The sequence below is a fragment of the Trichosurus vulpecula genome, chromosome 2, assembly GCF_011100635.1.
Source record: "Trichosurus vulpecula isolate mTriVul1 chromosome 2, mTriVul1.pri, whole genome shotgun sequence".
NCBI lineage: Eukaryota > Metazoa > Chordata > Mammalia > Diprotodontia > Phalangeridae > Trichosurus > Trichosurus vulpecula.
Genome location: NC_050574.1, coordinates 400,513,795 through 400,582,290, shown reverse-complemented (window position 1 = coordinate 400,582,290; position 68,496 = coordinate 400,513,795). Strand labels below are relative to the sequence as shown.

General features: G+C 36.4%; 1 protein-coding gene and 1 pseudogene across 1 annotated transcript; one reads left to right on the top strand and one right to left on the bottom strand.

The window, feature by feature from the left end:
* Positions 1–11,878: 11,878 nt before the first annotated feature.
* LOC118838583 (arylsulfatase H-like) lies at positions 11,879–52,944 on the bottom strand. Its single transcript, XM_036745927.1, has 10 exons — positions 52,922–52,944; positions 48,149–48,298; positions 40,355–40,476; positions 32,294–32,419; positions 30,423–30,846; positions 27,280–27,416; positions 24,797–24,931; positions 18,249–18,411; positions 17,176–17,297; positions 11,879–12,246 (listed from the first exon to the last, which is right to left on the bottom strand). Exons 1-10 carry the CDS (start codon positions 52,942–52,944, stop codon positions 11,879–11,881), a joined length of 1,770 nt encoding a protein of 589 aa, XP_036601822.1.
* LOC118838584 lies at positions 14,040–14,500 on the top strand (annotated as a pseudogene).
* Positions 52,945–68,496: the final 15,552 nt, after the last annotated feature.

The window sequence follows — 68,496 nt, the reverse complement described above, 5'->3', positions numbered from 1 at the left end:
ATCTCCACCATTCCTGTGGTAATCACCCTTCACCTTAAATCTCATCTGAACATGTATGCTTGATGGGTTAAAGCTTTTCCTAGAAATTAAAACTCCTATTAGCAAGCTGTATTCTGAAGCTCACCTAAAGTGGCCAGATATTCTTCCCTTTCTTCTATCCTACCTACAAGACAGACCAATGGGTGAGTTGCATTTCTAAATATTAAAACCTATCATATGTTTCTTTAGAGTGAATTTTGTCTCCAACAAATCAACTGAATATATGAAAACTCTGTTAATGAATACTATATAAATTTGAACCAATACTGTTAATGATCATTGTCACAAAAATACAATAATTATATCCTGCCTTCACATACTTTTGATGAAGTTTTGCTATTTAAGGTAAAACTTGTGAGACTTTAATGTTTTGAACAACATTTTATTTCCCCCTAATTAGATGTAAAAACAATTTTTAACATTCATTTTTTTAAGTTTTGGGCTTCAAATTCTCTCTTCCCTTCGCTTCCCTCTTACCCCCGGATGGTAAGCAATCAGACATAGCTTATGCATGTGCAATCATGTATAACATTTCTATATTAGTCATTTTGTGCAAAAAGACTGGAAGAGAAAGGAGAGAGAGAGAGAGAGAGAGAGAGAGAGAGAGAGAGAGAGAGAGAGAGAGAGAGAGAGAGAGAGAGAAATGAAGAGAGGGAGGGAGAAAGGGAGGAAGAAGATGAAAATAGTATGCTTCAGTCTATATTCAGACAACATCAGTTCTTTTTATGGAGGTTGGATAGCAATTTTCATCACAAGTCCTTTGGGATTGTCTTGGATGATTGTGTTCCTGAGAATAGCCTAGTCATTCATAGTTCTTCATTGTACAATACTGCTGTTACTGCTTCTGCTCACTTCATTGTATCAGTTCATGTCTTTCCAGGTTTTTCTATAATCACACTACTTGTCATTTCTTATAGCACAAAAAAATATTCCATTACAATCATATACAACAACTTGTTTAACCATTCCCTCAACTTATGGGCACCCTCTCCATTTCTAATTCTCAGCTACCACAAAAAAGAGCTGCTATAAATATTTTTGTACAAATAGATCCTTTTCCCTTTTTTGATCTCTTTCAGATATAGACCTAGCAGTTGTATTGCTACATCAAAGAATCAGTTTTAAAGCCCTTTGGGTATAGTTCCAAATTGTGTCCCAGAATGGTTGGATCAGCTCGCAACTCCACCAAGAGTGCATTAGGGTACCAGATTTCCCACATCCCCTCCAACATTTATCATTTTCCTTTATTGTCACATTAACCAATTTGATAGGTATGAGGTAGTACTTCAGAGTTGTCTTAATTTGTATTTGAGACTTTAATTTTTGTAGTTTTGATTTTATTTAAATTTCATGTATACTTACATGATCTCAAAGACAATAATCAATCATTCCAGGGCCTATCATTAAAAAGGTGGATGTGTACCCTTGGGAGGAAGTTGAGAAGGTAACCTTGCAAAGATGCAGGTAGGATCCTCCTAACTTGGTTTTTCATTGAGCTACTTCCTTTCTCAACAGGAAATTTTCACATCTAAATAGTGTAGAGTCTGGCTTTTAAAACTTTTGGAGTTTTGGCTAATTATCTCTTTTGCCTGGAATAAAAACAGAGCTAAGGGAGTTTTTCCTTTGCTATGGCTTCTCCATATCATTATAACCAAGTCCCTCCTTTTCCTTTCAAGGAAAATTTCTTTAATTTATTTAGAAAATTGGAATTGTGTGCAAATTAAAGCACTTCAGCTTATAAAATGGAACAAAATTCTACAAGTTTAGGCACACAGTCAGTCACTGGTACCAGAATATTGAGTTGCCTTTATAGGATATAAATAAGAAATATCTTCCACGATTTTCCTCAGGGTTGTAGTTTTATTCATGTATATGATATATGAATAGTATTATCGCTGGGGAGGAATTAGAGGGAGATATGACATAGTTTTCAAATCAGATTAAGGATTTTATATATAAAATTGCATTTATAATTGTGTAGGCGGTGAAATTGTTTTCCTATTTAGCATTCATCTGATATTTTTTAAGAGAAAGAAAGATTCATTTTCCAATTCAGGTCCTTGTGATATAACAATTGAAATTCTCTGAGGTTTCAAGTGCGTTATGTGTTCTTAATCTGGTATTCTTCCTATAGCTCTACTAATAAAATTAAAAACATCAGGCTTGGGGGCAGCTAGGTGGCGCAGTGAGTAGAGCACCAGCCCTGGAGTCAGGAGGACCTGAGTTCAAATCCAGCCTCAGATGCTTGACACATGTACTAGCTGTGTGACCTTGGGCAAGTCACTTAACCCCAATTGCCCCGCCCAACCCCCCCCAAATAAATAAATACATTTCATTAAAAAAAAGATACAACTTTAAAAAAAACATCAGGCTTGAGCTAGAAAGTTGTATTCAATTATATTGAGTTTGTGTTGTCTTCCTACATACTTTTGGAACCTAAGGAGCAGATCTGGAAGGAAGAGCCTCTTCGAAGATGTCTTGAGAATGCAGCTTGTTCCAGAAATGTACATCTGTTGCCTTCTATATCTGAGAATCTTAAAGCAGGCTGAAAGAACTCCAAAGAGCATAGAGTGTAGTACAAACCAGACTTCCTAACTTTTATATTAAAGAATTTTCAACAGATCAGTGGAACTCAAACCACCTGAGAATACCTGCTTAATTGCTGAGCCCTTCAACCAGCATTGGAGAAGGATTTTGGGACTGTTCATGTACAATTGTAATATGTGTTTTTTCTTAAACATCTTTTGTCTTACGCTATAGGCCTCTATGAGTGTTAGGCTTGTCACTATATTTCAAATGAATCAGGACCATGATTCCAGGTCCCCAATATTGCTTTATCACTTTTTACAGGTTATTAGGATCCTAAGGACACTATTAATATTAACAACCCTTATAACTGTCTTTTGGCTTTTGACTATATTGATAGCAAGCATTAGAGGGTTGCTTTGAAAAAGATGTATCAAGTTTCTTTTAATTAGCTATTTTTCTTCAGTAATTATTGCTTTTGTTATATTAGGGTGAATTAAATGAATGCTTGACTATTCACATGAGTGATCCACTGAGGAAAATTCCTCAAAGGATCAAAGGGGGGAATTTTAGGATTTAAAATAGATTGCTCATTAGTGCATGGTGAGCTGATTGAGTCTTAATAAGTTTCCACTCTATTTCAATGGACTTGATCAATCTACTCTGTATTGCTTTGACCCCTCATTGCATGAGCTTGAGCCCCCTTAAGCCTGTAACTTCATTTGTGTACTCTGCCCTTGAAGCTTGCCATCCATTTCTTGTAAGCTGCTTGGCAAGATAGGAACACAATTCCAGATGCCTTGTTCTCAGTTCTCCTTTTCTCAGTGCTTTCCAACCACAAATGTTACAAACCCATCCCTAAGTACTAGCATGTTGACCACAAGCCTCCTGTTCCCACCCTTCCCCTCAGAAACTACCAACTGTAGGACTTTCCAAGTGTTGGGAGTCAGTCTGCTCGTAGCATGTTTGCCCACCCTGGGATTTTCCAGAGGATAATGGTCAGGTGGTGTTAGAACACCTAGTGAGGAACTGATGTAAGAGGGCACCAACCAATCAGAAGTTAAATATGTCTAAGTAGAAAGATAGTAACTGTGCAAGAAAAGATTTGCTATAAAAGATTTGCCCTGCCTGTTAGTTTTGTCTTCAGTTGCTGAGGAGCCTTGAATTCCTTTTATTGACAGTTGCTAACCTTGCTAATAAACTGATTGTGCTTGAAACTCTCTGCCTCAGTTTATCCTTATTGGATTTTTTTATTGCCTCAATGGGTTTATTTCATTTGACCATACTTTTATTACAAAGGAGGAATTTTTTTGGAAGGGGAAAGTATTGTTTGAGATAGTGGATATTTATTGATAGAAATACAAAGGAAAGGGGAAAAGAAATAAAAGCATGTCACTGAAATATAAAACACACAAAAGGAATCAAAAAGAAGTTCAGAAAGGAAAGGGGAAAAGAAATAAAAGCATGCCACTGAAATATAAAACACACAAAATGAATCAAAAAGAAGTTCAGAAAGAGACACCAACAAGTAGGACAGTGTTGATACTTTAGCCTTAAATTTAATATATTCCTTTAAAATAGGCTGTTTATAATACAGATGTACTTTTATATATCATCCTTTTCCTGTTTTTTATTGAATCAGATATTTTTGTAAATGGTACTTAATTTAAGCAAGATATGTGTTGTTATCAGTATTAGTGTGAATAAGCCAGACCATCTTTTGTAAGGATTGTTATGCAATGGACAAGAGAATATGGAAGTAAATGGCCAAGTAAGGCTCCAAAGAGCTTGCAGGGATTTGGGCTATAGTTGTAGTCTAGAATTCCTTCCTTCTGCTTTCACTGTTCAGTCGATTGGCTACTGACTCTCTGAGAAAGGGAACCAAGAGTTTATATGGCATAGTTATATTCACCACAGTGTCCTCATATGTGTTTGTAGCTAGATTCCTTCTAGCTCTGAAGCCTGGACACAATTGCAGAAAAGAGGGGATTTGAGGCAAGATGATGACATATCTTACCTATTTGGCCTAGAATTAAAATGTGATATATCTCATCCTCCCTGGTGGACCTCAATCTTCTCTATTCCCTTTGTCTTATCCATGACTAGACTAGAGAGGCAATGACCTCTGGAATGTGACATTCTAGGGGGAAGAAAGAACAAAGACTTAAATTCTATGCCAGAAAGGTTACAGCATTTTGTATATTTCTTATATACTTGTCATATCAATTTGTAATACATTTATTTGTTAACATGTTTCTATATCTCTTATTAATTTATAAAGACCTTGAAGGTAGGGGTCATTTTTATTTATCTTTTTTTTCCAGAGTCTAGAATTGATGAGAACATTTCATACAGAGAGTACTTGACAAATATTTAACAAGTAAACTAAAAGGAAAACTTACAAATGCTTAGCAAATGAATCTGTGTATCATCCTGATGCTTGGGTTTTACAAAGGGAGTGCACAAGGCATGGGCTTCAGCCAAGTACCATGAGCAATTCACTTTGCATTGAAAGTATAAAGCTTGAAGGACAAATGATGGATTTGTTGAAAGGGTATGTTGATCATACCTTCTTGGATACATGTTTCCTTGTTTAAAGAGTTGATGTGGTTTTTCTACAACCCTGTAATCACCTATGTGAACTTGGATAAATGTCAAAGTTCATGCCAAAGTATGCTTACCTAGTGCCTTTTGTTTCTATAACACCGTCAAATCACTGCTTGGATGACTGAGCGGGTAATAAAAAAAAAATTCTACACTATCCCTTGAAGCTCTAAATACAAAATTAAAATAAAGAAAAGAAAAGAAAGGGAATAATTGAAGCAAGAAGTTTTATGAGACCCCATAGAAGTATTGCCCAATTCATCTTTATAATAAGAGCTGCTTATTATACACATCTCTGAAAAGAACTCCTTCAAATGACTTTCCAGAGATATCATCTTTTCTTTACCTTGTTCTGGAGCAAGGGTAGAGCAGGTTTTGTATCCTGTTCACAGCTTCATGTAATTAAGAAATTAGTGTTTCTGCCTATTGCCTAAGAAGTATGCTTCTAGGAGAGATATTAACTATTTTCTCTCTCCCTCCTTCCCCCTCCTTCCCCCCCCCCATCTCTCTCTTTCTCTCTGTCTCTCTCTGTCTCTCTCTCTCTCTCTCTCCTTCTCTATCACTCTATCTCTGTCTCTCTCTGTCGGTCTCTGTGTGTGTGTCTCTCTGTCTCTCTCTCATCTTTCTCTCTCTCTCTCTATCTCTCCCTCTCCCTCTCTCTGTCTTTCTTCTGTAGAAAGCTCACTAACCTGGCAGCTTGTTCATGCTAATAATACTGAAATTCTTCTAGTTTCATATCTGTCTCAAAGTCAATTCCTTCAGGTCACAGTGATTCAAACTCAATACCATGCAGAGAATTTCTGAAGCTACACCTTGAGAAACACCAACTAAGCTTTAATTCTACCTTGAACTTTACTTTCTAACCACAATGGGAATTGATCTACATCATCTCTATATTTTACTATTTTCATAAATCTCATATCAATTCTTTTATCATTGTTAAAAATGACAGCATATGCTGGGCCCACCCTGGGCAGAATTGTAATTAGAAATGTCTTTCCTGTCCTTCCCAATGCATCTTTCTAAACCTGTATAAGAAAACTCTCACGACTGTCTTCTAAACCTAATGAGTGCTGAGTTTGGCATGAAAAGAATAATCTAGAAATCCACAAAAAAGCAAATATATGCTCTACCATGATCCGATTACTATAGAGATACAAACACTAGGAAGTTCAAGAGACAGAACTAACAGTGACATGAATAATAACTCATTTTGCCAAAGATATGTCCCTCAAGTTTTCAAGTAAAACATAAGCAGCTTTATAAAATGCATACAAGTCACTAAAATAATGACTTTCTATATTGTTGAAACACTAGGTGATATAGTGGATAGAATACTGAGTCTAGAGTCAGGAAGAGGAGTTAAAGTCAGCCTCAGATACTTAGTATTTGTGTAACCTCAGGCAAGTTATGAAACCTCTTTTACCTCAGTTTTTTCAACTGTAAAATGGGCATACTAATAGTGCCTACCTGTCAGGGTTATTGTGAGGCTCAAATAAGATAATATTTGTAAAGTGTTTAATACAGTGCCTGGCATATACATAGCAGGCACTACTATTGATGATTATTAATGCTAGCTAGGAGGAGGAAAAAAGGGGAGTTTTTGCTATCCAGTTGGGTCTTTTGCATTCCATATGTAATTTTAGAAAGATTTCTTTTCTTTATTTTCTTTATTTATTTAATATTTTTAGTTTTTAGCATTGATCTTCAGAAGAGTTTGAATTACAAATTTTATCCCCATTTCTACCCACTCCCCCACTCCAAGATGGCATATATTCTGATTGCCCCGTTCCCCAGTCAGCCCTCCCTTCTTTCACCCCACTTCTCCCCCAACCCCTTTTCACTTACTTTCTTGTAGGGCAAGATAAATGTTTATGCCCCACTGCCTGTATATCTCATTTCCTAGTTACATGCAAAAACTTTTTTTTGAACATCTGCTTTTGAAACTTCGAGTTCTAAATTCTCTCCCCTCTTCCCTCCTCACCCACCCTCCCTAAGAAGGCAAGCAATTCAGCATAGGCCACATGCGTATCATTACGTAAAACCCTTCCACAAACTCGTGTTGTGAAAGACTAATTATATTTTGCTCCTTCCTAGACTATCCCCCTTTATTCAGATTTCTCCCTTGTCCCTGTCCCTTTTCAAAAGTGTTTGCTTTTGATTACCTCCTCCCCTATCTGCCCTCCCTTCTATCATCCCCCGTTTTTTGTCTCCTTCCTCTTTCTTTCCTGTGGGGTAAGATACCCAATTGAGTGTGTATGTTATTCCCTCCTCAGGTCAAATCTGATGAGAGCAAAATTCACTCACTCCCCCTCACCTGTCCGCTCTTCCCTTCCTACAGAACTGCTTTTCCTTGCCACTTTTATGTGAGATAATTTACCGCATTCTATCTCTCCCTTTCTCCCTCTCTAAATATATTCCTTTCTCATCCCTTCATTTGATTTGATTTTTTTAGATATCACCCCTTCATATTCAACTCACCCTGTGCCCTCTGTCTACATATATATGTATATTCCCTTCAGCTACCCTAATACTGAGGTCTCATGAATTATACACATCACCTTTCCATGTAGGAATGTAAACAAAACAGCTCAACTTTAGTAAGTCCCTTACAATTTCTCTTTCTTGTTTACCTTTTCATGCTTCTCTTGATTCTTGTGTTTGAAAGTCAACATTTCTATTCAGCTCTGGTCTTTTCACTGAGAAAGCTTGAAAGTCCTCTATTTTATGGAAAATCCATATTTTGCCTTGGTGCATGATATCAGTTTTCCTGGGCAGGTGATGCTTGGTTTTAGTCCTAGCTCCTTTGAAAATATGATATTCCAAGCCCTTTGATCCCTTAATGTAGAAGCTGCTAGATCTTGTGTTATCCTGAGTGTGTTTCCACAATACTCAATTTCTTTCTTTCTGGCTGCTTGCAGTATTTTCTCCTTGATCTGGGAGCTCTGGAATTTGGTGACAATATTGCTAGGAGTTTTCTTTTTGGGATCTTTTTCAGGAGGTGATTGGTGGATTCTTTCAATTTCTATTTTACCCTCTGGCTCTAGAATAGGGCAGTTCTCCTTGATAATTTTGAAAGATGATATCTAGGCTCTTTTTTGATCATGGCTTTCAGGTAGTCCAACAATTTTTAAATTATCTCTCCTGGATCTATTCTCCAGGTCAGTGGTTTTTCCAATGTGTTATTTCACGTTGTCTTTCATTTTTTCATTCCTTTGGTTCTGTTTTATATCTTGATTTCTCATAAAATCACTAGCTTTCACTTGCTCCAATCTAATTTTTAAGGTAATATTTTCTTCAGTGGTCTTTTGGACCTCCTTTTCCATTGGGCTAATTCTGCTTTTCAAGGCATTCTTCTCCTCATTGGTTTTTTGGAGCTTTTTTGCCATTTGAGTTAGTCTATTTTTTAAGGTGTTATTTTCTTCAGTATTTTTTGGGTCTCCTTTAGCAAGTCATTGACTCGTTCTTCATGGTTTTCTTGCATCACTCTCATTTCTCTTCCCAATTTTTCCTCTAGTTCTCTAGTTTGCTTTTCCAAATCCTTTTTGAGCTCTTCCATGGCCTGAGACCAGTTCATGTTTTTCTTGGAGGCTTTTAATGTAGGCTCTTTGACTTTGTTGACTTCTTCTGGCTGTATGTTTTCATCTTTTTTGTCACCAAAGAAAGATTCCAAAGTCTGAGTCTGAATCTGAGTCCATTTTCACTGCCTGGCCATGTTTCCAGCCAACTGTTTGACCCTTGAGTTTTTCACTGGGGTATGACTGCTCATAGAGTATAGAGTACTTTGTCCCAAGCTTCAGGGGATGCACTGTTGTTTTCAGAGCTATTTCTACACAGCAAGCTCTGCCACACCAGTGCTCCTCCTCCCCCAAGAACCACCAGCTTGGACTGCGACTCAGATCTGAGCAGGCTAGAAAGATTTCTTTTCAACCTAGCTTAAGAAGTATTTTCAATTATTAGGATCTTAAAAAAAAAACAGAAAAAACAATATAGTTTGATGGGAAAGTGCTGATTTTAGAACCAGTGTGGTTCTAATGCTTTGGTACTTACTATCTATGTGACTTTGGGCATGTAATGGCAAACAAGGAGGGATTTTTTGTTGTTGTTTTATTGTTTCAGAGTGCTTTTCAGCACTAAGGCAGTCAAGTGTCTTTGAGTCATGCCTTTGTTTGAATCAAGAGTCATTTATTGGAAACAATATATATGATGTGGTGCTAGTGATTAAAGATCTTTCCCTCACCCTGTTGCTAAGTAGGCACTAAGTCCCAGGGCCCTAAACAGGGTATATATGTTCTGAGGTTGGCATTTTGCTTTGGGGGCACACTCATTGGATAAGTGTTGTTGACTTGGCCAGACAAGACTCTGGGTAGCTGTTAAAGCCACCCCACACTCTGCCCCCTCACTTTGAAAACCCAGATGTTGGTGCTTCTCTCTCTGGTAACTTTTTATGCCTTGCTATGGTCATACAGAAAGAAGCCTGTCTACTGATTGGTGTTTATTTGCTCTGTTTATATAATTTCTGCTTGTAATTTCTGTTTGTGTTTTCTCTGAAGTTCAGGGTGCAGACTTTTTCCCCTGAACTAAGTGAATGATATATGTATGTTTAAGTAAAGTAAGATTGTTAGCCCCTTAAAGTCGCTTTCTTTAGAAAAGTATATCAAAGAACCTGTGCTAGTAGCCCTCCTTTGTGCTGGTGTTATTGGCCTTACGTAGCCACAGTAGCTGCAAGTAACATTGTTCTTGCAGGACAACTCACTGAACTTCTGTTGGACTCATTCTTCTCATCTATTAAATAAAGATTTAGACAAGCCCCCAACATTTGTAAACTGGTCATACCCTGTGATCTAGCTATATCATTACTAGTCCTATACCCAAAGAGATCAAAGAAAGAGCAAAGGACGCATATGTATAAAAATATTTATAGCTGTTCTTTGTGGCAGCAAAAAACTGAAAACTAAAAGGATGCCCATTAAAATTGAGGAGTGGCTCAACAAATTTTGGTACATGAATTAAAAGAATATTATTATGCTATAATAAATAGAAAAAGTGGGATTGTTTCAGAGAACTCTGGGAAGACGAGCGTGAAGAGTGACATGAACATGACCAGGAGGACAACTTATACAATAGTAACATTTTGAAAACAATTTTGAAAGACTTAAAAAACACTGGTCAACACAATGACAAAATATTAGTCCAGGTTACTATAACTAAAAATTTTGCCCATCTCCTAACAAAGAGGTAATGGACACAAATTCATCTTGCACAAATATGAACATTTGTTAGAAAGTTTCTGCTTTTTTTTTTCAGTAGGGGGAGAAATATGGAAGGAAGAGAAAAAAAAATTGTTTAATTAATTAAATGAGATCTACTCTAGCCCTAAACTCTATGATCCTTAATGAATTGACTCATATAATGTCTCCAACTTCATTAGATTTACAAGTATTTAGTTTTACTAATACTTCTTGGACAATATCAAAAGGAAGATAGAAAAAAAATCCTCAATAATTTTAATTTGTTATATAATCCAACTATGAGGGGCAAACTCCTTGAAATCAGGGATTTTCTTTTTCATTTTATATCCCCATAATAAGCTATTAATAATTTTGCATTCTTTCCTTAATTCATTCATTCATGCTGCTATTAATTCTAGAAGACAACATGACACTGAAAACATTTTTACAATGAATTTTTATTGTCTTCTGGAAGTGTTCCAGGATATGTTGTAAATCTCTACAGAAAACAACAGAGCATGGGTGATAAACAGAAGAGATAAATAAAGGTATGCTGTGGTTTTTCCCCCTCTTCCTCCTTCCTTCTGTCTAGAATTTCCCTTCCTTCTCCACCCTACTACAAACGTCCTAATTGCATTTTCTTTAAGCTGTAGAAGAGACATGAAGACAGAGACAGAGACAGAGAGAGACAAAGACAGAGAGAGAGACAGAGAAAGAGAGGGACAGAGAAAGAAATAAAGAAAGAGGCACAGAGACATAGAGACAGAGAGAGAGAGTAAAAAAGCAAAAGAAGAGACATCAAAGACAGGAAGAAGGGAGAAAGGTGATAAAACCATGAAAAGGTAGACTAATGGAAAGGAATCTGGTGGAATAGCCTAGTGTGGTTTTCATATGCTGAGACTGGAGTAGCAGAGTTTTGACTTCCCAAGGAATACTAGTGTCACTCCCTGCCTTTCCTTTATGTCAGTCACTGGAATGGTAAATATCTCGAGTTTCAAATGGAAATTGAATCCTAATTATATATTATTATTTACTACCAACTTGATCAGATCATATAAAACTGAACAGGTTATAAATTGCAAGCAAAAGTTTCCAGAGAAAATATTTTTACATTTTAAAATTGAGATGTTACAAGTATGAGCAATTTTGATAGAATTAGAGGATTTTTCAAAGTGTCATCTTGAACCAATAACTCTCCCCAGTCCTGATATGCAATGCCCTGTTGATAGTTTTCGGTTAAAACTTTAAAAAATGTTTTAAATCAGGCTTAGTAATTATGCTGAAAAAATATTTAATTTATTAAGCTCCTTCTCTGGAGGAAAAAAAAAGGAAAAAAACTCATACCCAAAGAAAAGGGCTCCTGAAGCCATTCTTTCAGACTCCAATCGAAAATAAGCTGTTAATTTGTTTCATACATGCTTATTTTTACTTTCAGATAATATGTACAGCAGATCCCAGTAACCAGCAGCTTGTTTTCCTCATAGGCCAGGAGGTAGAGTGTCATCTTCCTTATCACAACCACAAAACGGGAAAGTCCCACAGCAAGGTTGGAGCCATGGTTTCCAGATGGTGTTGAATACAGAGAACTGCTGTGGGACTGGCATCAATGTTCTCCGGTGCTCTTTCACTGCCTCTTCCATTTTCTTTATCACGGCATCAAAGAGCCCCTCATTTTCAGGAGTAAGAATATGCTCTTCAGAAGGGTCTCTTGAAATATCAAACAGCAAAGGAGGATCATGGTAGTTGACACCCCCAGAACATGGACAAAGTCCACTCCAATAGCAGGCTCCACTTTCCTCTGGCTGAAATTTTGGAGTCACATAATGAGCCTTCCATACAGTACCACCTGGAAAAAGGCAACTCAATTATCAAGACATAGGAATTAATATATTAACTACAATATTCCAAAATTTTCTCAAATCAAAGTTATCATCTGGTATCACCGCTTAAAACTGTTTCCCTGTCTCTCACCTCAGTTAATGGGAAAAGAAACTTTAAAATATGCTAGATGCATACCAACCAATAAAAGAATTCTCCAAATCACTGATAATAAGGAAAAAGTCAAAACAACACTAAGATTTTATATGACACTCCAGAAAATTGGCAGAGATGATGTTAGACGGGAAGAGTCAATGTTGGAGGAGTTTTAAAGCCCTTTTGTCACTGCCCAGGAAGGATTAGTAAAACTAAACACTTGCAAATCTAGTGAAGCTGTTGTTGTCATATTGTTGAATTCATTAAAGATCACAGGTTTTAAGGCTAGAGGGGAACCTTTGAAATCATCTAGTCTCCATTTTTTATTATTTAATTAGTTGTTAGTGGATCTGTGAATTAGTAAACCATTTTGAAAAGCCATTTATGCAAATAAAATGGCTAAAACATCCATATCTTTTCAATCAAAGATATTACCACCAGGCATAGACTCCCAAGGAAATCACTGGCAAAAAGAATGGTTTCATATATACCAACATACTTACAGCAGCACTTTTCATGGCACCAAAAAAACCAAACAATTAGGTGGCACGATCGATAGTGCTTTAGATCTGGAGACAAGAAAACCTAGGTTCACAGCTAGACTCAGACATTGTGCAATTCTGAGCAAATAACTTAAGCTGTGCCTCAGTATTCTCATCTGTAAAATGGGGATAAAAATAGCACTTAAAAATCCAAGGGTTGTGAAGATAAAAGATCATATTTATAAATCATTTTGCAAACATTATAAGGTAGCTAGATGGCATAGTGGATAGACTGCTGAGTCTTGAGTCTGGAAGACCTGAGTTCAAATCCAACCTCAGACATTTACTAGCTCTGTGACTCTAGGCAAGCCACTTATCCCTGTTTGCCTCCCTTTCCTCATCTGTAAAATGAGTTGGAGAAGAAAATGGCAAACCACTCCATTATCTTTGCCAAGAAAACCCCAAATGGGTCACAAAGAGTCAGACAAAACAAAAAAAAAAAACAGCTGAACAACAAACCCGCAAGCCCTAGACCACTATGTAAAAGCTAGTTGTTTATTGTTATTGCTAGTAGCCATAGTAGGAGTAGAAGTAGGAATAGGAGTAGTAGTTATCCCTCAAAAGGTAAATGCCAAATAAATTGTGGTGCATAAATAAAATGGAATATTATCATGCTGTAAGAAGCGACAGATGTGAAGAATAGAGCAAAGTACAGAAAGACTTACACGAACTGGTGCAAAGTGAAGTAAGCAAAGCCAAGAAAACAATAGATAATGATCTCAACAAAGGAAATAGAAAGAACAACCATCACAAGAAAATCAAATGAATGGTGCAAAATTGCAGAGAATAAGCTTGTCTCCCAAGAAGGTGCATGAAGAGAAAGCTCCCCCTACTCCTTTTCAGTCAGGGGTAGCAGGTGAGGTGGGGATTGCATAGCTTTGGGCCACTGAACATAGTGTCTTTTTTTTTAATTGATCCGTTTTTTTCTTTTTATTTTTTTTTCCTTTACCTCTTTTTCTTTTTTAAAAATTCTTTGTGATCAGTAGGCTTTAGGTAGCAGAGGCGAAGGAGCGACTCCCTCCTCTCCTGGGGTCCTCGTTTCCTCCCTCACCCTTCCTCCCTTGCTTGCTCCCTCCTTTCAGCAACCGTGGCCTCTGGGGTGGCTGCCTCGGTTAGGGTGATCGAGGTGTTCAACTACATGAAATTTCTCAAGTCCTCGACACCCGAGGAGGTGAAGAAACGCAAGAAGGCCGTGTTGTTCTGCCTGAGCGAGGATAAGAACATCGTGCTGGAGGAGGGCAAGGAGATCCTCGTGGGTGACGTGAGGCAGACTGTGGATGACCCCCACACCACCTTTGTCAAGATGCTGCCAGACAAGGACTGCCCCTATGCCCTCTATGAGACTAGCTATGAGACCAAGGAGGGCAAGAAGGAGGACCTGGTGTTCACCTTCTGGGCCTCCGAGTGTGCCCCCTCAACACCAAAATGATCTATGCGAGCTCCAAGGACGCCATCAAGAAGAAACTGACAGGAATCAAACACGAATTACAAGCCAACTGTTATGAGGAAGTGAAGGACCGCAGTATCCTGGCCGAGAAACTGGGGGGCAATGCCATGATTACCCTGGAGGGAAAGCACCTGTGAGTCTCCCACCTCCGCCCCCCCAGGTGGGGCTGCCCAAGCCCAGTGGGGGAGTAGGCTGCTCCCTTCCTGCCAGACCCGAGGGGCTGGGGGGCATCCTAGCAGGGGCAGGACAATCCTTTCACCCATTTGCCAAGCTACCCCAGACCCCTGACCTCCCTCACTTCACCCGGATGGCTCTGGCCTTCCCAAACCACTTTTGATATTTTCATTCCCCTCGATTTGTAGCAGCCCAAGGCTCCCCCTGACTCCCAGATAGCGGGGAGGCCAGTATTTTTTTAACTGACACTCCCAGTTTTCCGCCTTCCCGGGTGCTGCTAACGTCTAACCGCAATAGTGGCTTTGTGCTTGTTGTTTAGTTTTGTGTGTAAATGGAATGTTGTGGAAACCCCTCCCCACTCCCCACCCCTCTCAGCCGGCTCCCCTTCCACCCTCCCCCCAGTTGCTCATGTGGCCAGTAAAAGGAAAGTTCAGTTTTTAAAAACATAAAGAAAAGGTGAGCTGCTAAAAAAAAAATTCTTTGTGAAAAGGGATGAAAAATAGAAAAGGAAAAGGATGAGGAGAAATTTAAGCAATATGAAAACAAAAGTTATCGGTAAGAATCTAGAAAAAGCAAAAAAGAAGCATCCCAGCAATAAAATCTCAAAGTAGCTTAGGAACAAAAAAAAATTACCACTGAATCCCAGTTATACAACACGTGATCATTACGACTCACAATACCTGTCAATGTAAACAGGCTTTGGGACAATGCTTCTTAAGTCGTATTCCTTCTTCATAGGAATTAAAAGATTCTATTAATAACTAGTTTTAATTCAGTCAGGAATAGCAGGAAATGTTATGTATTACTAAATAAGTACTATCCTTCTTATTCCTTTCTATAAAATCACTTTGCAAACTGTCATATTTGAAGAGGATATAAATAGGATATGGAAAGGTTATTCACAGCTCTTTTCTTTTTCACGTGAACTGACTGCTGATTGTCATTCCTGGGCAAAAAAAAAAATATTACAGCTACGTCATAAAGTTTTTCCAGAATGTGCCAATTATGAAACAGGTCTCAAGCGATGCTGTGCACAGAAAGGATGAGCAAAGGTTCAGTCATCACCACCTACTCTTTCTGGAAGGACATTTAAAGGGAAATAGCTTACGTTGGGGAAATTTCACCTCTGTGCCTTGTAAATTAGCCTGGGGATTCCCAGTCAGTGAGGACAGCTATTATCTTTGTGAAATTCATTTAAATGACCATTGTGTAATGTGAAATGTAATAAGTGCCCAAATAATAGCAATCACCAAGGGGCCCTAAGGAGAATCCAGAATCCAATTCTTTATCCCATTTAATTGCTCTAAGATTCCACTATCAGCTCTCACCTTTTCTAATGAGACCCTAGGACTATTTGAGCCAATATAATAATGAAGGGTACCTATTTCACTGTTGAAATATATGCCCCCTTCTCCTTAATAAAAGTAAAAGAAACAGAAAAAGGAAATTCACCCTCACTGAATACAGATTAAAAAAATATTTCTGTCCTTATATGGAGGATACTTTCTGGACATCTTCCCCTCCACAACAGAAAAATTTTATTGATACAGATAAGGTTTTGCTTTGTGAGACCCTTTCTACCCTGATGAGATGGACATGCCACACTATAATAAACTGTGTGAGGGCAAATCACATAATTTTCTGTTAGATTAAAAAAATCCAGATTGGAGAATAAAGTATATTTATACTTCTCCATACCACCAAAGACCCTAAATGGTATTTCTTCTGAAGAAACAGAGTGAAGGCTGGTTACAAAATGGAGCTGGTTTAGTGTGAGAATCAAGAGAACCAATTGGATTAACACTGATTCCAATCATGTGCTGCCACATGTATTATTCATAAAATGCAGATGGATGCGAATAAGCAGCATCTCTCACTTCTGGGAAAAGAAAGACCTCTAAACCCAATCACCTCCCAATTTTACTGAAACTCACTACCACTACCCCCATTTGGAAAATCCATCATCTTTCAACCAATTAGAAATCAAATGACCTAATCTTGTATAGTGGTTTATACCTTGTTCATTGTTTTCTTTTAATGCATAAAAATGTCTCCCCCTGTGTTTGGCGTCCAGTGCCAAGCTGAGGATTGGCCATGATTTGTTACACAGTTGACACGCTTTGTTTGATAAATTGGTACACTCAGAAAGTGAAATATTTGTTGCCTCATTTAGTTCAAATTTCACCTGTTACACCCTACTAGGACAAGGACAACTGTTTCTTTGGCTGAATTCTATTTTTACATGAATCCTAGTGAGTAAAAATGAACAAGAGAGATTAAACACTAAAAAGTTTTTAAGAGAAGGAAACAGGGAATACTACACTAAGAAATTCAAAGAAACTAAGATTTTTTTAATCAATTAACCCAGTTTGAATTATATGCTGACACTTGTTTTGCTCTCTCTCATGAACAAACCAAAATGTTTGTTTGAATATATTTAACTAAAAGAACCAAATCTCTAGCTGTGTGTGTTTGTTTTTTTCCTACTATATGTCACATTGTCTGGTCTCAAGTAGAAAAAAATTAAAATAAGAATTTGTTTCCTTAATTTGTGCTATTGTAATCTGATTGGCAGGCAATCTAGGAAGTACACAGTAAAAAAAATCTTAGGCACGTTCAGTTATATCTTAATACTCACAGTCTTTTTGATGCCACCTTACTGTGTGTAAATATATTCCACAGTAATGGAAAAGGAATTCATGTCCTGATTGAAAAACTCTACCTTGTAGTAAGGGCATCAGGTTCTTGCCATCAATCACTCTGAAATTTAAAAAAAAAGAAGAGAATGAAAATGAAGAATATCCTAGGTGATGCATAGTAAATTCAATGATCTAATATATCCCATCATCTCAAAAATGTTAAAGAATCATGGTTTTCTCACCTTAAATATTTTAATACAATCATTATTATATACCTAATGCCTTTTAATATCTCCAAGCAAGATATGTATTCTCTGAATTTTAAGGGTCCTTGGAAGGCAAGTTCAATCCATACAGAAATTTGAATGCCTTTTACAACATTCCTGGGGAGTAGTCATCAAACCTCAACTTTAAGGATGGGAAACTCAATATTGGAGTACATATGATTTTTTTAAAGCATACAAATTATCAGCTGGGGATAAGAATTAGAATTTTCTATCCAAATCACATCATTCTTTACCCCAAAAAATGTATTTCATAATTTTAATTGAAAATGAAGTATACTTTATTTTTCTTTTGAATATGATATATAATTGTATTTCTACTGGCACAATCTTGCCCATAGAATTACTTGAAAGTAATCAAGGTAACCTGAAAGTCAATATTTTTTGAGTTTTGAAAGCAGTGCAAGTTTGAAAATAATATTCTTACCATTACCAAAGCTATTTTCATGAGCTATTTAGAATGACCAAACTTTCTGTCTTACTTTACAGCAAACAGACTTAGCTTTGTTGTAGAATTAAAACAGGAGTATATGTTATACCTTCGTAGGTATAACAAGAGACCAAGATTCTTAAATCTTATATTTGTACAGCATAGACCATGTGAAAGTATAAAATAAAAAGTCACATTCAATAGCTATTTAATTTTCTACCACATATATATATATGTGTGTGCATGTATACACACAAATATTTATACACATGCATCTTCATATTTTATAGATATGGTCTCAAATATTATATAAGCTGAAAAATAAATTTAAATAGTAAATTATCAAAAATTTGTATACCTGTCTTGTGGCAACATTGCTCCAGCAACATAAGTCAATGTTGGGTAAATATCCATGAGACTTGTAGGGTCATTAATCACTCCACCAGCCGGAAGGATAGTTGGCCATCGAAATATTCCTGGCACTCGAATTCCCCCTTCCCAGCCTCCCATTCCTCTGCCTCCTAAAGTCCAAAACAAGTAGTACAAATAATCAGTACAAATCAATCAATTTTACGTACGAAGATTTACTGAAGCAAAAATCAAGTAATTTCTTGATAATATACTATGTCCCAACATTTTCCTAGGAAGTATGGAGACTACAAAGAAATATAAGACAAATTCTGTCTTAAGAACCTCATCATCTAGTTGGCAAGGTAAGGTATATGAAAAACCTCAAGATTTTTAATGAGTAGCACAAAAAGCCCACTGAAATTGTCATAGGATTATACACAGTTAAATTAGAAAGTCAATGACTTAGAAAGTTATTATAAATTCAGAGATCCATGTGGACTGTAGTATTCTAGGACATCTTAATGGAGGGAAAAAAGATCTGTAGTAGTTTGTGAGATAGAGAGAATAGGGAAAGTGTTTCAAATTTTTTGAAAAAGAGGTGAGAGATGGAAATAGCCAAAAAATAGCAACAAGATATCACAAGCTGTGCTTGGGGGATAAGTAGTAGATAATTTTAACTGGAGCTAAGGATTCACGTACGAGAATAGTAGGCATTATCTATAAAAATGGGCTCTTTTGTAGGCTACAGAATCTAGATCCCATAGCCAACAGGGAACTATTTAGCAGGGGACTGATATTATCAAAACAAGGGTTCAAAAAATGTTTTCAAAATTAGAAAACTAGGCTTGCAGAATACAAAGGTTGTTCTCATGCCAAACATTATAGCCAAATCTGGATCAAAACAAATTCTCACAAGGAAATTCCTAAATAAAATTGGCTTATTTGTATCAAAATTTAGACTATATAGATAAAATAATTATGATCAATAATTAATGATGATTTATTGAATACCTCTTCTATGAAAATGCTATTAGAAATGGTCTGACTAAAAGGAGCTCAATCTAATTGGAGAGAGAAGACATATACACAAATACACAAAGTAATTAAAAAACAGAATAAAAGTACTAAATTGTAAAATATAGACAGAAAACTCTCCAGCCTTGCAGATGGTTTTCAAAAATGAGAAGGCCAAGTGGGAGAGGGTACAGGAGGTGGGGGGTGGGGGAGCAAGCCAAGATGGTGGTGTAAAGGGAGGGACCCACCTAAACTCTCTCCCAAACCCCTGTAAAAAATGACTTTAAACAAATTCTAGAACAGCAGAATCCGCAAAAAGACAGAGTGAAACAAATTTCCAGCCCAAGACAACCAGGCTGCACCAGCACTGACCAGATCCCAGAAAACCTGGAGCAGGCCTCAGAGACTGAATCCCTGGCATCTGTGGTGGTTTCCAGACTTCACAACACACCAATGCCAAAGACATCTTAGAAAGTCAGTAGGAAAGGTCTGAGAGACCTGGGTGAGAGAGGAATGCAGTTCAGCCCACTCCCAGCACAGCCTGGCCCCAGTAGGCAAGTGACAGGCCTTGAAAGTGACTAAATCAGCAGTGGTAGTGGTGGCAACACCAGTGGCAGCAGCTGCTTCTGGAGCTCTCAGTCCAAAGACAGTAAGAGGATAGAACAACTGGTCATAAGGAAATTAGAGGGGTCTCTTTACTATCACTGAGGCAGGACTCTGTTTCTTTGCTCACTTGCATCTGGGTGGCAGTCCTGAGGCAAGGAGGAGCACTGGCATGGCAGACCTTGTGATAGCAGTGGAGAGGGAACCCTCCTCACAGTTTCAGGGAACAGTTCCCAGTCACTCACAGACCAGAGCACAGGCCAGGGGAGGAGTAAACACCCCTCCTTAGGTCATACCACCTTGCAAGGACTGAAAACTTACAAGTTCCTAGAAGTATCTCTGAAAACAGATGGACAAAATCCTCAAAGCTTTGAACAATATGCCCTCCACACAAGAAGCAGAGCCCTACCTTAACAAAAAGTTAAAAGATCAAATAATAGACTGGGAAAATAAGTGAACGACAGAAAGAAAAAAAACTCAGACTATGGAAACTTACTTTGGTGACAAGGAGGAACAAAATATGCACTCAGAAGAAGACAATAAAATCAAAGCTCCTTCATCCAAGAAAAATATGAATTGGTCACAGGTCATGGAAGAGCTCAAAAAGGATTTTGAAAATCAAGTAAGATAAGAGGAGGATAAATTAGGAAGAGACATGAAAGTGATGCAAGAAAATCATTAAAAACGAGTCAGCTTGCTAAAGAAAACCCAAAGAAATAGTGAAGAAAATAACACCTTAAAAAATAGACTAACCCAAATGGTAAAAGTGGTACAAAAGCCAATGAGGAGAAGAATGCCTGAAAAAGCAGAACCAGCCAAATGGAGGTCCAAAATCTCACTGAAGAAAATAATGCCTTAAAAATTAGAATGGAGCAAATAGATGCTAAGGACTCTATGAGAAATCAAGAAATTATAAAACAAAACCAAAAGAATGACAAAATAGAAGACAAGGTGAAATATCTCATTGGATAAACAACTGACCTGAAAAATTGATCTAGGAAAGATAATTTAAAAATTATTGATTTGCTTGAAAGCCACGATCAGAAAAAGAGCCTAGACATCATCTTTCAAGAAATTATCAAGGAAAACTTCCCTGACATCCTAGAACCAGAGGATAAAATAGAAATTGAAAGAATCCAGCAATCACCTCCTGAAAGAGATCCCAAAAGGAAAACTCCTAGAAATATTGTAGCCAAATTCCAGAGTTCCCAGGTCCAGGAGCAAATATTGCAAGCAGCCAGAAAGAAACAATTCGAGTATTGTGGAAACACAATCAGAATAACACAAGACTTAGCAACTTCTACTATAAGGGATCAAAGGGCTTGGAATATTATATTCCAGAGGTCAAAGGAGCTAGGATTAAAACCAAGAATCACCTACCCAGCAAAACTAAGTATAATTGATATTCAATAAGGTAGAGGAATTGAATGCATTCTTGAGAAAAGACCAGAGCTAAATAGAAAATTTGACTTTCAAATACAAAAGACAAGAGAAGCATGAAAGGGTAAACAGAAAAGAGAAATCATAAAGGACTTATTAAAGTTGAACTATTTACATTCCTACATGGAAAGATGATATTTGTAACCATGAGACTTTTCTCATTATTAGGGTAGTTGGAGGGAATATATACATATATACATATGCATATATACATATATATATATATAATATATATTATAGGTAGATAGATAGACAGATAGAGGGCACAGGGTGAGTTGAATATAAAGGGATGGTATCTAAAAAATAAAATTAAGGAGAGAGGAAGATACTGGGAGAAGGAGAAAGGAAGATGTAGAATGTGGTAAATTGTCTCATATAAAAGACAAATGAAAAAGCTTTTAAAGTGGAGGGGAAGAAGAAGGAAGTGAGAAGGAATGAGTGAACCTTACTCTTATCAGAATTGTCTTAAGGAGGGAATAATATGCACACTCAATTTGGAATGGAAATCTAGCTTACCCTATAGGAAAGTAGGGGGGGAAAGTTAAGGCGGAGAGGGTTCATTGGCAGGAGAGCAGATTGGGGGAGGGGGTAATCAGAAGCAAACACTTTTGAGGAGGGATGGGGTGAAAGGAGAGAACAGAATAAATGGGGGGTGGGATAGGATAGAGGGAAATATAGTTAGTCTTTCAGAACATGACTATTGTGGAAGCATTTTTCATGACTACACATGTATAACCGGTATTGGATTGCTTGTCTTCTCAATGAGGGTGGATAGGAGTGGAGAAAGGGAGAAAATTTGGAAGTTTTAAAAATGAATGTTGAATATTGTTTTTACATATAACTGGGAAATAAGATACATAGTCAATGGGGTATAGAAATCTATTTTACCCTCCAGGAAAATAGAAAGGAAAGGGGATAAGAGAAGGGTGAGGGGTGATAAAAGGGAGGGCAGATTGGGAGAAGGGGTAATGAGAAACAAAACACTTTTGAGGAGGATGAAAGGAGAGAGAGAATAGAATAAATGGGGGTAGGGGGAATAGGATAGAGGGAAATACCATTAGCAATAGTTACTGTGAAAAAAATTTGAAGGAAGTTTCTCTGATAAAGGCCTCATTTCTCTAACATGTAGAGAACTGTATCAAATTTATAAAAATAAGAGCCATTCCCCAATCAATAAATTATCAAAAGATATAAGAAGTTTTCAAATGAAGTATTTATAGCCATATGAAAAAAATATTCTAACTCACTACTGAATGGAGAAATGCAAATTAAAACAATTGTGAGGTACTACCTCATACCTATTAGATTGGCTAATTAAGACAGAAAAAGTAAATGACAAGTGTTGGAGGGGATGTGGGAAATTTGAGATATTAATATACTGTTGTTGGAGTTGTGAACTGATTAAACCATTTTATAGAGTAATTTGGAACTATGCCTAAAAGGCTATAAAACCATGCATACCCTTTGACATAGCAATACCACTACTAGGTCTATATCCCAAAAGAGATAAAAAGAAAACAAAAAGTAAAAGGACCTATGTGTACAAAAATACGTATAGCAGCTCTTTTCTGGGGGTAAAGAATTAAAAATTGAGGGAATGCACATCAATTGGGGAATGTTTGAATAAGCTGTATGTAATTATGATGGAATACTAATGTACTAAAAGAAATGATGAGCAGGATGCTCTCAGAAAAACCTGGAAAGACTTACATAGGTTGATGCAAACTGAAATGTACTGGATACAAAGTAATAACAATACTGTAAAATGATCAGCTGTGAATGACTTAGCTATTCTCAGCAATAGAAAGATCCATGACAACTCTGAAAGACTTAGGATGAAAAAATGCTATCCATCTCTAGAGAAAGAAATGATGGTACCTGAATATGGATTGAAGCAACTTTTTTCACTTTATTTTTCTTGAGGTTTTTTTTTTGGTCTATGTTTTCTTTCATAACATGACTATTATGGGTATGTTTTGCTTGACTGAACATATACAGCCTATATGGAATTGCTTGCCTTCTCAACAACGGGGAATGGGGAGGGAGGAAGGAAGAATATTTAGAACTCAAAGTTTTAAAAACAAATGTTAAAAATTGTAACTGAGGAAAAATTGAATACTAAGAAAATACAAAAAAAATTAATCAGAATGCCCTTAGAGAAGATGTTTGGATCAATGCACATTTATATAAACCACTTATGTCCTACTTTGGTCATATGTATGTGTACATATATGTATATGTATACTGAAAATGCGTATGTACATGAATGCACATGGGGTATGTGCATATGTATTATATGTTCATGTATATCCACGTATATGTGAATTGTTTTTTGTGGATATTGATGTGTATATATGGAGACAGAGAAAGGGGAGAAAGAGAGATAGAAAAGGAATACGTGTGCATACGTGCATGCGTTGTGTGTGTGTGTGTGTGTGTGTGTGTGTAAAACAACCCCAAAAATCTCCTCATTCTAAATATTCCAGGACAAGTTTCTCTGGATCATTATTTAATAATATACCATATACATATTGCTGGGAACTGTTTGAGAGACAAACTAAAGCGATAGAATTTAATTTTCAAATCATGATAAAACAATTGCTAAATCAAAAGAAACAAAGCCCACTTTGAGACTGAGGAAGCTATATCTTTATCCTATTCATTCTCCCATGTACAGAAAGTGATTTAAGTTCTTTTTTTTGGGAATTGTGGTTGCAGCCAGCTGAGGAGTCACACATGAGAGTGTTCTATTAGTTTAGAGTTCTACCTTTTTTTACCCAAAATATGATTCGTTTTCCAACTTCGTCATCAATATTAGCTTTAAATTGTTTTTTAATTATTACTAGGGTATTATAAAACAATATGGTGCCGGTCCTTGAAGGCAATTCCAAGATGAGGATTTTTATAGGTATTGTTGTAATATGGCTAAATAAATGATTCTATGTTTGCTTTAAAAAAAAAGTCATGTTACTCTGTAGTTATGCCTTACATAGTTCCCCACTTATAAAATCCTTAAAGAAAAAAAATCCAGAAGCAATTTTATCATTGTGGGAATTGATGGTATGAAACTCCTTCTACCGATGTAGATCAGCAATTGATCTCTAACTTTAGCCCTATGACTTTAAGTCACTGGTCCATGGTCAAGGATTTGAACCCAGATGTTCTTGATTTCAAGGCCAGTCATTTATCAGCTGTGGTATGCTGCATTTCAATTTGTTTATCTATTTAGAATTGAGAAAAGAGTTTTTTGCATACTTCCATGAATTATGCTTCCAATTACTCTCAGGACTAGAAAACTTTGAGAATATTTCATATATATGTATGTACCCACATTTTCATAAGTACGTATTTTACTTAACAAATATTTTACCTTTACATTTTCTCATTTTAAACCTTTCAGATAGAATAAGAACACATTTGAGTATTAATGTTTATAGTTAAAGATATTAAGCACCTCAATTTTCAAAACAAAACACTTCAATGCAATATTATTACCACCTTTGTAGATTCCATTCCAACCACCAAGCTGGGATTTTCCTTCCTGATACTCCAAACGACCTCCATGGTCAGAAGTAAAATATATAAGTGTTTCATTTCTCAAACATTCTTTGTCGATAACATCAAGAATTTTGCCTGTAATAAGGACCGATGAATCAAGACAATGTGGATTATTATCCTTTTTTTAATGAAACAACTTAATCTCATTAAAAAAAACTATAATATAGATCAGGCAGGTATACATATTAATTAAAAGAAGCCCATGATAGTTTAAGTATACCTTGTTTAATAAAAACTCATTAACAGAACTTGAAACTTAAAAAATTCCTAAGTTCACTCCAAGAAAAGAAGAATCTCTACATTTATAAAATCAGGACACTCAAAGGTCATCAAGTTAACAAACATTTATTAAATGTTTACTACATTCCAGATATTGTGCTAAGGTACAGTGCTATCTTGAGCCTGACATATGATTTGTAGGCTATCCTTACTCTCTCTGCGTGATAGTCTGATGGTAATTAATAATTTGCTAGTCTCAGCAGTAAAAATGTTTTGAAGTGTTGTCAGCTTCCAACAAGGTCAACAGGCATAGAAAGAAAGAAAGAAAGAAAGAAAGAAAGAAAGAAAGAAAGTGTTTGGTAAGGTACAAACATAAACATACACATCCATTCCAATTAACTGACTATCAGATACTAGTCAGACAAGAGAAAACATTAAAATTAGTTCCCATTGCTAAAGATAAATGAAGGATTTAGCTCTAACAATCTAAAGAGATGAGCTGAAATAACAAGTTTATTTCAAAGTTCTGTTAAATTTCCTCTTAATAAATATGGGAGACTAGTATAAAAGGACATTCAATGAAGTAACTAGAAACAAATGAACAGTATACATGGTGATCTTGTTTTTAAAATTTGGAACAAAACTGTGATATGATTATCATAGGGAAATTTCGATGAAGAACTCCCTCAACAAATGCAAGTTTGTACTTTCTCTACAAGTGTTAGAGAGTTGCCAACATTACTGCAATGGAGACAACTTTGAATGGCAACAAAACCCAGATTTAAAAAAAAAGCAATTGACAAAGGAAGGAGTCTTAGGGCCTATCTAATCCAACCCCCGTATTGTACAGATGAGAAAACTGAAACCTTAAAGTTCCTTGTGTATAAAATTAGGAGTTGGACAAGATGGCTTTAAAGGTCCTTTTTATCTCTAAATCAATAAAGTAATAACCTAGAAAGTTTTAATAACTTTGTCAAGATCACATAGGTATTAAATAGGAGGATTGAAACTGTAGTCTTCTGAGTCCAAACCCAGCAAACTTCCACTCTACCACATTACCTACATACCTACCAAGGTAGAGTATTAATCAGGAAGGAGAAAACATAACAAGTTAATAAGGTAGATAGCAAACCAACTGAGAACAGAGATCACAGGGTATTACATAGGCTAGTGCCAACATGTTTAACCTGTTCCCTTCACTTCTTCTTCTGGCATATATAAGGAAGCAGAAAGTTGGAAAAAGAAAATAGAGACTTTTTGCTGATTATCCTGGAGAGACTGGATAGCAAGTAAGCCCTTGCTAAGGGAGGTAAAGCTGCTGACTACAGAAAAAAAAAATTCTCTATGGGAGCTGATACCATGTAGAACCAGAGAAGACTTGGGAAGTCTGACTTCAGATTCTAAACTGAGAAAAGTTTGCTAGTTACCTTTGTAATGTTATCACTCTCTAATTAGAGACTGAAAGGAATTGTTTTTGTTAATAATAGAAAAAGGGTATTTATACTTTTTATACTTATTTATTATTTTATACTTATTTATTTATTTATATTATTTATACTTAGATTTTTTTTTCTTTCTAAGCGTTTTACCTGTGTTCTTTAATTTGACTACAATTAACTAGTGGAAAACTTCTATTTGGAAGAAAAACCAACAAAAATATATGAGTAAAAGTTTTTTTAGTTAAGCATAAGAACAATGAAGTCACAAACCTGATACCACTACTCCCATACCTTGTCTGATTCACTAATTTCAGATGAAAGAAATAAGAATAAATACAAACTTTATAACATAAAGTGAGACTAGTAATGAGGAAAAAACAGAATAATAGAGGGATAGAAAAAGTCATATCCCTTCTTTGAGCCACAGTTTCCTCATCTGTTAATTGAGAGCATTGGAAAAGATGAAGATGATCTCAAGGATGCCTAGCAACTTTAAATGCCATGATCCAATGACTAGATATTACCAATGAAAGATGTCTGAAAAGACACTAAAATTTCTATCTCTGGTGCTTATTGTGTCTTCTTAGAAGAGTCCTTTCATATCTCTTTCACATGGGAAACCTTGTGTGACCTGGGAAAAGTCAGAGAGTATGAATGACATGAATAGGATATAATCTGTCTGCCTGGAGGGAGTATCCACTTCAATGAGATCATGAGTCATCTAACATATAGAATGAGTTTACTATTTCCTAAAGTGATACTTACCTACCATCCAATCCATTTCTTCTACATTATCCCCATATAGTCCATATTTACTACGCCCAACAAACTTCTCTTTAGTTATAAGTGGAATGTGCACATGAAGAAAGGACACAAAGAGAAGAAAGGGCCCATGCTTGTACCTAAAGAAAAAAAAATTAAATTCACCTCACTCTCTAGAAAAGCATATTTGACATTTAAAGAAGCTGCAGTGAAATGGGAAATCATAGCGTATTCTTTGAAAGTTTTACTGAAGGCTGACTGAAAGAGTGGATACATTTTTAAATAAATATAGCAAGGACATTTGTCTTAAAGAGAAATGTAAAAAAAAAAAAGGTTGATACTAGAAAAAGTCCTGACTCTACCATTTATTCTTCACTGGTTTGTCAATGTCCTTAAAACATGGTGCTAGAATTGAACAAACATTTACTTGAGAAATGTCATGGTATTTCAACAAACCATTCATTTCGGAGTCAATAAGATCTGCCCTTAACACTTAGTAGTTGTGTGACTAAGAACAAATAATTTAACTCATTCTTATTTTCTTCATCTGAAAAGTGAGGATAAAAAGAATTACTGTTCCTACCTCAGAGCATTGTTGTTGGAAGACGAAAATGAGATTAGGCGTTAAAAGCACTATACAAGTGCCAGCTATTATTATTATTATATTAGCTTATTTTCCCTTGGAAAACTCAGCATGACACTCTAGCCTAGCTCATGGGATCCTAGAGGTAGAAAGGAACCTTAAGGTGATTCAAACTCTTATATAAACATTAATCACCACTATAGTATTCATTAAAAAATCCAAATGCCCCTTAAATACCTTCAGTGATAGAGAAATATTTAATTAGAGCTTATAAGTTTGAACATAACCCAAGTTTTAGGACATCCCATCTTATATTGAGCCAAAATATGTTTCTTTGTGATTTTCACCCATCAATCCTAATCACGATATCTGGGAAAAAGAGAATAAATCTAACCATTTTTCTAAATGACAGCTCTTCAGATACTACAGCAGAAAAAGCCCTGAAGACTTGAGAGAGAACACCTGAAGACTATCCAAATCTGGAAGAAAATTTGAAAATTATATTTTAAAACTCATCATTCTTTGACTCATCAATGCAATTTGACATTTATATATTCCAAAAGGGTCAAAGACCAGGCAAAATATGGACTTTCAATAAAATAGAGGACTTTCAAGCTTTCTCAGTGAAAAGACCAGAACTGAATAGAAAATTTGACTTTCAAACACAAGAATCAAGAGAAGCATGAAAAGGTAATCAAGAAACGGAAATTGCAAGGGACTTACTAAAGTTGAACTGTTTTGTTTACATTCCTACATGGAAAGATGATGAGTATGATTCATGAGACCTCAGTATTAGGGTAGTTGAAGGGAATATGCATATATATATATATATGTATATATATATATGTTTATGTATATATATAAGTGAATGTGTATGTATGTATGTATCTATGTGTATATGTATGTATGTGTATGTATGTGCATATATATATATATGTAAAAGAGAGAGAGCAGACACAGGGTGAGTTGAGGTTGAAGGGAAGATAGCTAAAAGAAATAAAATGAAATTAAGGGATGAGAAAGTAACATACTGAGAGAGGGAGATAGGGAGAGATAGAATGGGGTGGATTATCTCGCATAAAGATGGCAAGAGGAAGCAGTTCTATGGGAGGAAGGGAGAGGGCAGGTGAGGGGGGAATGAGTGAACCTTGCTGTCATCAGATTTGGCCTGAGGGGGAATACCATACATACTCAGTTGGGTATCTTACCCCACAGGAAAGAAGAGGGAGGAAGATAAAAAAAAAAAAATAAAAGGCGGGGGGATGATGGAGTGGAGGGCAGATGGGGGTGGAGGTAATCAAAACAAACACTTTGGAAAGGGGACAGGGTCAAGGGAGAAAATTCAATAAAGCGGGATGGGTTGGGAAGGAGCAAAATGTAGTTAGCCTTTCACAACATGAGTATTGTGGAAGGGTTATACATAATAATACATGTGTGGCCTAGGTTGAATTGCTCAACTTCCTAGGGAGGGTGGATGGGAAGGGAAGAGGGAAGGGAATTTGGAACTCAAAGTTTTAAAATCAGATGTTCAAAAACAAAAAAAGTTTTTGTATGCAACTAAAAAATAAGATACACAGGCAATGGGGCGTAGAAATTTATCTTGCCCTACAAGAAAGGAAGGGAAAAGGGGATGAGAGGGGAGGGGGGTGATAGAGGGGAGGGCTGACTGGGGAACAGGGCAACCAGAATATAAGCCATCTTGGAGTGGGGGGGGAGGGCAGAAATGGGGAGAAAATTTGTAATTCAAACTGTTGTGAAAATCAATGCTGAAAACCAAATATGTTAAATAAATAAATTGCATTTAAAAAAAAAAAAAAGGACCACAGTGAAAAAAAAAAAAAAAAGGGTCAAAGACCCAGGAAAAATTCACACACATACACATACACATATATCAGCACTTTTCCCAATAATAAAAAGCTGGTGGCTGGTTCTTCTAATAGAAAAATGGCTCAAAAAAATTGTGGTGCAATAATATCATTAATGTTAACTATTACACATGTCATTGTGCTATAAGAAATTGTGAATATGAAGAAATCAGAAAAACTTAGGAAGACACATGAATTGATTTAGAGCAACATAAATATGAGCAAGAGAAAAATTTACGTGATGAGCACAATAATAAAAAGAAAACCAGCTTGAAAGACTTGATGACTTTGATGCAGTCAGCAATGATTACTTCAGAGGAAATGAGGATTGACAGTGGACATAGCATGAAACACACATTTCAGACATGACCAATATATGTTTCCTCAGATCACAGATTTAGAACGCTCCTTAGGTGACATCATGTCCACATCCCTCATAACTAGAGATGTTAAATCACTTGTCTAAAGCCAGATTTGAACCCAAGTCCTTTAACTTCACAGGCAGGGCCTTTTCCAGTGTACTATGCTGCCTTCTAGTAAAATATTATTTTCTTTTGTTTTTGTATGGCCTCAAAGGAATGTCAAATGTGACACAAATATATCAGAAAATTTTTTTCTAACCAAGGAGGCTGGTATGCTCTGAAACAGATATCTATTTTTAAATTATGAATGATAAGAAAATTGAAAATGTTAATTACTTTTCAATAAATGAAAGAGCCTCTTTCAAAATCAGAGAAGTCACTTTTTCTTCTTTCATGGGCTGTTGAATGATCTCATGATTTCTCATAAGGATGCAATTCCAACGACGAATGAATCCGTAACTAGAATACCAGGTGATGAAAAACAAGGAGGCCACAAGAGCAGTAATGATAACAACAGTCCATGGGACTTTGAACCATCCAGCAAATCTGGGAATTAGAAGTAAGAGAGGCACGAGGCCAAGAGCCACACTGGAAATCCAGAGCTTGATTCGGAGAGCTCTGTGTATCTCTGGTGTTTTTGTTGGCTGGCATTCATTTAGGAGACTAAAAGGCATCCCAAAAAAGTAATCAAATCCATGGTTTAGTGGATGATAACAGTGGTCATTTCTAGAGGCACAGCTTAAACCTTGATGCCATTTTCCTGGGGAAAAAAATAAGAATAAACAGTTATAAAAGAAAATTATTGTGTTTCTTTGGTCAAATATAAATTATAGTTTGGAAAAGAAATTCACAGAAAAAAATCACAGTTTACACTTTCTGAAGCATTTTACTCATAAAAACTGTCATGTGAGTTTAAGTGAAAGGATTTCTAGTGGTTCCTAATTTGTAAAGTGAAACTGAGGCAATTGAAGTTCAGAGATGCTAAGTAAAATCACAAAGCCAATAAGGGTCAAAGATGGAACACAAGATCAGATCTCCTGACTCAAACACTGTTTTTCTATCATACTAGAAGTGACGTACTCATAGTCACATAGCTAGAAAGTGTCATAATCAAGGCTCAAACTATTCATCACCTTCAATGCCATTTCTTCTTTTCTATATCATCAAATACTTGAGGATGGGGGCATGGTTAATAGAATGAAGTCTAGATTTTTAATTTCATTGTTGTAGTGAATTACAAATGTTGAGATCCCTCTACTGATGCGGACTAGTAATAACTTTATGATTTATCTTCTTAGAGAGGTTCCTGGGCCATTGAGAGATCACGTAATTTGCCCAAATAACTCACATTTCTAGATATCAGATGTAAAACCAGGTTCCTCTGACTACAAGGCTAGCTCTCTGTCTATGCCTGTATATGTCATGAAGTGTTAACCACTCAAATGCCAAGAAGGACACTTTGGGGATACTGCCAGTGGCCTCGACTTCATCACCAGTAGGACATAACAGTCCTTTGCTTCCTAGTCATCTTCTGAACCTTTAAAGGTCAAAAAGAAAAGAAACTGAATTGGTTTATAGAAGTAGAATTCTTGTGGTGAATCTCCAAATAATTTTCCTCTCTCAAATAATTTTTTAAAGTACAAATTTCATCTATATCTAGCTCATACCACCAACAGAAATTGTTAAATTTTTAGTGTGAGTAGTCACACCTTAAAAATTAACAAATGGTACAAGTCAAAGCTTTAATTATTGTTTTGTTGATGATCTAGACTTAAGAAAGTGGTGGATAAAACATCAAAATGCATATTAAACTTCAATATATGCTGTACTTACATTTTTCTCAGAAAGCTGATTATCAAACATTTGTCAACACACCCTTGTTATGCCTATGTGATTACTTTTTTGTTATCTATTTACATATGTTGCTTCTATCCTCCCCCTTCCACAATCATGTTTTGGCATGGATTGAATTTATAAGTTACAAGAAGGATTGTCAAATATACCTTTCAGGTTTTACTATATGGAAGATTGATAATATCTTTAAACTTACCACTATGCTGAATTTCATTAATTCAGATCCGACCTTATCATTACTTAACACTGCACTATTTCAACTGAAGTTTCCATATCTCCATGCTATATGAATGTTGAATTACAGTGGAAAGTATATCTTATGTTCATTCAAAACTGGCAACCCCAAACTGTACCTATCAATCCAGTCTTATAACCACGTTGCTGAAGCAGCTTGGCAAATGTGGTTTCGTTTGTTGGAAGACCTCCTGAACCACCAAGCCAAAGGATGGCACGATTCATATTGAAGGAAGAACTCATACCTGAAATACATGGTAAGGGAAGGATATATCATATTGCATTTCTTGACTGGCCCAGATTCCCCATGCAAATCAGAAAAGTTTTAAGTTAAAACAGACCTTTTACCATACCCTAAAGACCAACCGACAGGGATTCACCCTAATTACTTTTTTTTCTTTTTTACAAAATGTCACATATTTTTCCTTCTTTAAAGTGAGGGATTTTTGTCATATACCTGTAACTAACTGAGCTAACTGTATGGACAAAAATACTTGTAACTGATATGGTGTGGATCTGAACATGAGAGGACCTGTCTCAGTGTGGGGAATTCTCCTTCGTTAACATAAATCTATCTACATCTTGGGAAATAAGCTCCAGATAATTGCCTGAAGCACTTAGTGGTTAGATGAGTTGCTCAGAGTCACATAGTTGAAAAGTGTCAGAGCCAAGATTGGAAAGCATATCTTCTTAATTCCAGAACTCTGGCCACTACACATATTGTCTCTGCAATGCCTTCCATAATGTGGAAATAAGTTCTAAATGGTTGGATTTTATTTTTGTTAAGCTATATCTGCAGCATCACTTTATTCCCATTGTATGATGCAGAAGAAACTACATTTGTCAATATCAGATATTTATAGCTTGCACAAAGAATTTCTTGGTGCTTTTCTGGTTGATAACATATATTGGGCCATAAGAGGAGAGAAAAGGCTCAATCAACTCTCAGTTCTATGCCTATTAAGGCTGACTATGTATTATATCTCAATGAATCCAGATCTTATCTTTTTGTGACTTCAGAGAAATATGGAACATGCTTTAGTAGCCTGGGCATATAGACATGAAAGGCGTGAAAGCCCTCTCTTGGCCACCACCATCATATTTGTAAAATAAGCAACAGGGTGGCTGTATCTATGATTTCATTAGCATAAGGAACTCTCCCTACTAATGCAGATCAATGCTCTTTCTTCAGCTCGAAGTCTTAAGAGATTTAGGTGCCTACAAGAGGTTAAGAGTTTTGTCCACAGTCAGCCCACAGTCAAATGGAACTTGAACCTGACTCTCAGACAAACTCTCTATCCACTATGTCCTGATGCCTCCCATAGTAAGCAACATACTCCCAAACAATAGTTGATAAGCAGATGAAATACTAAAAAAAAACCCTATGTGATATGAAAATAAATTCCTTGTTACAGCACTAAAGAAGATAACATTATTTAACCCAGTGATTCAGCCATTACATATTTTCCTAGTAACAAGTGGAAAAAAAATAGAATATATCTATGTCCTGGAAGGACAATATCATAGGATATGACCTAGAAGGAAATTTAGATATCATCTAGTCCCAACTTTTCATTTTACAAATCAGAAACCTAAGACTCAAAGAAATTATAAGAGTTGTTCAAGGTCTTCAACGCAGTGTGTATCAACCTTCAGTCCAAATCCATATCTCACTCCAAGTCCAATGTTCTTTCTCTCATGCCCTATTGTGCTTTAATCAGATCCCAAGACAAGCAACACAATAGGATAGACTTCCATAAAATTGAATACCAAGAAATGTCTTATTTCTTCAGATTCTCACTTAACAATAAAAATAAATTATGAAATGCCTTGTCACAATAAAAGTTGACCCTTGAAGCAGGGAAAGTCAGTCAATCAACAAACATTTAAGTGCCTACTCTGTGCTAGGCACTGTGCTAAGCACTCGGGACACAAATGAAGGCAAAAGATAGTTCCTGATATCAAGATGCTTACAGTCTAATGGGATAGCAGGAGAAATATTCCTTGAATCTCAAGTAAGAACCACGTAGGCAATGCTATAAATGATGACTAGGGTCTCTTTAGTACCATATGGTATAGCGACAAGATGAATTAAATAGACCTTTTTTTGCTAGTCTGAGTATAAATACCATTTACGTTCATTTCTATGGGAAAATGTGTTATATTCCAAACTACTGATTTGCAATTGCACTTTTGGAACATCGTCCATTTATAAACTAGTGACTGGCTACCTTAGCATTTAATTATATAGAGGGCTGCTCCCTGTAGAAGAGTATGTGGTGCTGTGCTTTGTCCATGTAAATTATGCATGTGAACATGGACCTATCTAGATGTATCTGACAGGGAACCATGAATGCTATCTTTGAAGTCTTATTCTCTCCCCTTCTCTAAGGGAGCCTTTGATTTTATTCAGAAGAGGAGATTAACATCAGAGACTGGCCACTCTTCTATCAACAGAGAGAGGAAAGATACTGAGCTGGAACTATATCTATCTTCCCCTAAAAATATTCTTAAGCTAGGGGAATTAATTTTTAGGTTTAAGCTGAACATCTGATAGCTATGACTTAAGAAGGAAGGAATGTACTAAACTACATATCAAAAGCTTGACTCTCTTCCAACAAAATACCAGTTCTTCAATGAATACACATTAAAAAATAGCAAATAAATAGATTTATCCAAACCAGAAGTAAATGGAAATTAAAGAAAGTATATACATGAGAATAGGGAGAAGTTTCCAAAGTCACTAGTGCAGTAAAGCCAAAGATAGGTCCATGACTGGGGTGCCAGTTCCTTTACATGTTGTCTTCTTCTCAGAATCTTTCTCTCACTTCAGGAACATAAAGAGAGTCTTCTCTTTCAAAGCTGGAAGCTAGAAGATCAAGATCTCTCTTCTCTCAAACTCTTACCAACTCAATCCCTCATATAGGAATTTTATAATCAATCTCCTCTAATGAGAAGAATCCTATGTAAACAGACTTTGAGGTACAGATTACGTCTGCAAAACTTGAGAAAGTTCAAGCTCTTATTGGTGGGAAAGGAAGAAAGAGGTAAACCTGGGAGTAACAGGAATTAGAACATTGTACCAGTCTCTTTTCCAATTAATTCTATATTGTTTATCATTAGTTTTCATATACCTAAAACTAGAACCAAAAATAAAGTGAGGTACCTGGAACTCATATATGGTGGGGGAGCATGAACTTCCTCCCTATACAGCTCTCAAGACCAATTTTGCCAACTCTCAATATCTTCTGTTGATTTATGCTTCCCTACAGGGCGTTGGGTGTAGGAGTAAGATAAACCCTGAAAAAGGACAAACAAAAATCCAGGGGTTGACTTGACTGTATTTCAGATTGAATCTTTCAAGGTAATGTTTATAGAATGATCACTAAAAGTGATATAGTTTCCTATGTGTCATCTCCATATTTGCCTAATGAAACTTTGGAGGAGATATTCAGAGAGATTTCTACTTGTGATACTCTCTTTGTAAACAGATTTCACAGATCTATCAATTTCAATAGTGTAGAAAATTGGCAAAATCCCAAAAGTTAGTGGAGAGGGGAGGAAAGTATCTGAGCTGTAAAAACAGGCCAGAATTCATATACTTTGCTTATCCAGAACTTATTTACTCTCAGACACAATTTAAACAGGTCGGATTATATGTATATCCAGGTCAGGATAGATCAAAAGATAACAAAACTGAGGTTGCTGCTGCAAGTCCACAGACAGCTATAGAAAGTGATAGCTAACAAGAAATGAGACAAAAAAAAACCATCAAAACGTAGACACAAGAACTAAGAAAAAAAACTAGTAGCAACAATCATGGGGCAACTAGATGGCACAGTGGATGAAGCACTGGGCCTGGAGTCAGAAAGACCAGAGTTCAAATGTGACCTCAGACACTTAGCAGCTGTGTAACCCTAGGCAAGTCACTTAACCTCTGCCTGCATAAAAACCCCTCCAGTACCTTTGCCAAGAAAACACCATGTACAATTGGTCCATGAGACTACAAAGAGTTGGACACAACTAAACAATAACAACAATCATAGCAGGCTTAAACCAGTGGCCACAATATCGAGGCACTCAGCCTTATCTATCACTGAGAAATGTGATCATAATACAGTACAGTATAAAATTGGTATAAATTATGAGGATCCTAAGTCATCAAGAAAAAGTCAAAGTTTCTATAGTATTCTCTGGCATAGTGGATGATAAGGTAGCCTTGAAGCTAAGAAGTCCTGGATTCAAATTTTCTCCCTGACATACTGGCCATGTGACCTTAAGACAAGTTACTTGATCTCTGAGCAACTCTCTAAGACTAAGTTTCAATTGACGGTGCCAATTGTTTTGATAGGAGAGTTTCTTCATTTGGGAACTCTCTATAACTCTGAAATACTAGGTCCAGTCCCTGTTTCTTTTTTATTATTTAATATTTTTAGTTTTTAGCATTGATTTTCACAACAGTTTGAATTACAAATTTTCTCCCCATTTCTACACTCCCCCCCACTCCAAGATGGCATATATTCTGGTTGCCCCATTCCCCAGTCAGTCCTCCCTTCTGTCACCCCACTCCCCCCATCTCCTTTTCCCTTACTTTCTTGTAGGGCAAGATAGATTTCTATGCCCCATTGCCTGTATATCTTATTTCCCCGTTGCATGCAAAAACTTTTTTTTGAACATCTGTTTTTAAAACTTTGAGTTTCAAATTCTCTCCCCTCTTCCCTCCTCAGCCACCCTCCCTAAGAAGGCAAGCAATTCAACATAGGCCACATGCAAATCATTATGTAAAACTCTTCCACAATACTCATGTTGTGAAAGACTAATTATATTTTGCTCCTTCCTATCCTGTCCCCCTTTATTCAATTTTCTCCCTTGACCCTATCCCTTTTCAAAAGTGTTTGTTTTTGATTACCTCCTCCCCCATCTGCCCTCCCTTCTATCATCCCCCCTTTTTATCTCCTTCCTCCTTCTTTCCTGTGAGGTAAGATACCCAATTGAGTGTGTATGTCATTCCTTCCTCTGGTCAAATCTGATGAGAGAAAGATTCACTCATTCCCCCTCACCTGCCCCCTCTTCCCTTCCTACAGAACTGCTTTTCCTTGCCACTTTTATGTGAGATAATTTACCCTGTTCTATCTCTCCCTTTCTCCCTCTCTCAATATATTCCTCTCTCATCCCTTCATTTGATTTTATTTTTTTAGATATCATCCCTTGATATTCAACTCACCCTATGCCCCCTGTCTACATATATATATATATATATATATATATATATATATATATATATATATATATATATTATATATTCCCTTCAGCTACCCTAATACTGAGGTCTCATGAATTATACACATCATCTTTCCATGTAGGAATGTAAACAAAACAGTTCAACTTTAGTAAGTCCCTTATGATTTCTCTTTCTTGTTTACCTTTTCACGCTTCTCTTGATTCTTGTGTTTGAAAGTCAACTTTTCTATTCAACTCTGGTCTTTTCACTGAGAAAGCTTGAAAGTTCTCTATTTTATGGAAAATCCATATTTTGTGTTGGAGGATGATACTCAGTTTTGCTGGGTAGGTGATTCTTTGTTTTAGTCCTAGCTCCATTGACCTCTGGAATATCATATTCCAAGCCCTTCGATCCATTAATGTAGAAACTGCTAGATCTTGTATTACCCTGATTGTGCTTCCACAATACTCAATTTGTTTCTTTCTGGCTGCTTGCAGTATTTTCTCCTTGATCTGGGAGCTCTGGAATTTGGTGACAATATTCCTAGGAGTTTTCTTTTGGGGATCTTTTTCAGGAGGTGATTGGTGGATTCTTTCAATTTCTATTTTACCCTCTGGCTCTAGAATATCAGGGCAGTTCTCCTTGACAATTTCTTGAAAGATGATACCTAGGCTTTTTTTTTGATCATGGCTTTCAGGTGGTCCAATAATTTTTAAATTCTCTCTCCTGGATCTATTTTCCAGGTCAGTGGTTTTTCCAATGAGATATTTCACATTGTCTTCCATTTTTTCATTCCTTTGGTTCTGTTTTATAATATCTTGATTTCTCATAAAGTCACTAGCCTCCACTTGCTCCAATCTAAGTTTTTGGACCTTGTTTTTCATTTGGCTAATTCTGCATTTCGAGGCATTCTTCTCCTCATTGGCTTTTTGGAGTTCTTTTGCCATTTGAGTTAGTCTATTTTTTAAGGTGTTATTTTCTTCAGTACTTTTTGGGTCTCCTTTAGCAAGTCATTGACTTATTTTTCATGGTTTTCTTGTGTCACTCTCAATTCTCTTCCCAATTTTTCCTCTACTTCTCTAACTTGCTTTTCCAAATCCTTTTTGAGCTCTTCCATGTCCTGAGACCAGTTCATGTTTTTCTTGGAGGCTTTTGATGTAGGCTCTTGCACTTTGTTGACTTCTTTAGGCTGTATGTTTTGGTCTTCTTTGTCACCAAAGAAAGATTCCAAAGTCTGAGTCTGAATCTGAGTCTGCTTTTGTTGCCTGGCCATGTTCCCAGCCAACTTACTTGACCCTTGAGTTTTTTGCTGGGGTATGACTGCTTATAGAGTAGAGAGTGCTTTGTCCCAAGCTTGAGTGGCTGTGCTGTTGTTTTCAGAGCTACACAGCAAGCTCTGCCACACCAGCGCTACTCCTCCCACAAGAACTGCCTATCCAGACCATACTCAGATCTAAGCTGGCTCTGCACTCCTGCTCAGATCCACCTCTTAATTCCTCCAGCCATGTGGGCCTGGGGTGAGAAGCAACTGCAGCTGTAGTTCTGTAGCTGCACAACCTCTGCTGTTCCCCGGGCGGTGGCTTAACCGCAAACTCTTCACTCTGTCCCCCACAGTTTTTCCCACTAACCTTCTCTGTTGTCTTTGGTGTTTGTGGTTTGAGAACTCTGGTAACTGCCACAGCTCAGTGATTTAGGGTGCTAGGGCCTATTCTGCCTGGCTCCCAATCTGGTTGGTCTGCATAGCCCATGCTGGGCTCCTATCCACTCTGTTCCCAGATCCCTGTGATAGACCTTACCCTGCCACCATCCAGGCTGTCCTGGGCTGGAGCCCTGCTTCCCTCTGCTATTTCATGGGTTCTACAGCTCTAGAATTTGTTCAGAGCCATTTTTTATAGGTGTTTGGAGGGACATGGGTGGGAGCTCATGCAAGTCCCTGCTTTCCAGCCACCATCTTTTCTCCACCCCCAGTCCCTATTTCTAATCTTTAAGAAAACAGATGTGTGTAATCCATTCTCAAGTTTTCTATTCAAATAGCTAAAATTTTTAAATGTCAGCCCTTACAAGAATGACTTCAGTTATTCTCTTAATTGGAATGCCAACTTCCCTCATGATGTCAAATAAATGAGGTGATAATATATCTTTATGCTAAACTTCTTTTTACCTTCTAACAATCCAAGACGACATACATTTAACTTTCTTTTAGATCTGTTCACATCTTCCAGTCTCTTATGCCTATTTAAAACTGCCTTCTCTAGAGTTCCAATGGGAAGCTCCAATGATACCTCTAGGGGATCTAGGACCAACATGTGACAACTGAACAGGGCTGCAAAATGTCTTCCCAAAGAGGTAGTATACAATTGCTGCCTAAGTCATGAAGGCACACAAGAGTGTGTACACAAACTTACACTATCTCTCACATCATCCTATCTTCAATGTCTGTGTAGATAGGTACATAGCTGTTATTAACTAATTCTAGTTGTTTGGTACATCTATTTCTCTGCTCCTTGGAACAAGTTTTGCTGTATCTTTATCTTTAAAAAAAAAATTGGGATGTGCTGCAATGGATAGAGAGCCAATCTTGAAGTCAGGGGCCAACTTTAAGCCCTAGCTCTGACCCATTGACACATTTAGTAATGCCACCCTAGACAAATCACCCAACCTCTCAGTCCTAGGTAACTTACATGACAATGAGTTGCAGAGAAGGTACCAACCTACATAAGAAGAAGGACTTTCCTCACCTGGGAATTCACTATACTAATGAAATTATAGGCCTACTTTCCATCACTATCTTATCAAATCTTTTTGGAAGATGTGTGATATTTATTATAAATAACTTATAAAGAAATATGTATCTAATGTCCTGAACAAACTTTTTCAGTTATTTTGTAGACTCGCAAAATCATTACACAGGAAGTGCTTTGTTATTAGAAAATATTGCTATATTGAAAAGTTTCCAAACCTGATCTGATGGGGTATCTGCCAGTCAGGAAGGCAGCTCTGCTTGGACTGCACATTGAAGCTGCTGCTAGATGCTGAGTGAGTTTTACACCTTCTCTAGCAAGGCGGTCAATATTAGGGGTGCTAAAATCCAAAGAAAGATTATAAAACATTGAGATTTTAATTCCAACAAAATGGATCAGTATTAAATGATTACCAACTCAGAAGGCGATCTTTTTGTCCAGTTCTGGTAATTCCTTTTCGTATGCTGTCATGTAGTTACAAGAATCGCAGAATTGTAGTCTTAGAGATAGAAGGAACTTTAGGGTCAGTTAGTCTAATCCTCTCATTTTACAGATCAGGGAAACTGAGGCTGAGAAAGATTAGGTGACTTGACCAAGGTCCACCAGGTAGTTAGTGGCAGAGACAACATTTGAACTTATATCCTTTGATTCCAAATCCAGCAATTTTCCCATTGTACCATGTTGTCTCTCTGATCCTGCTCTGGTAACTAATTATGGAATGGAGGTGAGCCAATGCTCTTAAATATTTTGCCAATGAATTATAATCTCTTGAAATCCCTACCACACTAAGAAGACTTCTAGTATGGATCAGATGATGTACTGCATGCATATTATTCAAGGACCATCCTCACTGGGATCAGGGAAGGCTAGAACATGAACATGAAGACCATTCACCAAGTTGTAGCACAGTTGAGCCCTACACTGGAAATTTCAGTATTCTCTACCAAAATCATAGATATTTGGAAAAGTATTGAAAAATATTTATTTGAATAGTAACTGTCATCGAACAACTGGACAAAACATTAAATTCTGTCCATAGTTAGAGGGAGTGTATTTCTTTTGACAAAATAGCCAATAATTTTAATAGGAATAATGTGTACTATGTCAATAAAATAGAACTGAAAATAATGATACATAGGCTATTTAGATTGAAGTTTTAAGGATCTTCTATAGAACAAATTAGCCTTATCTGTAACTAAACTGTGCTATTTAAAGTAGACAAAATATTCTGTCTATTTTAATGTCATTGTCATTTCTATCTCTGGTTCTTGTGTTTAGATTTTTCTTCCTGTTACAAGAATATCCATTTGTCAGTGATAGAGAATATAGAATGTTATAGATAAGAGCAGATGAATACCTTAAGGTATTTAGGTGTTAAGTAACACACTCAGGTATATACAGTTTGTACATGAGTCATTTTCATGAACATAATTGGAAGAAGAAAGATAAGCAATTTTATCATCAGTGTGTAAAGTACTGGTCCTTCCTCATGCATGCAGTTTGATTGTTGAAAAAGAAAGAAAAATGTACTTTGAGGGGAAAAAAAATGAACTCCTGTAAAGAAAAATTAACTTGTCAAGTATGTATGTTACTGACTTCCATACGTAAAGAGCTTGGTTAAAACAAGGGGCAAAGAATTTTTGTTCATGAAAAACTATTGAAACTCAAGTGTAAAGAAATAATTTTCCCATTCAAATGTGAGACATGGACTGGTAGAGGACCAAATAGAGATATGAGAGGAACTGTTTAAGGAAAAACAAATGATTGAGGTTGTAGACTTTTTTGTTCCTTCAGTTCATTTGCATGTAATTGTTTTTAGAGTGTGTTAGGATAAAATTCATATAATGATAAATAACTTTTCAGAGACCATAGTCAATCAAACAGTCACAGACAATCAAATAACTAATTAGTTATAACTATAATAATGTAATAATATAATCAAATAACTAACAGCGGGGTTGATTTTGTCAGTTTCACTTCATAAAGGAAAGGTGATTCACTGAGTACCAAGATGCTCTATTTTCAGCCATTAAGAGTGTTGAGGAACCCAGCGGGAGAAGGAACAGGGGCAGTTAAGGAGTCAGCAGGAAATGAGTGAGAAAATGATAGCAGAATTATTCAGCTGACAACAAGGGTTCAGCAGTTGTTCTAGGGACGCTGCTGACTGAAATTTAGCTATCATGTTGTCAATTAGCTGGGGGAAAAGCCCATGGAGCCTTTTGACTGAAGGAGAGGTAAACTCTGCTATAGTTTCTGCTGCTGTCATTCAGCACTATCTAAACGATAAAGAGGCAAAACCTCTCAGAAATGGCTTGTTTCTCTCTGATTTCCTCTGCAGTTGTAGAAACAAAATTATGGTGGAGGTGGGGGAGACAAACTGCATCTGCTTTGCTTAAGTATAAGTTGAAACTGATTAGATGAATCAGCATCCTGTTGAGTAAAGAACTATTCAGCTGTCTTCATTGCTTAGAGAACTAGACTAAGGAGCTTCACAATTGCTGGCTTAATGAAACTATTTATGAAACTGTTTCTCAGTACTCTTCCAGGATGATTATGATTTAAAATATCTACTAACTTTTTTATCATTTCGAGGGTAGAATAGGAACATATTTGCTCAGCAGAAGATCAATGGAGGATCAGAATGGAAATTATAGTAGAGAAATGACTTTGTGTGGTACAGGTTTTTCACAAGCGACCAAGGACTTCAAAACCTGTAGTTCACAACTATGAATTGCCCCAAATACATGAATCATCCTCAATAACATGTCTCTCTGCTTGTTATTTTGTTCAGTTGTTCCTGGATCTTCATGAACATGTGGTTCACAGGGTTTTCTTGGCAAAGATAATGGAGTGGTTTGCTATTTCCTTCACCAATGGATTAAGGTAAATAGGTTAAGTGACTTGCCCATGGTCACACGGCAAGGACATGTCTGAGGCCACATTTGAACTCAGGTCTTCTTTATTCCAGGCCCAGTGCTCTATCCACTGAGTCACCTAACTGTCCTCTTCTCTCTGCTAGGTTTCTGTAAATATATTCCTGTCCTCCCCCTACTGATACTGTGTGCATTGGAGGGAGAGTATGACCCACATTTTTGTGTGGTATATGATGTATTAATTATTCCTGCATTTGCCTTATACTGAATAGTTTTGATTTTTGGATATTATTCTTTTTATAGGTAAATGTTTTATGTTTAGGAGTTAACAGTGTGATCATTATGATTGTTTGATTTTGAGGAAATGGAAAACAATGGTAAGAGCTCCTGACAATCAGTGGTAAACTGGGACAATAGCACTCTCTACAAAGGGTCACTGATAGGTTCCTGTGATAACTTGAGTTGTAATTGTGTGATAATAATGGTCCTTCTCTGGGAACCCAGACTTGCCTATATGAAGACAAGCTGAGGCAAATTAACAGCCCATAGAGAGTGGGTGGCCCATGCTTCACACAATGTAACTAACCCATGCAAGAGTTACAAAAGTGTACTATAGTATACACTTGGACAGGAAAAGAAAACAAATAAGTCCAAGAAAGAGATCACAAGCCTGGCACAGAAATATGATACAGCCCTGATGAGGAAACTTAAATTATACATATGTCTTGCTGGAGTTCTCTTCCTGGAAAAAGAAAAAAAAAGAAAAGCAACTAATAACTTCTTTACCTGAATTAATCTTAGCTTCGTTATTTAAAAATTGGAGGAAATAAAAAGAGGGGATTCCTTTCTGTATCTAGGGAAGAATTAGCTGTTGTGGTAGAAATGATGGGAATCTTGTTGGGAGGATAGGGTGAGAGTGGTGATAAGTATCCCTTTCCAGAGTATGGGATAAAAGACAAAAGGAAAACCAGGCAAAGATAGACATGAATCTTAGTTTGGGCTAAATAAAATTTCAAAGGATTCATGCCACACACTAAAGCTTTGCAGGGGAAGGCAGAACACGATGATGGGAAACTATCATATATGCTATTCTGAATACTCGAAAGAAAATATTGTAGTTCCAATGAGGAGGGAAAACAGGAATTGTCTGGAGAGACAGATGTGGATATACAGAAAACATCAATCAACTTAGATGTTTTTTAAAGCTATGTAAAAAGATAGCATCAATCAACTTAGACTTTTTTAAATATCTATGAAAAGATAATATAAAGAGCAGGCAACTGATAATTAATACTGACAACAGATCAATCAGTAGTTTCAGGAACACTTAGGTTCAGAATGAGATGAGTCTGACAAGAAAAGCTAAGAAAATATTTTTTGTTTCTTTTTTTTAAAGCTGTTCTGGGAGGGATCAAAGAAGATATACTACCACTGCTCAGACCAGATGAGATATCAATAGCCTGCAATATAGGGAAGTTAGAGCTGTTCAATTCTTCAAATATTTTGATTACATAAATTTTAAAAAGTTTTCATATAAACAAATTGAGTGCAGCAAAGATTAGAAGAGATACAATTAACCTTAAAAAATTGCAACAAATTGCTCTGATAGGGATCTCAATGCCAAGATATATAAGCAGGTGATTCAAATTTATTAGAATAAGAGGCATTTCCTAAATGGTAAATGGTCAAAGCATAAAAATACTCAGATCTTAAGGCAGCTCTTAAGACATTGAGATCACAATGTCACTCGAGGGGCTGCAAGAAAACATTGTTGATAGAGCTATCAATTAGTCTGTAAAGCAATTTGGAATTATGTCTAAATAGTTAGTAACCTGTATATTTTCTTTGACCCAAATATACCACTATTAGGCCTATAGTCCAAAGAGATAAAAGAAAGATGAAAATATCCTATATGTTAAAAAATATTTATAACAGTTCTTTTTGTAGTGGCAATTAGGGAATGACAAAAAATTCTGGCATATGGATAATGGAATACTATTGTGCTGTAAGAAATGTAGAATGATGGTTTCAGAGAAACGTGGGGTGAAGTAAGCAGAACCAAAAGAACAATTATAATATAAGAACTCTGATCAATGCAATGATCAAGCTTGATTGCAAAAAACTGATGATGAAGACTACTCCCTATTTCCTTAGAGAGAAATAAAGTACTAATATGCAAAATGAGATGTATAATTTTGGACATGGCCAATGTAAACATTTGCTTTGTTTGATTATGCTTATATGTTACAAGGGGTTTTTTTTTTGTTTTTCATTTGGGGAAGGGGAATGAAGAGAAGATGGAAGAAAAATATAAATGCTTAATAATCCAAAAATAAGAGAAGTCCTGATAAAAAGGTTACAGCCACAGCAACTAATAGGAGGTTGGTATTCAAAATAAATGACAAAATAATAAGAGAGCACCAAGCTGCCCGTGATGAATGTAAACCACATACCCCAGATCAACTATAGCCTTGAAGAATGATAGGATATGATTTTCAGATACACTGTCACTAACATTTGAAAGATCATGGAGAATTGGAGAGATATCACAGCAGTGGAAAAATGCAAATGTTTCAATATTCAAAAGAGGAGAAGAGAGGAGAGGAGAGGGGAGGGGAGGGGAGGGAGTGGAGGGGAAAAAAGGCATCTCTAAACTATAGGTCAGTTAACTTTTTTTTTCCTGACAAAATTCTAGAATTATTAAAGAGATGGTTCTAAGCATCTAGAAAAAGACATCATGAACACAAAGAGACAGCATGATTTCATCAAGGAAAAGTTATTGCAGACTAACCTTATTTGTTCCTAAATTGATAGATCGGGAGAATGTTGTAGGCATGGCTTATCTAGATTTAAAAAAAAAAAAAGCTTGATAAGGTATCTTACACTATTTGTGTGTGAAAGGAAGGTGGATAAACATGGATTAGGCAATAATTCTATTAGATGCATTTTGAAATAGTTAAATTGTTATGGTTTAATATTAATTTAGGGGGAAGTCTCCATTAGAACACCCCAGAAATCTAGGTGTTGTCTGTTGATAGTACCAAGGAGGCAGTTAGGTGAAACCACTAGTGTATAGAGCTCTAGACCTGGAGTTAAGCAGACCTGAGTTCAGATCCAACCTCAGACACTTACAAGCTATGCTACCCTAGGCAAATCATTTAATGTCTTTCTACCTCTGTTTCTTCAATTATAAAGTGGAGATAATGATAGCCACCACCACCCCCTCACCATCCCCACAGGGTTATCATGAGAATTAAATGAGATAGTATTTGTAAGGTTCTCAGCAGAGTGTCTGATACGTAGTAGGAGCTTAATAATTATTTCCCTTTTCTCTTCAATTGTACTGTTTAATCTTTCCATCAAAGACTTAGATAAAGGCATAAATGATGTGTATGTAAAAGCTGGGAAGGATAGCTAAGATACTTGGATTGTAGAGTCAGTATTAGAATAAAGCCAAGAAACTGAATTTTAATAGAATTAAATGCAAAATCTTCCATGGCTACAAAAAAAATTGAATTCAGAAGCACAGGATGGGGGAAATGGTAGGCTAGAAATTTGTTTTAAAATGATCTAGAGGCCAATAGTCTGATATTGTAAGCCAAAAAACTAGGTCTGCAAGTTTGAAGTATAGCGTCTAAAAATTAAGGTGGGAAAACTCACTGCATTCTGTCGTTGGCACAAGACATTTGGAGTATTTTGCTTGGTTCTAAGCACCACATATTAGGAAGGTCATCAATGTAAGATAAATACTCAGAGAAGAGCAACCAGGGTTGTGAAGGGCCTTGAATCCATGTTCACAAGGATCAGTTGGAGAATTAGGGATGAGAAGACTCATGGGAGACATGATATCAATCTTCAAAGTTTTAAAGGGCTTAGTATGGAAAAGGGATTATAGTTGTTCTGTTTGGCCCCAAGGGTTAGAACCAGAAGCAATGAGTGTAAGTTATGAAGATATAAACTTGGATTAAATGTCAGGAAAAATGACTATATGTAATGGCCCATGTTAGAAAGTAGCAAGTTTTGTTTCATTAGAGGTCTTCAAACGAGGATCAAGTGGTCAAGATTTGTCAAATGGGATTATTTGGGGGTATAGGTTTGAATAGATGGCTGCTGAGGATCCTTCTAACTCTAGGGGCAGCTGGAATCCAAGTCTTCCTAATTTCACACTCAGCACTACTCTCTTCACTACAATATGCTGCCTTTACATTTCCAACTAATTAACCCAAATATTACAAAAATAAACTATCTCCATTTTGCCAACCTTTCAGACAAGTAGGAAACATGGAGGATACCAAGTATTGCCCAACACGTGGAATATCTCATGAGTTCAGTTACATCACTATACAGTTAAGTGCCAATTAATGTGAATAATAAATCCTTTGAAGTGGTCACATTATTAGAATTTGCACTGCATCTTTCCATTGGAGTGGGACCAGTTCCCAAATTTAACTTAATTAAAACTATGAACAGTGTGACTTTTAATACATGCAACCACTTCATGTGATTTGTTATCTGCACTAATCAGCAACTTATTCACATAAAATGGTGAGAACACAGGTGTCCTTAACTAACTCTCTCCACCCACTCCCATTAGTCTCCAGTAATTGTGTTATCAGGATTCTATATATTGCACAAAGGTGCTTAATGAGGCCAAAGTATGTGGCTGCATATATGCTGTGCTTCTAGGGGTATGAAAAGGTTTCTGAAAAAAAAAAATTTCTCACCTATTCAAGTCTTCCTGACACTACATTAACACAGGGCAAAACCCTTCCTTCCACAATGAAAAAATGTTCTAAAATTTTAAAATCCTTGATATTAATAACACTGAGTTAAATTCATACCACTGCAAATGTTAATAGATCCTTTCCTAAGAGTGAGAGGATAGTAGAAGGGTGTATCCTGGAGAAAGTATGGGGAGAAATTATGAGGGAAGGATAGGGGATGGTAAAAGTAGGGGACATCAGAGACACTTTCATTAGTTTTTGAGATTGCCTGACTGCCTCACTGACCATTGAGCTTTATTCATCTGTGTTGGTTTATAGGGATTATAAAAAAAAATCTTAATTAGAGGTAAAGATACTCACTGCTTAAATTATTTGTTATGTTATAAAAGAATAGAAAACAGTGCCTGGTTTTTACCTCATTGTATTATTACCATAGCAACCTAAATCTCCAATGCCAAGGTCATCTGCCATGAAGAGTACAATATTAGGCCTAGAATTCATAGCTGGGTTTGATCCACTCATTCTCCAAAATAAGCAACAAATTGATATTAAAGCCCAACAGCTCCTGAAATAAACAAAAATGATTAGGTTATCAACTGAGTTCTTCGTGCATTGAAGATTAGTTTCAGACAACTTTTAAAAAAAATTTAAGTCAATTATGTTATTTCATGCCTTCATTTTACTGTTTACAGTAAAAATAATGAAAAATGAAAATAAATCCAACTATTGGTAATGAACAATGACCTAATATTAAAATTTGTGATTTATCACATCAGAGAATATTATTACACAAGTTCTGGCTATTTCTGCCAAACTGGACAAACCAGTTACTCTCCTGGCCAACAAAAAAAAAAGAGTTTGCTTTCTGAGAATCAAACTAAATACAGAGAAATTCACCACTATTAAGTTGATTACTTTGGGATGAATTATTTGCTTCTGCCAACTCATTTTTCAGTTTTATTTATGAAATATTCCTAAAGCCTCCTTACTTCTTATCAAGCAATAAATATAAAAGTGAAAGAGTCGTATGATGAAGCTAAGAGAGCTAACTATAAACAAGCAATCCTAGCATTTAGGGCACAGCTTTCCTTTTCATAAATGAGGAAAGACAAGTCACATAGAAATATTTACAAGTGTTTGTTGCCAAACAGTAGCCCAGTAGTGACTAGCCTGTCTCTGTCCCTATCTCTGTCCAGCTGGATTTAGTTAAGTACCCCTTGAATCTGCCATGTGTAGATTCTGGGGCCATTTCCCTTAAAGTTACTCTACCAACAAGGAACTCTTCCTGCCTAGCTTACTGAAATCTTGAACTACAATTCTAAAAATAGACTTTCTTCATTTTGGTCCAGTTGCCCAACCCCCTCCATTTTGTAATTCATTGATAATTACCATCATAGCAGATATAGCACTGGGCTTGGAGTTAGGAAGACCTATGTTCAAATCTTGCCTCAAGACACTTAATTAGCTGTGTGACCCTAGGCACACAGGCTGTTTACTCACCTGTAAAATAGGGATAACAATATTCCTTACCTAGCAGGTTCTGAGCATCAACTGAGATCAGATATGGAAAGCACTTTGCTAACTTTAAAGTAACATTTGCATTCTAGCTATAATTATTATTATAATCATTCTTAACAGCATCCCTCTTCTGTTCCCTTGTCAAATGCCTGCCCCTGTATCTAGTCAGTCTTTCTTGAGACTGGAGCTGTACCCCCAAACAACAGCCCCTGGGTATGTATCTACTTGCTGCCAGACCTCCCAGGCTGACTTCCTTGTTACCTGCCTACTATTTGATATCATTTTCTCCTGAAAATGCAATGAAATGTTGCAACTTTCTCTTTACTTCCACAATAGGTATTCTCCTAAATGACCTTTTTCATTCTGCTGGTTCAGTCTAAGCAGAGGCCATTGATAGACTTGCTTTTCGCAACACAGCAATGTTGAATGATTGATTTTATTGCATTGAAGAGAGTAAATTACCCTATAAGGAAGATATTTTTTATAGAATTTTTAAGGTTTTTGGAACATTAGAGGTCATGTAGCATTCTAATGATTTTCAAGCAATCAAGGATTATATGTGTATGACTCTACAGTGATTAGTTTAAAACAAAAGCCTGTGCACACTAGAAGATGGAGTTTATTGCAATGTTATGTGTTGATTTTGAAGTGAGATTTCCTCATATTAGCTGTATCATCTCAAGGAAGTGTTCCAGATATCATTTGTGGCAAAGGTCATTTTGACATAAGGGAAAGATTTCTGAATGTTTTTGTTGTTTTAATACTTCTTATCACTTCATGGATCTAAAATGGTTAAGGCAAGGAAGGAAATTCATCAAACTCAGTAACATTTACATGAAAAATTCCCTTATTTTGGGCAGTCAGTCAATGAACACTTATTAAGCACCTAGTATAATACTAGGCATTCTTCTGAATGCTAGGGTTATAAAAAGAATCAAAAGACAGTTCCTGTTCTTTAGGAGCTCAGAATCTAATTGAGGATACAACAAGCAATTAAGTACAAACAAGCTGTGTACAAGATAAATAGCAAAAAATTAAAAAAGGAAAGGCGCTAGAATTAATAGGGGTTGGAAAAAAAAAGGCTTCCTTAAGAAAGGATTTTAGTTGAGACAGTAGAAACCAGTAGATAAAGAAGAAGGAGAGTATTTTAGACATTCCAGACTATCAGAGAAAATGTCCAAACCCAAGAAATGGAATACACTATTGAAGCAACAACAAGGAAGCCATGTAGGATGGATTAGAGTGGAAAAATCTTGAGGCAGGCAGACCAGCCAGGAGGCTATTGCAATAGGCCAGTGTGAAGTGACTTGTGCCTGCATCAAAGTGGTGGCAGTGTCAGAAAAAAGAAGGGGCCATATAAAAACGATGTTGTAAAGCTGAAACAGACAGCTCATAGCACTTATTGGATATGGGGGAAGGGGCTGTGACATGTGAAGAGGAATACAAAAAGTAGTAATGAGAAGAGAGTTTGTTGAAAACATAAAAGGGAAGATGGCAGCTGGAAAGCAGGGACTTGCATGTGCTCCCTCCCAGGTCCCTCCAAAAACCTATAAAAAAAGGGCTCTGAATAAATTCTAGAGCTGCAGAACCCACAAAATAACAGAGGGAAGCAGGGCTCCAGCCCAGGACAGACTGGATGGTCATGGGGTAAGGTCTATCACACAGAACTGGGAGCAGAGAGGAGCACAGCCCAGCATGGGCTGTACCCGGAGCAACCAGACCGGGAGCTGAGCAGTATAGGGCCTAGTGCCCTGTATCAGTGAGCTGTGGCAGTTACCAGACTTCTCAATCCACAAACACCAAACACAACAGAGAAGGTGAGTGGGAAAAACTGCTGACAGAGTGAAAGGAGTTCCCGGTTTGGACACCGCCTAGGGGGCAGCAGAGGTGGTGCAGCTACAGAACTACAGCTGCAGTTGCTTCTGGCCCCAGGCCCACATGGTGGGAGGAATTAAGTGGCAGATCAGAGCAGGAGTGCAGAGCCTGCTTAAGATCTGAGTCATGATCCAGGTGGGCAGTTCTTGGGGGAGAAGTAGCACTGGTGTGGCAGAGCTTCCTCTGTAGAATTAGCTCTAAAAACAACAGCACAGCCCCTCAAGCTTGGGACAAAGTACTGTATACTTTACAAGCAGTCCTACCCCAACAAAAAACTCAAGGATCAAGTACATTTTTGATTAATGAAAGTAGTGATCTTATACTCCGTAAAGGTAAGAACAGTCTGGAAATTTTGATCTGTTTTCAGAAGGACACAGGTGTGCACAAATTCAGAGGAGGGGGGCAGGGAAGTTGAAAGCATGGAAACCATGTTAAATGAAGAAGACACTGGCTGAAGGAAGTAGGAATGTTTAATCTAGAGGAGAGAATTTTAAAGAGAGATGTACATAACCGATTTCGTCAAATATTTTAGGGTCTGCCATGTGAAAAAAAAGAGAAATGCGTTTTCTGTAATAACTACAGAAGATGGAAGTAAACTAGAGGAAAAACACTTTAGGCTCAAAACAAAGAAGGATTTTCTAGCAGTTTTATCCATCCAACAATAGAAATAGCTGTTTCATGGTGGAGAGTTCCCAAATGTTGGAAGTATTTAAACAGAGGCTGAATGGGCATTTGTCAGTGATACTGTAAAATAAATTCCTCTATTTGGTGGCAGGTACAACTTGATACATTTTTCTAATTTAAATATTTTATTATTTAAAATTCTCACTATCCTTACAAGAAATCAGAAAGACCTTTTTTAAAAATCTAATCCTGTTCCTGAGTGTTTTAAGCTGAAGACATTTTTTGTCCTGCCATATGGTGAAGACAAAACTATTTAACATGAATCAGGAGAAATTACATTTCATGAATACACAGAAAAGGGGGGATATTACTGCTTTTTATCAATAACAACATTAAATTTTAAAAATAGTAAGACAGAGATGCAGTATGGCATAGTGAATAGAAAGCTGGCCTCGAAGCCAGGAACATATACTGACTATGTAACTCTTACATTTCATCATTCTGGAAAAATTTCTAAGATTATAAACTGCAGAGAAGTTGCAATCTACATCACTCAAGGGAGTTTCCTCATCAGTGAGTTCTCTATTCAGGCACTATCCCTATCCATAATTTCTGTTTTTCAGTCATTTTACTTGTGTTTGATCATTGTGACCACATTGGGGTTTTCTTGGCAAATTGGTTGGAGTGGTTTCCCACTTCCTTCTCCAGCTTATTTTAAAGATGGGGAACTGAGGCAAAAAGGCTTGCTAGTAAGTATCTGAGGCCAGATTTGAACTCAGGAAGACTCATCTTCCTGGCTTCAGGCTCACCACTCTATTGCACCACCACCTAGCTGCCCCTATCCTTAATCATAGGACAGCATTTGTCTCAAGATGACTTCTATATGAATTCTATAAAAAAAAATGGTAATGTTGATACCAGGCATTTATATAATGTTTCAAGGTTTACTAATCATTCTGCATTTTGTCTCATTTGATTCTCAAAAAACTATGATATAGTGTATTATTATCTTTATAGATTAAGAGACTGAAACTCATAGTAGCTATGTGATTTGCAGGTAATACGTAGGAGGATCAAAGATTGCTAAGTATCCTAACTCTAATCCAGCCCTCTCACACCTATTAATGTTCAGTGCATCAGCAAACGAGGAAGCACAGACTTCCCTACTTACCAGTCATTTGATAGGAGGTTCATGGCTTGTTAGTTTACCTAAGGAAACAAGATCAGTTGAGTTCATCTATAAAGTAAAAGGATGTTGCCATAATTGCCGTAATTATTCAAGTTAATGACTGAGGTTAATGAGGCTGATGTCTCAAACCTTGCAATGGATCTTTTAGCTTTGTTCTAGGAGAGATATCCCCTACATCCTTACTTCACCACTCAACATGATTGCAGATGAATGCTGTAGTTCACCAGATTTATAGAGCAAATGAGAACATAGACAGCCTAGCACAATATGAACTATAAACTATATTCTTCAAAAAAAAATGCATATCGGGTTGATAAACACAAGTCCATCTCCACCTAGAGTGCAAGAGGCATTCTTCTAGATATCCAATACAAAGTTTATGCTCCAGTAATGATGAATCAGTGGCATCATTTCTTTCCATCTAGAAAGAATATAATTATATTTATTATGAGTCATATTTATGATAACACGTAATCTTTATAGTCTAGAATCAGCATAACTCATGGATGTGTTTGCCAGCTCTACTTTTAATTCACTGAGATGAGTCCCATTTGTAATAGGATTCAGGTGGCATTTGAGGCTTCCAAATTGCTCCAAGTGACTGAGAAGTCAGGAAGACAAAAGGTGTAGGTTTTACCCAAAGTAATACAGATTTATTTGTTTTTGTTTTTTCATTGTCTAAATTGTCTCTTGAATCTCTTTCCATTTTCTTCCCCTGCCCCTACATTGTAGTGATAATCTGTTCTTCTCTTAAGTGCCTTTAATGATTCTGCCCTTTGTTTGAATGGAGCAGGTAAAGTGAAATCTCTTGTCCTGGAGTGTTTCTCAGCACTAAGACAATTGGGAATCGTTGATTAGTAGGTGGTACTAGGGATTAACTAACTTTCCCACACCTTGAATGGACTTTTCACTGTTCTTTGTTTGAGTGCTTCTTAGCACTGAGGTAATCAAGTGCCCCAAGGCCCTGAGATAGGTATATAAGATCCCAGGTTGGCATTTGACTTTTGGGGGTATACTCATTGAAACCCTCCCGGCTTTGTAACCCGGACAGATAGATGTTTGTATTTCTCTGGTAACTATGAATTGTGATTTGAATCAGACAAGGTCTGTTGATGTTTGTAATTTCTGTTTGTATTTGCTCTGAAGTTCAGGGGGCTGATCTTTCCCCGCTGAACTAAGTGAATTTTATATATGTATGTTTGATTAAACTGAGATTACTAACCTCTTAAAGTTGTTTTCCTTGGAAAGCAGATCAAAGATCCTGTGCTATCAGCCCTCTTGTTGTTGGTCTTGCATTGGTCTTTCACTCCCACAGTAGCTGCTAGAAGGATTATTGCTATACCCATCCCAGAGACGAGCTTTATAACAAAATTTTTTTTAAATAACAGGACTATATATGCCTTATCAAGATTTTGCTTCACTATATTTCAAGTGACCCAACAGCTAGCATGAAGAAGTTTTCTGTAGAGTAGGTGACAGAGTTGAAGTTCCTGATACAGTAGAACATGTGTCTTGCTTCATAATTAACACATAGAATCCTCTTCCATTTGTTTTGAAACACATCCTATGGTCATACCCATAACTAATGCTTTTCACCAGTAGATAGCTACTTATTCCTTTGGGCAGGTCAGAAACAGGTCCAGCTTTGATAATAAGAGGAGTAAATGGTGACATAGGAAGGCACTGAAGAAGGCCTTCTCACCCATGGGATATCTTTCCCACTGACCTGTCAATGATTTTTGAAATCCTGTCTTAAATATTCATCTATTTGTATTAAAATAATGTTTCTGTTTAAGCAAGAAAGTTCTGGAGGAGTAGCATAATAAATCATAGTCTTATTTAAACCTTCATGTAGGCTACTTTTACAAAATTACTTCTTGCCTTAATAGGTAACCAAAGGTATGCATCTAAGGAATTAAAAAAAAAATACAAGAGAGAAAACCAAAGAGAAATCAGTATAGGCAACAACCTGAGCAGGTCAGCCTGGGTTGAGGATTTTGAGAACCTAGATTTATAGAAGGAAGGAAAATACAGGTGGGAGACCATCCCACACAAACTTTACCCTGTTTCCTAACTTTTCCTAGCACCATCCTTGAGACCTTAGGGATAGGCAAAATTAAAGGGTATATAGTAATATACCATTTCCATCATGTCTTTAAATATTCCTTGTTTTGATTTTGAAGCTGACAATTTTCCAACTTGGGAAAATAGATTTCTCTGGGCTTTATCTCTTTTTATTTCTCTACTCCATCCTCAGGTTCATACATTAGTTCACAGAGCCAAAGTCAGCCCCCTCTCCCCACAAAAATAAGCAAGCATGCGTACTTGTTTGCACACACACACACACACACACACACACACACACACACCACACACCAGAAGTGAAGAAGTAATCCCTCATTAGTTCTCAACCTACATGACTGGTCCCTAAGTAACTACAATTGACTGTTATAACTTTGGGAAATGAAACTATTGTATATAACTGCTTAGCCTTCGTGGTTGACTTTTAAATGCTAAAAAATATGGTCATTTTGTTTTTCATATTTAACTATTTTTAGATGAAGCGTATTTGTCAAGGAAAAAAATGGCCACATTAGTTTTGCCTATCAAATCCATTTGAATTGAGTTGATGGAAGTGTCAAATTATTAAATGAAGAACCATAGGATTAGGGAATTAGAGCAAGAGGGAACTTGGGAAGTCATATGTTCCAGCCTCCTCATTTTGCAGATGGTAACACTGAGTTCATGAAAAATAAATGACCCACTCAGGGTCACACAGATAATATGTGGCAGGCTATGGATTTGAACCAAGTCCATCTTATATCAAATCTCAAAACCTTTCTGATGTACCATATTGCCTCTTTAGATTTGTTATAAGAGAAAACTTCCTAACAATTAAAGCTACTCAAATGTTGAATGAACTCCTTGAAACGTAGTAGGTTCTCTCAAATGAAGAGTCTTATGTATTTTTCATGCATCTTGTGTGTATATGAGAGCGTGTATACACATACATGTATACATGAATATGTATAGCATTTTACATTTATGTATGTACTTATACATATTTACATATGCGCATCTATTCTCCCTGGTGAGCTCTTTGAAGGCAAGTATTGTGTCTGCTTTGTGTGTGCGTGTGTGTGTGTGTGTGTGTGTGTGTGTGTGTTCTTAACACTTAGACTGGCTGTCATATAATGAGCATGTAATAAATGCTTTTTGATTAACTATTTTAAAATAGTTAAAGTTCTCCAAGACAATCTAATATTGAGTGGTCCAAAAGTCTTAGTACATTTTTAAATTATAAAAGCTTTATGAAGTCTTTTGGAATACCTGTACTGAATATTTTGCAATACCCTAATCACTCATTTGATTATATAATAGTCTTGATAGTCTTTCTGGATATTTATAATTGTAATGCTACCGTTCTTCTATTCTGGCATGCCCACCATTATTTATAAACTTTTGCTCTTGTTTTCTCCTCTTTTTGATAGAATAATGGCCCAGCTATTCAATATGACTTAAAAATTTTAGGGATTCCCAACCATTTCTCCCTTAAAAGAATACTATCAATCAGTTACAGCACTATTGCAATACTACCAATTGACAGCTCTGAAAGCTGAAATCACCCAGAAGCTGATTACCTTTTCATAGTACACTGGCCTTAGAACTAGAAAGACCTGGGTTCAAGTCCTACCTAACACATATACTGATTATGTAACCCTGGGCTTACCACTTACTCTCTCAGTTCTCCAGGTAATTCTGGAGTATGAGTTATAGAGAAAGTGCCAACGTGCACTGGTAGTGAGAGGTGATGAGTAGTTGCCCGCACTGATGAGAAGCCAGATCCTACCATCTTTCCTTTATGCTTTCCTTATAGATTAGTGTACTTTCAACACAATTCCTCCTCCTTTAATTGCATTTGTATTTAGCTCTATATATTTCAAATTTTTACTTAACTAATTTAATTTTATTGCCTAAGTCATCAAAACATAAGCAAAACAGATCAATACTTCCTCTTGGAACCAATCAACTTTTCTTATATGTGTTTCTTAGTTCTATCGGTTAACTGCCACTTTCATTTCCTTTGCCCTTCTTTATAATTCCGAAAGGAAAGGTTACATAAAGAAACAACACATCATAATATTCTTGACAAAACTTTATACTATCTTCCCCATACTACTGCAAACATACTAGGAAAAGAAGGTATTTCTTAACCCTATGAGAAATACCAGTAATTCATTTTATAGGAGCTTTCATTAGAGCGATACAGGGATACTATCTCATTAAATCTTATGGCATCTGAATAAGGAAGTAGGTGACAATATTATTATTTCTGCTTTTATATAGGGAAAAATGAGGAACAGAAAATTAGTGTCTTATTTCAGGGGACCCAACACATTCAGGTGCACCTGCCCCATTAATTAAAAATAAGCTGTCTTGGAAAGAATATGTTTTCCTAATGGCAAAACATCCTTCTACTTTATCAAATCTAAAAAGCTTGATATTGTGTTGAAAATAGAGTGCAGGAAAACTTCCAGAATACAAGTTTCAAGACTGTGAACTCCCTTTTGGTTTTAATCCTTTTCTTGCATTCTCAACCAAACATGATCTAATCTGGGGAGAATTCAGCAACTCACCTAATAGGGGCCACTAGCTTTCTCACCATCTTCATTTTCTCTTTTGATCCCTGTGATAATTATCATTTGAACATCAGATTCTCTTAGTCATTTTATAGATACACAATATGAGGTAAAACCATGAGATCCATGATACTAAACAAATACAGGTAAGGAATTTGGACATTTTGTATTCTGGCATTCTCTTGTACTACTTTAAGAAAATATATTCTTTGAGCCTCTAATCTAGTCATAGGCAAAATAAATCAGGAATACCTGCCTTCTATCATGGTCATGAAGATGCTATAACAATCCATGAGAGAAAACTCATAGAATATTTGAAGAAACTAGGTAAAAAGTACTATATAAATATCAACCTATCTTCTTATATGTATTCTGAATAATAAAAACTGAAGATTCTAACCACAAACTTCAAAAACCTCATGGAAGAACATCTAGATTTTTACTATATCTATAATTTACTTAGGCAACTTTCTGATTAAACTAGACTCCATTTGATTTTTCAGTATTTTTGACAACCATAATACTAGTCTTAAGAGAATTTATCAGTGCCTACATAGAGTTTTCATAGATGATCTTAGGTTATAATATTCCTAGAAAAATCTACTTAATTTCCAAGAACATCTTTTATCCTGAACTTTCTGCATATCTAGAGTGATCACTTGACATTTATTATCTTGGTTATCTATACAATAAAAACTTAAGAAGACCAAGCTAAGTTTCAATATTTTGAATGCCTAAAATAAAGTAAAATGCAAATAAAGTTTTTCTTCTTTTCCTTTGCTAATAGATCCTAAACTAAAATCCATTGATTTTCCATCACCACTCGCTGTTGTCATCAGAAACCTTCTCAGATGTACAGTAAAGCTAGTGGGAAACACAGCCCTTGTATCAACAAAATTGTCTTTTAATTTTACATATTTCAAAATTTTATTCAACTAATCTAACGTTATTGCCTAAGTCATCAAAACATAAGCAAAACAGATCATTACTACCTCTTGGAACTGATCAACTTTACTCATATATGCTTTTTAATTCTATCAGCCAACTGCCATCTTCATTTTCTTTGCTTCTTCTTAAACATCTTTTGTATATTTTCCAGTGAATTTTCATATTTTTTTCCGTTTTGCTCCTGAGGCAGATAGGTTTGTCCTCAGATTCTATTTCTCCAGAAATAGATTGTGTGATTTCACCACACAATAAAATGCATAGAATATGAATTAATAACACTAAGAATGATCCAGTGACACTCTGTGATAGTTATCACCTGAATATCAAATTTAGTTAAACTAATCACTTTTCAGACACAAGTTGCTATGTGACATCATGAGATCCATGGTGTCCATTAAGTATTAAATAAGAAATTTGGAGATCTTGAATTTAATTCCTAGCTCAGGCATGAATAGCCTTAATCCTTTCATAATCTCACAGAAAGACATCACATTTGTAGAATGAAAGATAAAGTCAGATACAGAACCTTCCACTTACCTGCAGCAGTTAGCCCCTGTTACTCCTACATTTGTGAAAGCAGCAAGTACTTCCAAAGTCCTTGTGACTCTGATGATCTTACTTAGATAGTTATTATTTTAGTTAACATTTATTAAACCTCCACAAAACAACAGGTTATCTTGCATAACATGGTATTAGACTGCCTATTAATTACTTTTATTGTCAAAAATAACCTATAAAGACAGTTACTGAGCTATTTAGGAAATGAATGATTAGTCACCAATATTGTTCCCCATCACTATTTAAAATACAACTATAATTAACAGGAATCAATGCAACAGATTTTTTTAAAAAATCATCTGATCATTACATCCAGGCAGAAAACAGTAGAAAAGTACATGGTTAATAATACTTTGTACTTTATAGTACCTTTTGATCTCATCATCTTATGAACATTCCATAATTTAGTCTCACCACTCACCTTTGACATGGCCAAGAATTATAACCTCGTTTATTTAATGAGAGACCTGAAACACTGGGAAGTCCTAAATTTAAGTTCATATATGGGGTGTTCCAAATATCTTAGTGCAGTTTTAAGGTTTAATAGCTTAAAGTTTAAGCAAAAAATCTATTAAAGCTCAAAACCATACTAATACTTTTTGGCCACATTGTCTTACTAGAATATTGAAATGAATCTCAAAATCCTATGCTCAACTAGGCCAACACTCTCCAGCAAGAATCTATTTCCCTATATAGCAACCTATGTTCTTTTACTTTGCTCAGCTTTCCTCTCTCCTTTAAGAAATTCTGAATTCCATAATGGAAATCAGGTGCTAAAGAAGTCAAATTCATCTGATGCTTAATTCCCCTCTCCTAGATTAAAGCACTTTCCAAAAGCATGTTATTGATCATAGTGGCTGCTAGAAAACAAGAAGGAAACAGCTCAAATATATTGCCGCTGTTGGAAACAACAATTACAATTCAACGCCAATGTTATATAGTGGCGGGTCAAATATGTTACCTCACATTTAAAAAGCAGCCTCTATTGGACAAAAGTCACTCTTCTAAGAGTTTTAGAGCACTCAACTGTGATTGCACAATTATCTTAAGTCTTTTTCACTTTGCTGTAACTTGATCAAGGCTACAGTGGCTTCCTTCCCCTTGGAGTTCATCTCCACTTGGTTTGTCCTTGATGCACAAGAGTATTTGGAGAAGCTAATCTAGTATACTCTCCTCCTATTCACTTCTGAGACTAAGACTATTCTCCATATACAGTTTCTATCCAAGACATATGTACCAATGGATTAGCTCTATGGATTGTCCCTCTAACTGCATATCATTATCTGGACAACAAGCATTTTCTTTGTTCACTCATTTTGTTTTATTTTCCCATGAGAGAATTGTGTGAACCCAACTGGCTATCTTATAAAACTGACTAAATTTTGAAACTTAAGTTTTGTTTTTTTTTTTTTTCATGGAAATTCCACATGCTCGCTAATCATGGAAATTGAGTGACATCCCCTAGTCCTTTCTCCAATTAGAAATCAGATTACCTAATCATGCTTCCTGGTTTATATCCTGTTAATTGTTTACTTTCAAAGCACAAAAATCAATCTCCCTGTATTTAGGGTCCAGTACCAACTAAGGGGTCTGGCCCCAAATTGTTTTGTAATTGGCATGCATTGCTTACTACATCCATATGCTTGGAAGCTTGAAGCTTTGATTTCTCATTTATTTCTTATTTCACGTGTCACAGTTTTTGGCAAAGACAAATGGGTCAAGACAGAAACTCCAAACCCCAGATAGACTTTAAAAAAAAAATACAACTCCAAGAACCTGCACACATAGGTTTTTCGCTTCAGGACTTCTTCATGGAAGAGTGCCCCCAGAGGTTGTACTCCACCTCATTCTCAGTTCTTCTGCATCAAGGGAAGCCCCACATTTGGGGGCAGATGTTTCACAGGAAATCACTTTAAGGGAACAGGTAGGCCTCCACTTAAGTTGGAGAAGAGTATACATATCACAAATAACCATATTGGCAAGTGGCATGGCTGGCAGTCACAAATAACCATAGCTGGTGAATGACTGACTGATAGTGGGAATAATGGGATCTGGTACCAGCATCCTGAGGAGAAAACCCCCTGGAAAAATTTCATTTGGCTCGGGACCAAGGGAAGAACATGCTTGTAAATTGATACCTCCTTAGCAAAATTTTTATTGGCCTGGAAACAGGTATAGCTTCCTAGATGGGAGAAGAAAAGGTGACTAAAAGAGCTCTCAGATTATTCTGAAATATGCAAAAAATCCAAATGTGTCAAAATTTGGCCTGAAGAAGGGACTTTTAATTACGGCAAATCAAAGGCTTTGAGATTGGACTTTCAGTAGTAGATAAGGAGGCTAGCAAATCTGTTTGTCTTATTGTTCTGTCTGCATTTTTGTTCCTTTGTAAAATGCTCAGAAAAATCTTTGTATTTTGTCATGTCAAGTGTTGTTTGTAGATTCTGCTACCTTGGAAGATTTCTAAGGGGAAAATGCAGCCAACCAGAAAGACTGTTGAAAAACTTCAGCCAAAGAGTTTAGTATGCTGGGAAAGATTAATGAAGTTTCTCAGTTCCCTCAGCTTTCTGTAATTTCCCTGTCCAAGTAAGCAAGATTGTAAACTCTCTGTCCAAGTAAGCAGGACTAACTCCCACTTTAGGCTTTCAGCAGGAAATTAGGTTAAAGAGAAAAAAACCTGCAAGATACTTTCTCTGTGTCATTTCAGCCCTGGTGAGATTGGGCTTACAGGGATAAATTCAGATAATCAAAGAAAGGGAAACTTTTTCCTGGTTTGTAGAAATTTGTGGCATTATAAATGAATTAGAGGCTGAATATGTAATTGAAATGTAATATCTTTACTGTAAATTTCCAAATCATTGAAACTGCCACACACATAAAAAAATCTTACTAGGTTTTAGTCATTTCCAGAGTAAGTTTAAGCACCTCTCTCTCATTTCCGGAGGGAAGGATTTGGAGTTGTAAAAGAGAGTTGAGAAGGCTCAATTAAAGTTACAGGGAAAACAAGACTGACCTCTTACCACTCTTTCCCTGGAAATTAGGAGACCTTAGTTTAGAGTAGGAGAGATTAGTTCAACAAAAGAAAGCAGTTGCACTGGTGAAAGAAAAAGGGGAAAAATAAATCTGCGGTTTGCAGTTTACATTTATCTGGTGCTTGAGAACTGCCTCTTATTGAAAAGTTTGTTTAAATCATGGAGCAACTTAAAAACAAGTAAAATTTAATTAAGGCATGGAAAGGGAGATTTATAATTAAGAGGATCTTATGAGGAAGGACTGCCAAAGTCCACCCTCAGTCATATGAAACCACATATTTTACTATCATCATTGTCTGAACCCAGCCCTTGTTCTGGAAAATGGGGCTAGATATTCACAATGACAGGACGTGGGGAGGTGGCCAGGAACTAAGAATGCCTTTTGGGAAGCCTTAAATAGAATTTTCAAAGCCTTATGTAACAGAACTAATTGTTTATATAAATTTGAAGCAGGATCACCAAAGAATATTAGAAAGAAACCATGTATTTGTAAGCTCTTAGAAACCCCAAAAGATAACTATATAGCAATTAATCCCAGGTTGTTTTAAATTTTTTTGCACTAAATCACAAATGAGAAATACAACAGATGAAGATTATTTCTTTAGGTAATCTGGATTATGATTGGGAAATATAGTACCCTTCTCCTGAAAGACCGTTCTAAGGATATATCCTAATCTTTTGAAACCTCATAAGATTGTGAGGCCAGTAGTTGGAGCATTTCCCTGTCTTTTGCCAGGGGTTGAAATTGAAAAGTCTGAAGGAAAGGTGAGAGCATGGTGTCAGGTTATGAACACAAAAGGAATTGAGTTGGATTTTTGTGTGGTTTAAAAGATATAAAGTTAAAGTTGTAGGGAGATGGTAGTACTATTGTGAATCTTTGAAAATGAGCTAATTGATAACAATAAGCTCTAAAATTTTGAAGTGTTGCCAACAAATGGCCCTTGGAATTTCTTGAGATTTAAATTGTTACCATGAGTAATTAAAAATCCAGATGTGATTTGAACAAAATTTTGTTCTGAAACTAAATAGGATAATTGTGGTATATCAGAACTTAATGCAAATTACATTTGCTACATGGTAAGAAATTCATTATCTATATGAAGTTTAGTGGATAACTTTACCTCTGTTTGACTCAGTTACCTAGTTTGTAAAAGGGGTAAGATTAGCACCCACCTCTCAGGGTTGTTATAAGGATCAAATCAAATAATGATTGCAAAGTGTTTAACACAGTGCCTGCCATATGGGAAGCACTATATAAATGTTGACTACTATCATTTTTTATTATTTTTAATGAATATTATTGCTCCATACAGAATAACTCTTTACTAGGTTGAGATGCAATTAGCATAAAATTTCAAATGAATGATTTTCACTGTAAGGTTATTTGGAACAACATTTGGCTGAATTGACATATGACTGGGATTGTGCATGTTATTATTGTGCTTCTAAATTTTTTTTTTATGTATTGTGAAATTCGAATCACGGTATTAAAATGCTATAAGACAAATAACTTTTCTTTTAACCTGGATGCTGTTAGGTTACAACTTCAGCTTTTAAAAGAATGTGATAAAAGAATAGATACTTGAAAAATGTTAAATAATGGGATATATTTTGTTTTAAAATAGATGATGATGATGATGATGATGATGATGATGATGATGATGATGATGATTTACTCTTTGGGGGAAAATATGCACTGACCCTTTAAGATATGCTCATCTGGCAGTTCCCTAGGGAGTTTGTATTTGGGGTGGATCATAACATCTTATCAGCCATGCTAACGGTATGTTGTAAAGTTTTAAAGTTCTGAAATTTGAAAACCTGAAACTGAGAAAATAAGATTCTCCCATTACTTGTCAAAAGGGGGAATTTACAAGTTTACTATAATGAAGAAAGAATTTTCAACTGAAATTATTTGCTATTGCTTATCTAAAATTATGAAATTTCATCTGAATAGTCTGTAATAAAATTATATTTTGGAGCCAACTTGATAACTGTAATGGTAACGTATATTTGAAGATCTTTCCCATCCATTAATAGGCCCATGTGACCTGCTTAATTCACATGGAAGCCTAAGTCACGTGAGTTTGAGTCACATGAAGCTTGTGGTGGGAGGAGCTTACTGAATGGGTGGAACAGGAAGGGCTAGAGCAGGAAGGGTGGAGCAGAGCTGAGAGGAAGTTGGTGAGAGCAGTTAGAGCTGAGGGAGAGAGAGGAAGCAGGCAAGTAGCTAGCTATGAGTGTTTGTTTGTGGGAAGGCCCTAGCAGGGGGAAGGCTTGGGAGTGGTGGTGCCCCCTGCATTGTTATTGTGTATAGATTTCTTTGTTGCTATGATGGATTTGGTTTTCTGGTGTTGGGATTCAACTTTCTGGTGTTTGAAAAAATGTTTTGGCTCTGTCTTCTACATAGAGAGTCTGTTATATTTTGCTATTCAGAACTATGCCAGCATATTCATAGCCACCACAGGTGCTGTAAATATCACATTGGCGTTACAATAACAATGGGCTTTAGATTCAAGGATTTTAAGATAGGATGCTTGAATTTAAGGTACATTGTTGCTAAGTGAGGTTTGAGTCAACTATCATGTATTCACTGTTGTGTATTCACTTGAAGGATTCCAGATTTGGTTGTTTTTATTTTATAAGTGAAGTATAAATGAAATATAACTATCAGAAAAGCATGAGAAAACTAACAATATTCAAGCCCCTAACTATTATTAGTGAAATTTTACCATTTTGGGGAAAGATTTGGGGGACTATAATATTGTTTTGAGTTTTGATCACAGGAATCGTTATCTGAGTTGTCATGAGGCCAATAATCCACCATTTAAGGAGAAAATGGCATGTGTTCCAGTCTGAGAACTGCTACAGGTGGATCCCCATCTCTGGGAAAAGTTTAGGGGGACAATCTTGGCTTGCCTCATGCTAGGCTATTGTTGAGTTAGTTTTCCCATGGAGCTAGTTCCATATGAACATGAAATTTTCCCACCTGGTTAATTCTGAGCCTGGCTATGGTACCCTATGGAAAATGTGGAGCTTGATTACCTGACTGGCTGTAAAATATGAATCATGCCTGGAATAAAATACAACTAAAGGAGTTTTTCTCCTGTTATGATACATGTCAAGGCAATCTGTGCCCTTGGGGGAACAGTCTTGATGTTGTTATGACTATTTCCCTCCTCTTTTCTTTTGTAGCTAATTTCTATAAATAGCTATAAACTGTAGAAGTTTTGTAGTTGAAATACTAACTCTATTCAACAATGGATTAACAAAGATTTGAGAGGTTTCTTTCTTTGTTAAATTATGATGTAAGGATAATATCCCCCTAAGAGAGGAATAAGACAAAGTAATAAAATATAAAAGTTTTCTAATTAAATGAAATAGTAAAATTTGAGAAAACAACAGGATTAGACTATTTGATGCTAGGTACTGATAGAACTTATTTAGCAAAGTTTGTCCCTTTAGTGGATATCATCATTATTGTCCCTTAGACTTTGTATTAGCTGTTGTACTAAGCTAGGCAAAAGGACGCTTCCCAATGGTCTCTTCTTGGTAAGTAATGTGATAGAGAGCTTGAGCACATTGAAAACCTCATAAGACAAGTGATCCATGGGGGAGTGGGCTGGACCTATCCCCTATTGATCAAAGCAGGAAATTTTGAGAATTGGGTGAACCAACCTAGCTCCATCTTGAAAGACTATCAATTTTGAAACTTAAGTTTTATTTTCCTGTAAATTTCACCTTCTTGCTAATCATGGGAATTGAGTGCCATCTTGTTTCACATCCAGAAAAACCTGCCCATTTGCTGTCCCTTCTCCCAGCTCCCAAAACTCTCTTATCCCTCTTCCAACTCAGAAAGTCCCTAATCCTTCAAATAGGGATCAGATTAGCTAGTCTTGTCTCCTGGTTTGTATCCTGATAATTGTTTGCTTTTAATGCATAAAAATGTGTCTCCCCCTATATTTAGGGTCCAGTACAAGCTGAGGGTCCTGGTCTTGATTTATTATATAATTGGCATGCATTACTTAATAAATCAATATGTTCAGAAGCTTGAACCTTTGTTTCCTCAGTTATTTCAGATTTCATGTGCCATACCTATGTAGATATCTAAATCAAAATCCTTTGAATCATTATCAGTCTCATTTGAAAGATATATCCTGAAACATGATACAATCAAACCAATGTTGCTTGCCAACAGAAACATCTGGAAGTCTTCACCATCTACAGAAATTTCTTTTTCATTTGAACTACATACTGAATATCTTCTGTAATGATGGCACATACCATTGGCTAAAATTTTTTAAGGCAGTACTTAATTAGAGCATTGTCAATTCATATTATATCTATTATGTCTATATATTGTCCATGAATGTTATTCCACCTTTTATAGCTTTCGTTTGGTCATGATATATGCAATCAAAATACCTTGTTGAGTGAGAATTGTTTTGTCAAGAGATAATGCATGCAAAAAACTATATATATGCTAGTTATTATTAATAAGATGGCAATTTGTCTTATTAAATCAAATATTTTCAGCTGCCAGTAAGCACAATAGGAACTTGCATTCTTCACACTTTTCTACCAATTGCATTACAATAAAGGCATAGTATGCTGTAGGTAATTCATGAATTCCTATATGATCTTCTCTCAACTCTTCATCAAAGATTTCTCAAGGCATGTGTATATTATTCTTGCAGGGATTTTTATGGAGGAAAAAGTAGGCATATGACATTTTGTCGATTGAGAAATATCAATGATTTTTCTCCTGCAGATACTTTATACTGTAGGAGAGATATATGGGGCTTGAATCTTGACAGGCAGGAGTCAGTGGGGAGGGAAAACTGAAATTTCTGAGTTAGAAGGGATAATTGAAAGAGCACGAACATAGATAAGATGGGAGGAAATAGGATTAAAATTATAGATGGAGTGGTTAACCTTGGAAAGCAGAATGTAGAGACAAAGATATTTAAAGATAGAAGCAAAGATATGGAAGTTTCTCCCTGGTACAACCACTGTGTGGTGCTGTAGCTAACAAAAAAATCTTTATGTTCCAATTTCCCCACATCCTTTCCAGCATTTATCATAGTAAAATGATAAATGCTGGAAAGGATGTGGGGAAATTGGAACATTGTTGCATTGCTGGTGGAGTTGTGAGCTGATACAGCCATTTTGGAGAGCAGTTTGGAACTATGCCCAAAGGGCTATAGATATGTTCATACCCTTTGACCCAGCAATACCACTTTTAGGGTTGTATCCCAAAGAAATCACACAAGCGGGAAAAGGACCCATATGTACAAGGATATTTATAGCAGCTCTCTTTGTGGTAGCCAAGAATTGGAAATCAAAGGGATGCCCATCAATTGGGGAATGGCTGAACAAGCTGTGGTATATGAAGGTGATGGAATACTATTGTGCCATAAGAAATGGGGATGATGCAGACTTCGTAACAGCCTGGAAAAACCTACACGACATAATGCTGAGTGAGCAGAGCAGAGCCAGGAGAACGTTGTGCACAGCCACAGATATATGGATCCCGTGAGGACCAACCCTGACATACTGCACTCTTCTCAGCAACCTAAGGGGCAAGGACAACTCCAGGGGACTCAAGATGGAGAATGCTGTCTTCATCCAGAGAAAGAACTGTGAAGTTTGAATACAGATCGAGGCGCACTACATGCTTGCCTTTTTTGCTTCTCTCTTGTTTTTGTTTTTGGGTTGTTTTTTTTTTTGTTGGTTCTGTTTCTTCTTTCTCATGATTCACTCCATTGGTCAAAATTCTTCTCCACAACTTGACTAGTGCATAAATTAATTCAATGTAAAGTTATACATGACAGTTATATGAGATTCCATGCTGTCTTGGGGAGGGAGGGGGGAGGGAGGGGAGAAAATCTGGAACTCAAAACTATGTAGAACCGTATGTGGTAAACTAAAAATAAATAAAGAAATTAAAAAAAAAATCTTTAAAAAAAATTTGGTGACATTGAATTATCTTTCATTAGGAACTTTACTTTTCATAATAATATTCTTTGTCCTTATCCTTACCTCTAGTGCTCTGACCCTTCCCTCTCTTCTTAATCCATCACCTCTTTCCTGGTTGCATTTCCATCTCCTTATCTTGACTCTGTAGTCACCCATTATAATGAAGGACTGCCATCCATCTTTATTTATTTGTTACACTTTATTTCTCCTATTTCTGACTTCCTCACTTCCCTACATCTGACTGCCTCTCTCACCCACCCCCTTCAAAATTTCAGACCATCCAACTGTACCCTTACTGTCAGAGTGCTGAAATCAGCTTGTACTGTGCAATTGTTAAAAGTTCATTTTGAGTATCACACCCCAAAAATTGGCAAATGCTACAAATCAGGGTTGAGTTATTGTT

Bases quoted from the DNA above. Each gene is read 5' to 3' on its own strand.
- LOC118838583 (XM_036745927.1), bottom strand. From the start codon at position 52,944: ATGAACCTCCTATCAAATGACTG. The intron at 48,299-52,921 runs GTAAGTAGGGAA...TGTTTATTTCAG, and splicing joins AACCTCCTATCAAATGACTG to GAGCTGTTGGGCTTTAATAT. The intron at 27,417-30,422 runs GTAATTAACATT...TTTTTTCTTTAG, and splicing joins GCTCTTTCATTTATTGAAAA to GTACAAGCATGGGCCCTTTC.